The 62,681-nt window shown below is 42.4% G+C and overlaps 2 protein-coding genes across 6 annotated transcripts; both read right to left on the minus strand.

Moving 5' to 3' along the window:
- Positions 1–6,225: 6,225 nt before the first annotated feature.
- On the minus strand, positions 6,226–12,119 carry FASLG (Fas ligand). Its single transcript, XM_065673966.1, has 4 exons — positions 11,677–12,119; positions 11,321–11,366; positions 8,349–8,402; positions 6,226–7,630 (listed from the first exon to the last, which is right to left on the minus strand). The coding sequence occupies exons 1-4, from the start codon at positions 12,064–12,066 to the stop codon at positions 7,236–7,238; spliced, it is 885 nt and encodes a 294-aa protein (XP_065530038.1). The 5' UTR covers positions 12,067–12,119; the 3' UTR covers positions 6,226–7,235.
- A 7,700-nt stretch (positions 12,120–19,819) lies between these two features.
- Positions 19,820–59,745, minus strand: SUCO (SUN domain containing ossification factor). 5 transcript variants are annotated; one of them, XM_065673948.1, is made up of 24 exons: positions 59,504–59,745; positions 47,861–47,969; positions 45,504–45,605; positions 44,040–44,185; positions 40,611–40,751; positions 40,269–40,419; positions 38,206–38,326; positions 37,868–37,992; positions 37,320–37,387; positions 36,582–36,689; positions 35,395–35,500; positions 33,416–33,436; positions 33,128–33,183; positions 32,083–32,174; positions 31,285–31,350; positions 29,994–30,068; positions 29,267–29,360; positions 27,385–28,551; positions 26,388–26,475; positions 25,608–25,712; positions 23,687–23,841; positions 23,240–23,331; positions 21,952–22,007; positions 19,820–21,790 (listed from the first exon to the last, which is right to left on the minus strand). In XM_065673948.1, exons 1-24 carry the CDS (start codon positions 59,566–59,568, stop codon positions 21,344–21,346), a joined length of 3,756 nt encoding a protein of 1,251 aa, XP_065530020.1. In that variant the 5' UTR covers positions 59,569–59,745; the 3' UTR covers positions 19,820–21,343. The 5 variants fall into 5 exon arrangements, with proteins under 5 accessions (XP_065530020.1, XP_065530019.1, XP_065530023.1 ...); XM_065673947.1 differs by having other exon boundaries at positions 29,267–29,363; XM_065673951.1 differs by lacking the exon at positions 40,611–40,751 and having other exon boundaries at positions 29,267–29,363.
- Positions 59,746–62,681: the final 2,936 nt, after the last annotated feature.

Consider the following 62,681-nt stretch of genomic DNA (forward strand, 5'->3'; position numbering starts at 1 on the left):
CCACAAGATGGTTTCTGCTACAACCAACACCTAGAAGCTTTTCTTAGTGGCATTTCCAGTGCAAGAGTAAAGGAGAGGGACTTCTGTGGCATGGTTTTCCTTGACATCCTAAGTAGAGTAGATGCCTCTAGCCTTCATTGATATATACTGGGGAAGGCACTGAGGCACAGGTTCCCCCAGACTGGAGAACCATCTCTGTATCTGTTCCTCTCCTATATGCAGTCTGGGATCAGGGACCACTCAGGGCAGCACTGGTACGTCTCTTGTAGCACAGAACTGATGGTCTTACCAGGTCTGAAGCATGTTTATTCTGTGACTGGGAGCGCACTAGGTCCACTGGCAATGTGGATGCATAGACATGACAGACGGATCACACCATGTCTTGCCACTGAACTCCCTCCTGTGCAGAATAAAATACATATGATGACAAAATAAACATTTCAAGGGCAGGGAGACAATACCTGAGGGTGGTTGGAGCTGGAACAAGAAAATACCACCCTCTTCTCTCCTTCAACAGCCTTGCCTGAGGCACATCCTCCAGCCCAGCAAGCAGGGTTTCCACAGGATGCAAGTGGGGAGTTTCAAGCAAACCTTCAAAACAGTCGTTCTTTACTCTTGCTGTAAACTCGCAAACTGTGGTGGCAGAGAAGCCCTCACAAAAGCTCCTCACTCAAGTCCTTGGCAGCTCAGATAAACAGGCAAGCACAGCTGCAAGCAGGAGGCAGAAATGCCCCTCCACCCCTAAACTTCAAAGGTTCCGACAACGTATCACATTTGCTATGGCCACAGCTCTGCTAAGAGACAAGAGCTGGCTAAGCCACGATAAGTCCTTATCACATGCAAACCTTAAATTCTCTCTCAGCAGCAAAGCAGCGCATATGCACAGTCACACATAGCCAGGCAGGACCCCTCATGGCTAGGACATGCGGAGCACAACAGCAAAGAGTATCGCAAAGTCTACACTAGCACACGTCTGCTGCTTATTTAATAACTAGCCAGCCAACCTGCCCTCACTCAAACCAAGTGCAACAATGGGATTTATCTACTGAATATGCTGAATTTCTCCTGGTCCTTCCCTGCTAAATGTGAGCAGAGAATTAGAGCAAATTACATCCATCTTTTTGTTGTTGCTAAAGCATTTCCCATTTTCCATGGTCTGGATTTCTCTTTCAGGACTTCAATGAAAGACAAATTTTGGATAGCTGTTCTCCATGCAGAAACCTTAGCAAGGAGTGGAGATAAATAGAATGGTAGCCAGCCACTCTGTAGGCATATCCTTCAAAGCCTGTGCTGAGACTGGGCAGCTTGTACCAGTGTTTTGGTTGACCCCATGATAGCTGAGAATTGCACCAGCTATAAACAGATTGCCCCCTGCTTAGGGAATTTCATGTTCATCACATCTCCAGCATGAACAAGTAGCCTGTAGACTGTTGTAATTGAGACAAACGTATCTCTCACATGTCTTTTTTTTCCTGAAATCTTTAGTTTCTGTGTTGACATAAACCTCAATAGCAGCACCAGGAGAAACGCATATCCCCAGCACAGAGCTCAGGAGAGCACAGAGTCCAGTTTTGATATTCATTCACATGGCTCAAAAGTCCAGCTACTCCCCTGGCCTGTGCAGGTTTCCAAGCTGAACATCCCAGGAAGTAGCTGCCCAGCAGCCTTTCACTCTCCAGGAATGACTTGGCAAAGGGGAACTGAAGGAATCCCTCTCAACAAAAGGAAACTGGACAAGAAGGCTTTTCAGTTATTTTTGAAGGAAACTGGTTGTGTGGTATGGGAAAAAGAGATGCAACATCCCTATGATGGTTTGTAAGTTGGGGAGAGAAGTTGATTCTTTGTAGAGTGCCCTGAATCATATGGAGTGTGCTGAGGAATGGTGAAACAACTCAGGCATGGGAAAGCTTGCTGGGTTTGTTATTCCACCTACAGCTTTTTATCTGTTTGCTACCCAGAGGAAAAAAACAGCTTATTTTAAAAAGAAAACCATCAGACTTCACGACAGAAAGCTTATGTGCCTATTTGTATGACTGCTGATGTCCTGGCAGAGGTAACCAGACAGAGCAGTGCCTCCTGGTAGGATCCTAAAGTACCATTGCTGGTCACACCATGGGCAGGGGCCAGGGAACCGAGAATGTCTTCACACCTCTGTCTGGCGGAAGACGCCCCTGCAGACACTGCCAGCAGTCTCCTGCACTACAGCCTGCAGTCCCACATCACCTGTGTCAGGGCTTCGCTCATGGAGCATCTGACTCTCCATATTACCCTGAGAGATGAATCAGCAACAAGTTGCCAAGTTTTTCTTCTTCTCTCTCTTTTTTCCCCCCTTTTATTAAAATCAACAAGAAATTCACCTATAACTTGCCTCACTTTGCACCAGAACCCCTCCTCTCCCTTTACTCACCCTAACCTCTCATTTGCATTAAACCTCAATCACTTAGTCAAGCCTAAAATGACAGTTTTGTAACCATGATGTAACCACATGTCAGAGTACCAGAAAAATAACAGCAATATTTAAATTAACCCCCCTTCTCCGTTTCTTCCCTCTCTTACCACTAGACAATGCTCCTTTCCAAATGGGTCAAAATTCGGCAGTCTTTACATCTCTTTACAACTTTACTGGAAGAAGTAACCCCAGAAGACATTGTAACAGAACCTTAGAAAGCCCAAGGCTGGCTTCAGGTAAAATAAATGAAAGAAGGAAGTGAGAGAGAGAGAAAGAGAGGAAGAGAGAGGAAGAGAGAGGAAGAGAGGGGAAGAGAGGGGAAGAGAGGGGAAGAGAGGGGAAGAGAGGGGAAGAGAGGGGAAGAGAGGGGAAGAGAGGGGAAGAGAGGGGAAGAGAGGGGAAGAGAGGGGAAGAGAGGGGAAGAGAGGGGAAGAGAGGGGAAGAGAGGGGAAGAGAGGGGAAGAGAGGGGAAGAGAGGGGAAGAGAGGGGAAGAGAGGGGAAGAGAGGGGAAGAGAGGGGAAGAGAGGGGAAGAGAGGGGAAGAGAGAGGAAGAGAGAGGAAGAGACAGAGAGAGAAAGAGACAGAGAGAGAAAGAGACAGAGAGAGAAAGAGACAGAGAGAGAAAGAGACAGAGAGAGAAAGAGACAGAGAGAGAAAGAGACAGAGAGAGAAAGAGACAGAGAGAGAAAGAGACAGAGAGAGAAAGAGACAGAGAGAGAAAGAGACAGAGAGAGAAAGAGACAGAGAGAGAAAGAGACAGAGAGAGAGAGAGAGAAAGAGAGAGAGAGAAAGAGAGAGAGAGAAAGAGAGAGAGAGAAAGAGAGAGACAGAGAGAGAGACAGAGAGAGAGACAGAGAGAGAGAAAGAGGGAGAGAAAGAGGGAGAGAAAGAGGGAGAAAGAGGGAGAAAGAGGGAGAAAGAGGGAGAAAGAGGGAGAAAGAGGGAGAAAGAGGGAGAAAGAGGGAGAAAGAGGGAGAAAGAGGGAGAAAGAGGGAGAAAGAGGGAGAAAGAGGGAGAAAGAGGGAGAAAGAGGGAGAAAGAGGGAGAAAGAGGGAGAAAGAGGGAGAGATCAACCACAAAACAAAAAAAAAAAAAAAAAAAACAAAAAAAAACAACCCAAAGCAACAGTAAAACTTGTCAGATCAAATAGACGGTTGTTGTCTGAACTCACAGGATTTGAGTGGCTTCAAACAGATCAATTCTTTCATTCTTACTCATGCCATCTCTTCTCCTGGAGAGGGCTACAGAAACAATCACACGTAACACCCCTCAACAGTGTGAGTTCCAGTTAACTACATCAAGCTGTGAGGTTTCTGAGCCAAGATACGCAACCGAGCAAGCCTGCTGAGAGCCAGTTGATGCTGCGGCTCTATGTCTTGTCTCTGACACCCTGATGCCTTGGCACATGCAGAGGATGAGCTGGAGACCAGCAACTGTTCCTTCTGCTTTTATATTACAGGTGCCCTTCAGGCCCTTGCTGTGTACCAGTCACCATCCTCCCCATCAGGAGTGACCATGAACTGGTAAAGAGTCAGGACACATGGATGCAATATGCAGTATTGGCACAAGGGATGCTAGCCATAGCTGCCAGGGCACATTTATTCCTCTCTGACCAGGATTTCTCCACTGGGGAAAGCAGAGCTGTAGCAGGCTCTGGCAGGGCTGTTTGCCAGCACACCACCTTCTATCTCAACAGATACCTCAAACAGCTCTGTGAGGAATGGTATCCACCACACAGCAGTACCCACTGTCACACCAGCCCTGCTGATTGCTTGTCCTGCCTCACTCTGTTTCTCAGAGCTCATTGAGCATCCCTTTGCTTCCACTGTGCTTTTGCTGCTGAAGTAGCAATGATCCTATTCACACATTCCTTTCTTATAAAGCAGTCCCTTCTGCCACCTTGGTTACTATACCAAATATAGTCCAAGAGCTATTAACAATGACAGCATTAAGTAGCCATTAAGTAGTTAGTGTTAACAATAAGTACACCACAGTTCACTAACTACACAGATGTCTTTAATAAAGCCACTGCAGCGCAAGCAGTCCATGAATTGACTCTATACAGTTTGAAATTGTAGAATCTTGTCAAGAATTAGTTTGAGTCTTTAGCTGGAGACCACAGGCTAAGTAGTGGATTTGCTCTGGGCAGTTCAGATCTACCTTTGAGGAAGGGATTACAAAGCAATAACACTGTGTTTTACTGGCAGCCATGCTGCTGTCCCAACGCGGTCATAGATGCTCTCTCACTTAGGAGCAAGCCTAGCAACACCTAGCTTTATCCTGCCAGGATAAGCCAGCTCTGTCCACCTTAGAAGATCCCAGCACTATATATAACATGAGTGTCACTATATATATAAATGAATGGCACTGCATCGCTGTCCCTGAGACATGCAGGTCTGCATTGCCTTTAATATCTCAGATAAAAAGACTTAACAGATCCTTGCCCCTTCCAGATGTGCAATAGCAACTGCTGCATCCTGCCCCAGAGTTAACTACATTCACAGTCTAGATGAGCTACTGTGTGCAAATTTATACAAACCTTTAGGGTCTTTCCAGCCCCACACTAATATGGCACCAGCAGAGACAGTACCGTCTGTGAGATTCCCTTGGGCACTGCACCCACAGTCTCTCTCTAAGCTGCTCACCAGTAAAGAAAGGAAGCATGCAACGTGCTTGGCTATTTTTGCTACAGAAACAGCTGCAAGCTTGAGGGCACATGTATGTACAGATGCCCACTCCTCACTTGGATGCCCGGTCACTAGAAAAGCAACACAGCACAAACAGCAATCAGAAGAGGATAGCAACTTCCAGCCTTTCCTGGCAGGGTCTAGATCCAAGCCTCTGTCCCTCCACTACATGGTTTGCCCCCTGATACTAGAAGTGGTGGGAACAACAAGAAAGCATCATTCAAGCAAAAAGGTCCCTAAACTTTGACTTTATGAGGGATTTTTGATCCTGAGAAACGCAGTGGAAATATCTGAGTGCAGCAACAGTTGCGTGAGCAGAGATGCAGTGTTCACACTGGCCCCACTAGTGGCCAGTCTACTTCCAAGTTTCAAAGAAATAAGTTCCCCTGAAACAAGAAACAGCAAACCACAGGACATACATCACTGAGCTGAGAGCAGCACCGTGGAAAAGGAAATAAAGGCTGCTGAAGAGCCACTGTTTGCTGTGACGAACATCAGAGTTTCAAGAACTTTGGACCACAAACATGATGATGCACCACAGTCTTTGTGTACTGCCTGGTGGATGGGTGGCAGATAGCCTTGGGGTTAACACATGCAGGGGAAGAGCTCCATGAATCGGAAACCAGAGTGAGCAAATAAGGGGCTTTTAACACCAAAGCACCCTTTCCTTTCCTTGCCCTTCAGACTTCCACATCAGAAGGGCCATGTGCTAAGCCCAGGGGGCACACAGAGCATGATGCTTTTGGGGATGGCAGAACTTCTGCTCAGCAACAACTCTCTGGTTCTGCTCAAACTGAAGCCTGTGCTGTGAGATCACTCACCTTCCTGATGGCTAAACTGGGCTTGGGCTGTCTGGTCTGTGCTACCCACATCACACCTCCCTGGTTCCCAGATCCTGATGTTTTGATGCTGGAACCCCAAAGCTCCATAGCAGGGACACTGTGCCCTTTGAAGCAGGCAGCAACTGGGATCAAGCTTCCCAGATCACTGTTGATCATAGAGGCCTTCAGGGCTTTGGTCACTGCAGAAGCCTGCTGCCCCAAATGAGGAGAGAACAGTGTCACTTACTAGAAAAATAATACCTTTATTTACCAGCTGTGTTTTGGTCAGGAGAGAATATCCCCTGACAAGGGGGCCAGCCATAGCCATGCTGTTTATGGTGGCCAGCATGCCGCTTCACCTGCACCATACAGAGGGTGACAGAACCAGTTGTCCATGGGGGGCCCTGATGCTTTGAAAAGACAGGAGGGGGGTTGGAGATGCTGCTTTCATCTCGGGCCCCATCGCTCTCCACCACTCTGTTGTTTAGGTTCTGTCAGTGGAGCATGTGGCCTCCCCACCAGCCACTTCAGCACAGCACAGTCATATTTCCTCTCCAGGGTTGGGATCCCCCTCATGGCCCTGCTGCTTCTGGCACATTCCTTGCAAGGCAGTGGGCACGAGTTAAATAAAGGGGTTGGGGGACATTTTCTGAGATGGGTACAGTCAACAACTTAACACAAAATGTACTTAACGGCACCAAAGTAGCTGGCTAGCAGGCAGGTGCCTGTTGTACACCAGTCACAGTGCTGAGTGCCCAGGCAGGGCTCTGTCATAGCTTGAGATGGGTAGACAAGACATCTGAACTACTTGTTCCCACACCACCACCTGCAGTGTGCCATGGCATAGCCCAGGCACCTGCAGACAAAGCTTTAGGGGCCTCCTCGCTGCCTGCCTGCTGCTCAAGCTCACCAAGGCCATGACACCATGTGGGGCTGCTGGCACCAGCATCTTCTCAAGTAGCAAGTAACTGGTTTCAATGGTGTCTTCAGGACACTACATTTTGAGTTTGCTATTGGGTTGTTTTTTTTTTTTTCCAGAGGGGAAAACGTGTGATTCTCTTCAGGTTGGTGTAGTACAGCCTGGTGCTCCTGAGAGGTCTACTTCCAAGCCTTTACTAGTTGCTTGAGGCTTCTTGTGTTGAAGACCAAAACATGGTTTCTCGGTGAACTTTGTGGGGCAAGACCCTGGCTTGGCCACTGCCACTCAGGCAGCACTCACCCCTCACGCACATTTGAGCGTGTGTCGTGGGCTGCTGACCATGCTCCAACAGCCCCAGTCAAAGCTTAAATAAGCCAAAGAATGTCTTGGATTCCTCAAAATTAATCAGAGAGATTTTGGAGACATTGACATGCAAACTGTCCATCTTCCTGAGCTTGAATAAAGCCCCCAAGTAGCTTTTCCGGGCCCATGTTTTCTGACCTGTACAGTAGTTGATGCCCTTGTCCTCCATCAGCACATGGCTACCAAGCAAGGCTGGGTTTTTCTTGTAGACGATGTGGGTCAACACCTGGCTGGTGCAGACACTGCCTCGGAAGAGCACGTTGGAATATACAAAGTACAGACCGGTCTCATTGATGACAAGGCCCTGATCACGGTACTGAATGCCGTTGGTGAAGGCATGGCCAGAAACGGGTTCCCAATCCAGAGGGAGGTCTCGCTGGTCCGGGTTTCCTGGGAGCCAGAACAAGATAAAAAGTGCAGTAAGTACAAGCAGTTGTGTGTTTTTTCCCCAGGTGACACCCCAAGTCACAACAAGTCAGCTCTTCTCCAAGCCCTTGTCTGCAGCATGGAAAGCCTGCCCTCACCTCAGGCTGGTAGAAGCTCTCACTTTCACCTCCCTCAGCTGCTTGTGATAGCTTTGTGCCCTGCACACCCCAGATGCAAACCAAAAAACAGAGCCCTCACTGAAAAGCCTAAACAAGGGGAAAATTTTAGCTGTGGAGTAATTTCATAGAATCATAGAATAGTTAGGGTTGGAAAGGACCTCAAGATCATCTGGTTCCAACCCCCTGCCATGGGCAGGGACACCTCACACTAAACCATCCCAACACAAGGCTTCATCCAACCTGGCCTTGAACACCGCCAGGGATGGAGCACTCACAACCTCCCTGGGCAACCGATTCCAGTGCCTCACCACCCTAACAGGAAAGAATTTCCTCCTTATGTCCAATTTAAAGTTCCCCTGTTCAAGTTTTAACCCGTTACCCCTTGTCCTGTCACTACAGTCCCTGATGAAGAGTTTCCCACTGTCAGAATGCATCTTACCAAAGGAAAGCAGGAAAGCCTGAGTGAGGTGTGCTCCTCACAACTATGAGCATGCCACCCTCTCACCCCAGCCATGTCTGCCCTATTCCATGCACCCACATTTTGCTGGCCCCTTAGCACATACCTGTTAAGTGTGCTGCTTTCCTTGCTTCATTTTTCATTGACTGCTCCTTCTGCCCTGCACAAAAATAGGGAAGAGATTAGCTGTGCGCTCCATGGAGAAGCCAGGCTAGAGAGCAGAAGGGAGACAACCAAGAAGCTAAAGCAGGGCAGATTCAAAGCAGCACAGGGAGCATAAGCGCCATGGCTTAGCACAGGAAGGGAGAGCAGTGCTTGAGCAAGCACTGCAGGGCAAGAAGAGAAATTTAAAATGAAGAGTTGCAGCAGAGAGCCCAGATGTGCTCAAAAACAAAAGGGGAAGAGCAAGGGGAGCTTTCATCTTAGGATGGCTCGGTTGATGAGCTCAAGCAGATACCTGTCATGCAGGATATAGGAGAGGGACAATGCTGCCCCTTTATCCAGCATCTCTGGGCCATGCAAAGGTGACTGCTCATTTTCTATCATAGATGAGCCTGCTTTAGTGCCCCCCTCTAGTCCAGCACTACCAAGGGCAGATGTACTCATGGCAACGGACTTCTGTTCGCTGAGTATCAACCCTCCTCACAACTAGAACAGAGGCGCTTGAGACATCCTGCAAACCATTCCACTGGCCAGGCAGACCTCTTCTTCAGAGAGACAGAGCACAGCTGGGAAAATTCTGCCTTCCCTGGAGGGCCGTTCCCTCGGAGAGATGGACTTGGAGAGTGACTTGGTATTTGGATCCCATCCCCGCTCGCTCCTTCCCTTCTCAACATCTCCTCCTTTAATCCAGTTCTCCAGCTTTATTTATTTATCCATCCCCTTCAAGAAATTCAGGGTTACTATTTATAGCTTATGTTCGGCTACTGCTAAGGTAGCCTGTGGTCAGACCATTGAACATCCAGTTAAAATGACAGCTCCTCTTCTCCTAAGCAATAGATTACAAAATTCATTGATATGGGAATTGGTGGGAACAGAGCTGCCCTTTCCAGAGAATGTTGCTATTTCCAAAATTGCTTTAATACAGTATCACACCATAAACATACTTGACAAGAAATTGACTTTCCTACTAACCAAAATCCTCAAGGGGAAAACAACCCCAAACAAAACAACATTTTGTCAGATGTAGCAAAAACTGCCAGGAGAGATGAAAATTTCCTTCAGACTTGGCCATTTTCAAAAAGGGACATCCTCACTGCTAGCATTAACAGGGAATGTAAAAGTAAAATAATAGTTTAGAAGTTCAAAATATTATTTTTAAATTTTTCCTTTCAGATTCAAACCTTGGGTTTTTTTCCTTGTCTCTAAACTGGATGAAGATAAATTTGATAGATGGACCACCCAGTGGATAAAGAACTGGCTGGATGGCCGCACACAAAGAGTTGTGGTCAATGGCTCAATGTCCAACTGGAGACCAGTAAGGAGCGGTGTCCCTCAGGGAACAGTCTTGGGACCAGTCTTGTTCACTATCTTCGTCGCTGACATGGACAGTGGGATTGAGTGCGCCCTCAGCAAGTTTTCCAATGACTCCAAGCTGCGTGGTTCAGTTGAAACGCTGGAGGGAAAGAATGCCATACAGAGGGAGCGTGCCATGCTTGTGAGGTGGGCTGATGCCAACCTTATGAAGTTCAACCATGACAAGTGCAAGGTCCTACACCTGGGTCGGAGCAATCCCAGCCACAGCTACAGGTTGGGCAAAGAAGAGATTCAGAGCGGACCTCCGGAGAAGGACTTGGGGGTGCTGGTCGATGAAAAACTTAACATGAGCCGGCTGCAGTGTGCGCTCACAGCCCAGAAAGCCAACCGTATCCTGGGCTGCATCAAAAGGAGCGTGACCAGCAGGTTGAAGGAGGTGATCCTGCCCCTCTACTCTGCTCTTGTGAGACCTCACCTGGAGTATTGTGTGCAGTTCTGGTGTCCTCAACATAAAAAGGACATGGAACTGTTGGAACAAGTCCAGAGGAGGGCCACGAGGATGATCAGGGGACTGGAGCACCTCCCGCATGAAGACAGGCTGAGGAAGTTGGGGCTGTTCAGCCTGGAGAAGAGAAGGCTGCATGGAGACCTCATAGCAGCCTTCCAGTACCTGAAGGGGGCCTATAGGGATGCTGGGGAGGTACTCTTCATTAGGGACTGTAGCAATAGGACAAGAGGTAATGGGTTTACACTTAAACAAGGGAAGTTCAGGTTAGACACAAGGAAGAAGCTCTTTACTGTGAGGGTGGTGAGGCATTGTCACAGGCTGCACAGAGAAGTGGCAAATGCTCCATCCCTGGCAGATGGCCTTGGGATGGCCATCTTGGGCAGCATGGTCTAGTGTGAGGCATCCCTGCCCATAGCAGGAGGGTTGGAAGTAGATGACCTCAAAGTCCTTTCCTACCCTAACTATTCTATGATTCTAAATTAAATTTAGAAAAATTGGCAGTTTCTTGTGAGAGGTTTCTATTTCACTGAAAATGACATTTCTAAAAGAAACCTCCCTAGACATAAAATCAGACTTTTCTCAATTGGCTTTGGCTGCAGTGAGAATTTGTACCAAAAGAATTTAGAAAAAGAAAAAAAATGAAATGGATTCCCCACCCCAAAGAAAACTAAATCTTTTGCATAATCTAAAAATGTTAAAAAAGTAAGAAGAGAAAGAATTAAGATGTGAAGTGCCCATCGGCTGTTGTCTTTCTATTTGTGTTGTTGCTACAGCTTAGGACAGATGGAAACCACTTCTGCAGCAGAATATCCCCAGTACCGCTGCCCCACTGGCCTGGGGAGCCCCAAGTTAGAGGCATGCTACCCCAGAAAGCTGTTGCTGGCACCTCTAAGCACCAGCAGGGAGGATACAGGACAACATCCCCACCATCACAAAGAGAGAGGTCTTTTTTCAGCCAAGCAAGTGAAATCAGCACTTTCATAGCATCAAGCTGTGACCCTGCCTTTGCCCCAGCCACAGAGAGGGAAGAATTCAACAGGATCATTCACACATGCTATCAGAGAGGAGTTCCTCCTCTATGTACATCAACTCACCTATGAGTTTCTCCAAAGCTGGAGGGATGTGCTCACTGCTGGCAGACTGTCAAAAGAGAAGAGTCACAAGCTGTCTTAGCAGAGTGAGAACACAGGGGCATCATCTAAAGCAGCCAAAGACTGTCTTTGACAGTGGTTAGATCTCAGTGCTCATATGAAAGACCTTGCAGCACTCAAACACAAAAATATTCCAAATAGACCCATCAGCAATAAAGTAGTCCTCTTGCAGTAATAAGCACCCCCACTTACATGGCAAACATTTAAATGCCCCTTGGGGATCTTTGCAACACCTGAGCATCTCACAGCCAATTTTAAGGGTTTTTTTCCTGTTTCCCCAAAGCCTCCGCAGACCTCACCTCTCTGAGTTCAGCCAGTTCCTTCTCCAGGTGGAAAATCTGAAACATGCTCAGCCCCACTCCAGTGAGGGCCAGCAGGAGCAGCAAGGAGATCACCAGGAATCCAGTGTTCCTCCTTTCCCTGTTGTTCCTTGGCTTTCTGCTCCGGTCAGGTACTGGTGGTGGGAAAGGAGCGACGGGGGGTGCTGGAGGGCAAGAAGTATTTGCACTGGGACAGCCATCCACCCAAAAGATCTGGGGATACACGTAGTTCAAGTTCTGCTGCATGGCCGGGAGTGGGATGGACTGGACGTGCTTGGCGTGATCTTCCATGTGGCAGCCAAAAACTGCTGGGGCTGTCCCAGGCTGAGCCCTGGGGGAAGACCCAGATCTACCTTTATACGCCTGCATCACTCCAGCAGAGAACACCCAGCTCAGATGCTGTAACTCTACGAGAGCCTCAAGCATCAACAGCAAACCCCAAAGCGTTTCCGCCCTCGCCTGCAAGTTCAGGACACCCGCCTGCTCCTCCCACAGCGAGGCAGCAGCACCAGCCCGGCGGCAGATGCTCACACAAAACCATGCTCGGGAAGCCCATGCACTCACATGCAAGGGCCACGCTGCTAACTGGGGGCTGAGTAATCAGCACAGCGCACACCCACCAGCCAACCACCCTTTCCAGCAGCCCACTCGGGAAGAAACACCTGTTTTTCCACCGCAGTGTCCTGGACCACGAGCAGAGCAAAAGGAATGACAAAGCCTTTGGCACCCTGCACAAGAGGGGAGAGGCAGAGCTGAGGACTCCTCAGCAGAAAGATTAAGACCTAACCCCAAATACATCTATGGGTGCTGGGGAATTGCTTGATTTCACACAGGACAAATTACTCGCTCCTCTCTGCTGTGCGTCCTGCCTTTTCCTTGGCTGCTCCATAGGGCACAGATCTTGAGTCACAGAATACCGGTCACAGACACCATCCCACTGTTAAAAGCCAGTCTATCAGAGAACAGGAAGATGTCAGTGCTGCAGCCACAGCAGAGCTGCCCCATTAACAGCCCACTTAGAGCAAGCTCAGTGGGCTGCCTTCTGCCACACCAAATCACTGCGGGGCACTGGCCAAGCTGAAACAGTGGTGTGCTGTAATGGGGGAAACATACCGTGTCTCAGGGCACAAGCAGGCTCTTCTGGCAGCTTCTGCTGCCCCTCTTACCTTTGCAAACAGTATCTCAAATCCCACAGTCCTCTTCTAACCTGTAGAAGCCTCAGATAGGGAAGGGCTTTTTTTTTTATCAGCTCTTCAGCTCAGTGTTGAGCATTGCAGCAGCACCTAACCTGGCTGAGTAACTTAAACCCTGGGGTAGACACTACACTACTTATCTTGATAGAATTTCTTTTGCCTTCCAAGAAAAGACTGAGAATTCAAGCCATGCTGCAAGCACCAGCAGTTACAAGAGCTCATTACAAAATCATCATGAGACAGGGCAAGACAGGGACATTTCCATTCCTCAATTTCCAGTTTCTCAGTTTTCATTCCTTACTGACTGCAGATTTCTAAGGGGCAGCAATGAGATTTTCCCACAGAATTACAGGTGCACACAAGGGATTATAAACAGCAGTTTGCTCTTTCAATTCATGCACCTACATCGAAGTGTATATTTGGGATAGCGCATAAAAACAGAAACACTACAAGAACAACCTGGAGATTTGTCTCCTCTGTGGCAGGACACACAGCATTTAATCTTGCACATCAAAACTGTGGTCTGAAAACAGCATGCTTTAACAACACAAACATGCTTTTTTCTCCAAAGCAGGGACTCAGCTTTGCCTCCAACCACACCAGTAAGTCAGACGTGTCCTCAAAGCCTTGCCTGCACCACCAGACACCGCACTGCTTTTTGAAGATGTTCACCACAGCTGTTTGTTGCAGAGTGATCTGCAGCACAAGAGGTTTCAGCAATCCACCTGGCTCGTCCTCGTACTTCTAGGTTTCTGACATAAAAGACACAAAAGCAACATAATTCCAGCTTCAGCAGTTCAGTCCTGGTCATGCCTACTCTCATTCTGCACCCCAGACGGCCCGAGGACAGATCCTCAAACACTCCCACAGTCATGACAAGAGAGTCACAAAAAGGTCCAGGCTCAGCCCTGCACCTCCCATGCCACGGGGTGAACCCCAGCCTGCTACCCAGTGTTGGGCATGGGGAAAAAGAGATGCCTCCATGGCACAGGGAGCCCAGGGAGACAGCAGGATGACTGGGGCAGCTTCTCCTGCCAGGACACTCTCCACTACCCTATCTGTGCAGCACCCCAGCACCACTGCCTGAGCCACACGTGAGGGAACTCACCAGCCACTGAGGCACCTCACTCAGTGGGCAGTGCCTGCACTCCCTTGCCATCAGAGCAGTGAGCACCAGGTGCCCACAGCTCTTTGCAACACGGGCATGGCCGTCAGTTCCTGTTTCTTTAATGCCCTCTGTGGCCCATTCAACTGTCATAAAATACAGTGGTGGCTGAGAGCAGGGACTGCAGCTCAGGACTTTGTCAGCTGAAGGCATTGCTGACAAGCATGCAAAATGTCATTGACCACACAGCTTTGCCTGGAGAAGATCTGCTGTCATTTTCTTTCTGACACTGACTGCTTAATGCAGATAGCTTATCTTGGTGGGATTGAGGGTACAGTAGCAGTCTCCCTTAAATGTCAGAAGAGCATTTATTTCTCACCCACTGCTTCCTATTTTCACAAAGATGCCTTTTTTGATGGGTGGGAGAAGGCAGAGATGACTAAAACAATGAAAGCCATTTCAAGCCACATCTGCTGCATTCTCTTTTGGATGCGTAGATCAATAGCCTGCTAATACCACATGCTGTGGCAAGCCAAAGACTGGGACTAGTTACCATCAGACGACCATTTTTTTGATGCACACGGTACTTTCAGAGACCTCTCCCCTTCCTAGCACACTCTGCTGTGCAGGTCCTGCTGTCACACTGTTTCCTCTGTCACCATCTTCAGAGATCACCAAGATGATACGTGCTGGAAGACAGGGCAGGCAAAGATGTGGCTTTGCAGTGTGTCACGGTGCCTACAGGCTCTGTTCTGCTGACTTCCTATTGCTCAAGCCACATGCAACATTAACAAGGCTATTGAAATAATTGTGAGACAATTTGCTGTAGGTAGATACTTACGTCACATGAACCTGTGAGAGACTGACCTCTCTTAAAACATGGGGCAAGGACAGCTGGGCAGGAAAGGAGGACACAAGAAGGACAAAGATTTGTCTATGTGCCTCCCTATCCTCTCTTCACTCAGCCTGCAAGATACACACATTGTTTTCAGCAGCCTGATGTCATTTGAACAGGAGGGAATATTTCCAAGTGGAAATATTCCATACCCCCTCATTAGAGAATCGATCCCCTTTGCCAAGAACAGCAAAAGACAAGCAACAGTTAGACAAAAAAAAAAAAAAAAGGATTTGCTCAGAAGAACTCCTACCATCCCTATCTCACCCCCAGAGAGGTGGAAGCTGTTATCAACAGTACACACCAAGTTTATGTTGACAGCAAAGAGAATCAGCCAGCAGCTAGAAGTTTCTATCAGCAGATTTAAGGACAAAAGGGTGACCGGCTTGAAATACACCAAAGAAAAGGACTTGAACAACGATGGAGCTCTAATACTCAACAGAAAATAGAACGTAAACAACCAAAAAACTGAAGTGTGAACCACTGGTGTATGAGAGACTCTCATTGGTTTCTGGACAGTCAGATCTGTGTCTGAAAGTGATTAACAAAAATTTCCTATTATACCAGTGACTAGTGGAAATGCTGAAAAGCAACTGTTAAAAACCCATAGGGCTGCGTAAACTGCACCCAAGAACAACTGAAGAAGTTGAGAATAATTTGCATTCAAAAAACAGGATTCAAAACATTAACCCAAGATATTAACAGCCTTGGCAACCTTTTGCAGTCCTAACCTGAACTGTGCCATCAGACCCAGGAGAGGCAGGTACTGCAAACCCAGTGAGGATTAGCCACAGCGGGCCGAAGAAATGGGACCCACTGATGCTCGCTGGTTGGTACACTGGAAAGAGTAACGGAGCACCATGTAAGACAAAGCTTCTGATTTTCCACCAGGATTGTCCTCAGCACAATGCTACTTCAACACCTTTACCACAGATCTGGAGGAAACTGAGCAACATATTACACCAGCAATATTTGCAGATTAAAATAACTGGTAAGAGACCCTGAGTAACCACGAGGACAGAGAATTTTAGAAGGAAACAAGTCTAGAAACAAAGACTACAGATAAAACTTTAGGTGGAGAATAACATCCTGGAAAGAAAACAGTTCTGAAACTGATAGAGAGGCTACCCAGCTGTGCACAAGCTTCCAGCATGGAAAGCCCATGGGCTTCTGTAGGCACAAACTCACATTCAGCACTAGACAAGTAGAAACAGCCCAGAACCCACACTGCATACTTGTGTTCGGCTTCAGAGGGGCTCAAGCAAAAGTTGCAATAGCTGCTGGACAGCAAAAATGTTCAACACAGTCCATTCGAGGGCAGGAGGGACAGAGCGTGTTAAAAAGCTGTCATACAGGGGGAGGATTTCCAGCAGCAGAGAGCTCTTGCGTCTCAGGAAAAAAACCCTACCAGGGAGCCACTAACTGGCTGCCAAAGCTGAAGGAGTCTGTGCAAAAAAACCTATGGATTTTTGACTGAACACTGGAACAGAGGCTTATGAGGACTGCCTCCAAAGGCAGCAGGATCTCCATCCACTGAAGACTCCAAGGGGCGTGGAAGACACTGAAACTCACCCAGCCTTGCAGTTAGCACTGACGTCTTAGTGTCATCTCTTTATTATGTGTGGCTTTATTTTAACAGTTCAGTTTCCCAGGTGAGGGCGATGCTTTTCATTTCCTCTCTTTGCTAGAAGCATTTGCGGCATACGTAAAGCCACACGCTGGTGCCAACAGCTCATGAGGGAGACATTCACATATTCACACTCGAGAGCAGGTTTCAAAATCTGTTTCTAACAGCTCTGGCCAGGCACTGGGGTGCTCAATATGGTCCTCTTTGTTTTGTGCTTTGTGCTTTTTTTGCTCTCTTGCTTACTGTGAACCCCACCAAGCAGACAGCAGCCCTGGGTTCAGCAGAAGTGGTACAGGACTCTGACCTGAGGCAGGAAAGAATCCAAGCAGGGAAGGAGCCAAAGCAGCTGAGAGGAAGGATTGAAAGCGGCAGAACAAGATTTTCTTTTTCTTTTGTGTCTGTAACAAAAGCCAAGAAAAGAGATACAGCGGTTATGAGATAATGGGACCTATTGCTTAAACATCCGAGAAAGAGAAGCCTGTCATTTCAAACATATAACAGCTTAGTCACAGAACAAGGTGTTGTGGTCAGTCAGAGGTGGCAAGGAAAACCACAGTGAATATGCAGATGTTGATTTCCTCTCCAGCCCAGTGACAATTGAGAACTGCATTCACAAATCCTTCACAGCAGGACCCATGCTGCCAGCCCTGGCTCTGGAGAGCACCAGCTGGCTCTGATGGCCAATGTGGCCTCATTGGCATTTGACAACTTTTTTCCTCCTTGGCAGCAGCTGTTCCCAGCCCATAAAAACCCCAAAACAAACACCCCAAAACCAAACCCACCCACCCACCCAAACAAGAAGTCAACAACAAACCCCCTGGGATCTATCCTGAGACCCACCCCGAGATCCTTACTGAGTTCCACCAGGATCACACATGGCTCTGTGTCACTGAGCAAATTCAGGCCCTATGGCATCAGTTTGGCACACAGAGAGCCCAACACAAGAGCCCCCACCTCATTTCACAAACACCCTGACACTAGTGACCCACTAACTTCCCAAAACACCAAGGGACCTTCATCTGACTTCCCTGGGATTTCGAGCTGCTTTCATCTCCATTCCCTACCAAAAGCCTTACCTCTAATCTGTGACTTAATTAGTGACTCTAATGAAAAAGCAGAAAGCTCCTTGGTATCTTCTTTTAAAATTACTATTCTTAAATTAGAGAAGGGGTATGTAAGACAGATTCATGAGTTTTGCCACCCTTTCCTAAGGAAGCATTTTATCTCAACAAGCTCTGGGAACGCTCATTCTTCCCACACTATTGCAAACCCCAGTTAGGTCTTCAGTAATGCCTGGTGCTGTTTGACACTCAGGGTTTCCAGGTGATGAGACACACAGGGGTGGCCCACCCACAGCACCCTGTGGTCAGGGCTCTACACTTGTATTGTTCCAAATGAAGTGGAACATGTTTGCACCTAATTATGAGGCATGCTAAGCTGTTCCGTCTTGTATCATCTCACACTGTAACTTGGCAAGAGCAGAAGCCACACAAAGACACCATGCATCGCAGTTCTCTACTGGCCAAATACCACACCGCTGGTAGAGTTTGCGTATTTTAAAAATACTGGATTTCCGCTCTGACGCTTAATGTATATAACCCAAATACCTCGATTTTGGCAAACATGGCTAGTAATTCACTTATGAAACATGTTGTTTTGCAACTATCCATCCTCCCATGGAAACCTTCGTGCTGCTTAAGTATTTTTTGACCCTGGGCTCAAGACATGCCCAAGGGCCACTACTGCATACACATGCTGGCTTACACCAACAACTATTTAACCTTACTATATAATATCACGAGATGGACTAGGCCTTCCCTTTAATGATGCACAAAATCACAGGAATTTGTCGAAGTTTATAAGTTGTCTTCATTAGAAACTATTAGGTCTCTAATAAAGATTATGACCAATTAGAGAGACTTGGTTTCACTGAAGAATCAAGTTCTGAAAGCTAGAGTCAGTGTGACATTAATAAAACTGGAAGCAAAACGTGACTCAAGCCCACATGAAAGGATAACATTGAGCAACAAGAACTTGGACAGTAAAAGCTTTTGTTTCCACCTCTTTTTTTAAAAAAGTGGTTACAAATACTTAAAAGCAGCAACGCAGCAGCAGGTAGAAGCTGTGGTTCAATCTCCAGCCTACTGACAGAATAAACTCTTGATTTTGCAGTAACATAAACACTCTTGAGTCTGCAGTAGCATCATCAGCTCCACAGGTTCATTCAGATGTTGGCTTTCTTGACAGCTGAAGCATAACCTATGCTTTGATTGGGAAGTTTAGAGCTAGATAGTTTAGTAATATACTTATGAGAATGTGAGTCATATGCACCAGACTCCTGCCATAGCTGTGCTTTATTCACAGGGGTCACTGTTAACAGACATTTCTGTTGACCTGGCATAAAAAACCCCTAGGCTGACATTTTTCACTCTAAGACATGAGTTTCTGCTATCCCAATACTTAAAATACTGGAAAAGGCTGCATTGCACGAGTGCCTTTGAAATCCATCAGTCTAGCTGAATTCACACAAGCTCCTACTGACTCAGAGCCCAGAGGTACCATGTCTTAGGAATAGTACATAGCTTTCAGGAAAGTTAACCTACACAGCCCATAATATCATTTATTCTTTACACTGACTTTAGGGTACACTTTCGGAAGTGGGGATGCTGTGAAGCATTTTCAGAACAGCCCCAAAACACGGAAGCCTGAGTGAGGAGTGTCCGGTTCTTTATTACCCAGCACTCAGAGCATCTGCCGCATTGCCAGCATGAATTGGAAGCCATGTGGCCTCAAGCCACATTCTCACCAGAGCTCTGTTCTGCCCATTTAGGATACGCGGTATCCCCATAGCATGTTTCCTATGTGTTCATTATGTGACCTGCTTTACTGCTCTAGTTTGAAATGATAACTATCTAATAGTCTCTTTTAATGGTCTTTTATATTCTTTGAAAACCTCAGCTCCAAGCACCAAGAGGTAATTTCATGCAGTCACTCTCACAGAAAACTACTGCTTCCAAAGATCCCCCAGGTCAAAACATGAACCGACACCTGCTGGAAACTCTTTTAGCAGTTTTTCCTGGCCATCGTTGCTGAACTTTCAGACAAAGCACCGCTGGACCTTCAGCTTCCCTTCACCCATCTCCCCTTTTTGTTTTTTAGAAAACATACAGGCTGACAAGTTTATGAACCCCTTATTACAGCCTAAGGAACCCCAGTCCTAGTCCTGGACTGAAATTTAAAGACTGTCCTCCTCAAATAATTTAAGCCACAAGTTTCATTTTCAAAGGAAAAATGTCAGTAAATTAAAGACAAAGTGTTCAGATTTATTTGGAAATTCACAGTTTCTAATGGCACTACAGCTCTGTAGTTACATACTCTTGTTCCACAACATTGTACGCCGCACTCAGGTGTTTTGCATTTTCCTCATCCAGGTTTGAAATCCTTCTGAATTCATGTTCAACACGTCTGGTTCATGTGCTCTGACTGGCTAATTGTGCAGATCAACTCCAAAAGTACATCACTTTAAAGTATTCATAAACTAACAAGAAAGCAGCAAAAAAAAAAAAAGGCTTTAAATAAGTCACATTACATACAATACCCAGGAAAGGCATTAGATCTGTTAAAAAGGGTACCACTAAAAGTGCTCAATAAGTTAACTTACTTTTTACGTGAATCTGTAACACCTGTCAAAAGGAAAAACCTTTTGTTCCACTCTCTCATACACACGCAACATTTTTGCCATCACACATTCTATAGTATCCAAATATACAGTCACACTCAGCATTTTAGCAATCATACATCCTATAGTATCCAAATATACAATCACAGTCAAAATAAAAAACACTTGGATATGAAAATACCAACCATACAAACACTGCACATTTGTTAGCCAATACAAAAGCAAACATTATGGAAATACCCACTTTGAACCAGCCTGACTGGTCAGATCCCAAGGCTTTGCAAACCCAACACATCCAGAGCTGGCTTGGACAAGGCCCAGCTGCAGCTGCACTAGCTTGTCCTCACGTTCTTCAGCTGAGCCTTTCCTGAACTCTCAGCACAGAAATGGCAAGTGTTCCCCATCCACTTCCTTTGCAGGCAACTCAGGTAACAAATGCATTCAGCACCCTAAGTTCCCATCATACAGAGGAAATCCTAAAGAGCCACTGTAATTCATTTAGTACATCAGACTACAGTTCCAAATTACCATCCCCAGTGAGATATTTTTCTCAACCGAGTTTGCAAAACCAGAATCTCGTCAGGCAAGTCCATCTATTAGGATTTTTACAGTATCCAGTCCACATTACTGAGTCCAGCTGAAGGCCAACACATGTCCCTTTACAGCACTGTAGTGTTGCATCTTCAAAAAAAGCTAGAGAAATTACAAAATAAATCAAATGACAAACAACTGTATTTCCCCTCTTCCAGTGGCATTATAAATAGACAAAAGGCACATAAATATGGGAAGGTGCAAGAAATAGGAACAAAGCTAAAGGAAGAGGATTAGGCTTTTATCCCTATTCCACCCAACAAACTGGGTTTCAAAAAATCTCTGCCCCAGGAACTGTGGAAAAAAAAAAAAAAACCTTTATAAAATGAACCCTGCCCTCCCTCCCCCCAAAGCTGTTCTCATAGGAAATTACCAGCCTTGTAAAGCTGCAGCTTATAGCCATGATTGACACAATCCCATCTATTTAAAAAGACAGAAACCAAATTTCTGAATACTTTCCAATTAGTTGAGCTCTTTGTCTCCCACTATCCTCCCACAGAATACCACAGACTGTTCTCAAACGAACAAACACTCTCCTGTTTGAGTTCAGCTAGTTTTAGATGTGTCCAGAAACTGCCGTGACACCAAGTGTTCCCACTGTTATATCTTTGTTTCCTTTGATTATGTCATGCAGGCTTGGCATTGACCCTGACTTAGTCTGTATTAGAGTTTTTATAAGCTTCCCTTGGTCTGAAACTTTAGACCGTCTTCGTTTTATAGCCCTCTTATCAGTCTTTGTCTTTTGGGTCTGGCCATTGCACAGACTTGTACATGCTGAAATGCCACAAAAATAGGACTCCTCAGACTGCGATGATGTTTCGGAGCTTCCTTCGGATGGAGGACCCTTGTATGAAGAGTGATAAACTTCCCCAATGTTAGAGAAGTCTCTCTGGTTCGTAAACGGCTTCCTTCCTTTAATTTCCCCGTTGGCTATTGGATGCACAGGCTCTGTTGCTGACTGAACAGTCTCTACTTTTTCACTTTTGTATTTACAACGCTTTTTCTGAAATCACAAGTGAAAAGACACAAGAGTTATGCTCTGGAAAGTAAGTGGAGTATAAAACCCAAGCCTAGGAACTGCTGGAGGGGAAAGCAGCTGAGACAGGCGCCACCTGCCAGCAGAAACAGGCTCAGCCCAGCCTGCCCTTCTGACAGCCACTATACCTTCTTCTCCGGAGAAAACTTCAGGGGTTCAACAATGTACAGGTCCTCTGGATCCACTGTAAGAGAGGAAACACAAACTTAGTAGTCCTGACACTGCCAGCTCTAAAGCAACACAACTTGAAGTCACGCTATTACTTCTCACACATCTTTGCTCCCATTACAAGCTAATGGAGGCACAACACATGAACACTGACAGTGAAGTCAACACACACAGAGCTGTCATGGCAGCTGCCAGTGACATACACTTGAAAATGCTTGCCTCCTGACAGATTAGGCCATAGGAGAGGTGCAGAGAACATCCTCTGGGGAAAAGGAGCAGCAGTCAGCAAAAGTTAGCTTCTACAAAAACAAGCTGTTAGCAATATGATGTGTTTAACGTGCAGCCTACCCGTAACAGGACAGATACTCAAGCCTGTGTACCTATCAAGGACATGGATGTTCAGACTGACTAGACCAGTCTGGTATTCCTCCATCAGTGCTTTGTAAATCATTCTTCCAAGCTGAAGCAGGGGAGAAGTCTGAAAAAGCACGGTTTTGCCAAAAAAAAAAAAAAAAAAAAAAATCCTTTGCTGTCTTCTATTGCAAGATGTTCCCAACTCAGTTCATGAGTATTCCTGCAGATTTAGTCACAGTACAAAAATCTGTGAAGCAAGTTCACTGCACCCAGAAAAGCAGTGGCAGCTGCATACTTGTTAGTTACTATGATCTGCAACACCTTTGGTTTTGCAGGATGGTGATGGCCTAAAAATAAATATTTAGTTTTCCCAAGAATCATGAATACCAAAACCACCAGATCATTCCTCACACCCAATCTAAGGTAAATAGTCTTAGTTTTCTTAGTACAGTTGACAAATTTGGGTTCTAAATATCTGCCAAGTTTCAAAAACAGGCCACCAGGATTTCCGAGAAGACATTCAGACGCCCCACATCTGGCATTAAGTTAAAAAAAAAATAATAATAATAAAATGTCACTGCCCAGTTACAAAGCTGCATAGCTTTGCAGACCTGCATGCCTGCATGGATTGCTGCTATAAATGACAGCACACCATATTTAATGTTTTAGCATACTTTATAGCACAGTTCTGCGAGTATCCAGTAATTTGTTCACGAACCACCTTGTCCTTCATGAAATACTGTAATCCAGTGTACTTTGGCATTAACCTGCAATTCCATTTTCATACACTTGCAGTAGCACACTAATTGTACAGCACTAAGAGAAACATGAGACTAGATGTATGAATATGTGAATGTATGTATGAATGTATGTATGAATATATGTGAATAATACCTTCTTTGCCAGCTAGCTGAAAAGACTGTGATCTGACCAGTGGAAGAGATGTTCTTCTTTTCAAATTCATATCATCATAAGAGGAAAAACATCTAGGAAACAAAACCCACAAAGCTTTTTAAAACATTTTTCTCAGTACTTCATTATACGTATTTTTCATTAAGAAACATCTTTGCAGAAGGACAGAATTACACAGAGATGCCCAAGAAACCCTGGCAAAAAGACACAGCACTGTATTTGCAATAAGCTATCGAGGCATGTTAAGTGTAGTAGCCTCAAAATGCTTTCAGGAGAGCTTTCCTACAGACCTGTAATGGCTCTTTGCTATCAATTTTGAGCTTTCAGATACAAGACTCAGAATTAATGTAGATACTACAGTCCAAGCAGGCTTAGGAAATAGTGTTAAAAGCTGCAAGAACAATTCAGTTTCAAATATAAATACATTACCTTTTGGGGCTAGGGTAGTGATTACTTTTAGGAATTTTTGAGAGGTAATCTTCACAGAACTGAGAAGAGCTTCTGCACCGCTGCACACAAAGTACCAAGCCCAGAATGACACAGAGAACCAGAGAAATCACAAGATAAGTCTGCCGATCAGAAACCTGGAAGAATTTCGAACGGATGTTAAAGACAAAAAATAAATTAATGATACTATTACTCTTATTTTAAATATTAAAATCTTTAAAAGAACACAACTAACATTCTCAAGTCACTTTCCTTCCATTTTGATAAACACTTGTTCAAATTTGAGTATTTTTTCAGGGGTTTGATGTAGTCTATTGGCTATGCATCATTCAAGGAATAAAGTCTGAATACCACCAGCTGGGAACACAGATAAGATTTCACTGACTACAGTACTACCAGAACTTAGAGAAGCAGCCACCCTTTGCAAATAGCATTCAAACCTATCTGAAAGTAATATACTTTGCACAAAAAAGTGTACTAAGAAAGGAACTTTGTTTTATAGTTGACATGGATGCAGTACTACCTCAATTTCATGTGATGCTTATCAGCTGACATTGAAGAATTTCACGGAATACCATTATATTCACTTGATTCAATGGGTTTAATCTTTCTGACTACTCATCCATTTAAGAACCTAGCAGAAGGATTTTTTGAAGTATGTTCATTTCTGAAGCTTGACAGATGAAGCTTACTAGAAATAAGCGGAAGCTGAAATCCTAAGGTACTTTGCAGATAATGTTTAGAAAAGGAATTGCATGGTTATTTTCCTTTAAAAAGTCTGAATCACACTACGACATCTCAGAAGTCACACAAAGACTTTAGAAAACACATATTCCCATTTTATAACAAGCAAATGTCTCAGATAAATAGACTAGACCTGACTAATACATAGGTTACTAGAGCTGCGTTCAGGGAAAGCCATGTGTTAAAATTCCAGGATACTCATCTAAAGTACCCTGAGGATCACCACTGTTAGATCCTGGTTAAAACCACAGCACTCATGAACAGGAGTTTAGCCAGCCAAGCATCAAAGGAGGCTCACTAAGTGTTAGAAAACAGTTCAAAGAAATGTCCTTTGGCAAGAGCACCACTAAAAAAAATTGTACGGCTTGAAATCCCAGGCTGGAGAACGTAAACGTTGAGAGTATGTTTCTAATACTGTTGGCAAGATTCCCCTAATCTCAAAAGATCACAAAAGCCAGGAAAGAAGGAGGCTGTAGCCATATGAGCCTCCCATTCAGTAGCTAAGAGTGCAACCCTCCACGTACTCATCTTATGATGACAGCCCAGTCCTAACAGTGACCAGCACACATTTTCACACTAAACTTTCTACAGCATGAGTTTGCTGATATTTAAGTGAACAATGTGAGTGCTGGACACTGCAAAGCATCCCATTTTACTGAAGCTGTGTAATGAAGCCATGCAGTACAACCGGTTATATAACGCAGCAAGTGCGGGAAGCGTTCCTGAAGCATGAACTCTACCATTCCCTCAGACACACAAACACACAATGTGCGACAGATCCCATTACTGCCATTTCAAAATCAATAGTTAGTTTTCTAATTTAAGAATCATTTCACAAAACAGTATCAATTCCAGTGCACTACAGGAAGGCTGAGATATTAAGTTATTCTAAGTAAGTTTTAGCTTTATAGTTAGTTCAGACTCCAATCATGGGGCTACTAGGGCTATAGTAGAAATTATCACCAATCTTGCTGTGCCCTAGACAGCTCAAGCTACGCAAACTTCCCTTCCCTCCCTTAGCCAGCTGCTAAAGTAGGCTGAAAGCAACACTACAGACAGTTCAAATGAAAAGTTTCATTTAAAGATTCCAGGCCTCTTCAAATTGAGTTATGCTTATACATCCTTTTCCTTTGAGTTTCTCAAGATTAATTATAATTACCTCACGTTTTAATTCTGCCACAGTTGTTGACAGATTAGAAACTAGCTGCGTCATGTTGGTGAGCTGTGCTTGTAACAGCTGGATTGCTTCTGTTTGCCGCTGATCCTGTATTAAAGAGAGTCATGGTCATGCTATTTAGTTGTCAGGCTCCCATTATGATAATATGCTCACATGTACCAAGTTACTGCTCTATCTGATACAGCCAGGCATTTTGTAGCCACATGACCTATTCAGTATTGTTTTCAACACAACTTTCATACAGCATTTGAAACATCAGCACTGTATTTATCAAATAACTTTTTGTAATATATGTCAAGTATATTTCATTACAGTCAATTCTGCTACCTTCATGAAAGGCAGATTAAATAACCACCTCCATGCAATGACTATCAGGAAGCTGATTATTGTCACATTACAGAATATGCATGCAGACGACTAGGTAGAGCTAAGGTAGCCTAAGGGCTAACACATAGCTTCAGTTTTGGGATCAGGTAAACAGCCACTTGACAAGAGCCCAAGCCACACAGAAACAAGGCCTTTGCAGCTATTATCTCTTTCCCAGGAAGAACCCTAACAGGATTCTTAATCCTACAAGAAGTTAAGGAAGGTGAGCAAAGTGTCAGGGAGGTTAACCAAGAGATGCACCTCTGACTGACCAGCATTTGCTATTATTCAAACAAAAAGAAAAATTAAAAAGAATTTCTGTACCTCCTTGTAACTAGTTCTTAAAAGTAAACTTTCCTAATGAGGAAAATGCTTAAGTACTTCAACAAACCATACCTGCTCTTCTGCTATTCTTGAGGTGTTCTGAAGTTTTATTATTGTTTTATTAAAAGCCTTCTGCATTTCCTCCATTTGCTTTCGGTACCTAAAAGAAAGAGTATAAAGGTCTGAAGCACTAGTTCATGAAACTCCTCAGCACTAGACTCATCTCCAGAAAATACAACCATGCCACCAGAAAACTTCTCTTCACCCAAAAAGGTTTTATTTGAACATGAAGTGGCACTTCCTTTTAAGTTTCACATAAAAACAGATGTGTCTCTGGTTTTGGGGTTTTGACATTTTCTTCCAAGGTTAAAGTCAAATCTATTTCAACAACCTTAGAGCTTAGCACCAATTTACTGAATTCACTATGGAGAATTGTCTGATAACACTGACTGCCAAGACAGAAAACAACAGCATAGGAAGAGCCCGCTCCTTGGAGCCAATTCTGAAATGGGTACATTTCCTGATTCTCCTATGACTAAGGAGTACCACAGAGAAACACTAATATACATGCAACTCTCACAGAAAGTTCTTGGTTCTCTCGCCAAGTTCCCTCCTTCCACAAGAGTTATTACAAGTAACACAGTAGTTTAAGTAGAAACAATCAGTTCAGTAAACAAGGCATTGTAGGTCTGTGTCATTCAGTTTAAGAGCAGCAGGAGGATGTGCCCTTTTGTTGAACGGCTTATGGACCACATTAGTGCTTACATCCTCACAATACCTTATCCTTTTAAAAATACCTCACAGCACTACTCCTTAAACAAAAATTAATGTGATAGTATCTGAAATACAGAAAGGGAACCCCTCCTACCTGCAGACATCTAGTCTCCAGTGGCTACCTAAGATAAGGTACTAACTTTCTCAGTTTTCCATAAAGCTTTTTGCTATGATTTATGTTACGCTTAGCTTTGACCGTGTTACTTTTCATGTGTTTGTTCCTTCATACAGCTGGCTAAAATCATGTTTACATACACTAGACTGCTAGCCTGTGACCAGTCTTCCTCAGACTTACCTCTGACTAAGCTCTTCTAAGTAACGGCTGCTGAGAGACATGTTTACTTCTAGGGCTTTTATGCGATTATTAAGGCGCATGAAGACAGACTCCTTTTGATTAGATCCATGAACAAGATTTCCATTAGCATAGCCTAGATCTGTTGAATTCTGCAATTCAGCATAGAAATCTGTAGCTGTCCTCTGTTGTACCCCAGAGACCGGAATTGCCATTAAAGCTTCTTCTGTTGCTTGATCATCGTCCTTTGTTTCAGCAGATACCGAAGACTCAGCAGGAGGCAAAACAGGTTTCTGCACTTCTGGAGTGCTTTCTTTTACTTCCCCAGCCTCACTGGCTAGCATGTCCACTGGATATTCAGGCTGCTGGACAGTCTCTGTAGGCTTTGAAATCACTGAAGTAGCCATAGTCTCTCTTACGCTCATCTCCTTTACCTCAGTAGCCACACTGGTCTCAGAAGCTACAGGGCTTTCTTCTGCAACAGAGCTCTCAGTCTTTTTTGTTTCTGTACTGATCTCAGGTATATCCACCCAAGGTGTAATCCCTGGTGCTGCCTGGCTCGCATCATCTTTTTCAGGCTCCAAAGCCATGTCTGTTGTTGGCAATAGCTTAACTTCAGAAGCAACTTCTAAGAGGAGGGCCTGAGAGACAGTCTGAGGATGGCTTGGCTCCAGTTCAACTGAATCGGTGGTCTCATTACCAATCTCCTCAGGGACCACACTGCTAAAATTAACTGCAACAGTAGCTCCAGATGAACTCTCAACTTTGCTGTCTAATTGCTCAGGCAAACGCTCATCTACTAATGTAGGTATAGGTTCAATCAGAACCGTCTGTGGCTGCTGAACATCAGCAGAGTAATCTTGCCCTTCTTTACCTTCAGTTTTACTATGCTGCCGGTGCATGGCTACTACAACTGAACACCATTTAAACAGGTATTCTGAAAAGGTGGAAATACAACATACTGTTGCCATGTCATAGCAGTACTTTTCTGTCTCAAGTTCTAACCATGCCGATGCTTCTTCTTCCTGATCATCACTGGGCAGCAACGTTACTGTTGACTGGCTTGTATCTTCTTCATACTCTTGTACTAGCTGAACAATAGGACTTTCCTTTGCTGAATCCACAATTAATTCTTCTTTATCCATCTGTGGAATATCTGTAGTAATAGGTCTACAACAGGAGTTAAAGACAGGATGTTACTTGAAGAGTTTTGCATACCTCCTCTGGAAGACCGCAAAAGTAGGATCTTTCAGAAAACTATCAAAGCTCATTCCTGTAACAAAACGTAAGTTTGGATAACTCAAATTCTATTAGTGTTTTCTCTTGTGTTATTCAGTCCAAATTTGCAAGCAAAATTATTTCAACTCTTTTCCTCAGCCCTGAAAAGAGTCACCAGTTCAGATATCACTAAGGTCTACACAGCATCTTGCACTTTTGCTGCAATCTTCAAATGCAAAAGCAAGAACCACAACCTTTCCACTGACCTTCCTTAACCTCTCAACAATCAAGAGTGCTACAAGACCATAAAACCACTTAATAGAGCACAAGTTATGTCTTCACATTTAAGAGCTAGAGTCTCAGCTCTACATAGCCAAATCAATTCCAAACAATTATAATCAACTGAAAAAAAGCCCATAGAATATTTATATACCCCTACTCCTCCAAACCTAATTCCGTATCTTTGCCAGTATATTTTCATCAAGAGATAGATTTCTCTGGTTAATACACTACCATACTACAGATTTGACCAAATACTTGCCTTTTTACTTGCTTAATGCAGCATGCCATATCTGAGCATCCTGCTTCTAAAGATTCCAGACTAGTGCCTGTTAGTCTCTGCTAGGAACACACTGGGGAAAAAAAAAACCCAACACCAGTCACTTACTCTGGTGAAGGAACAGGAGTTGGTTCAGGCAGTCTGGGTGCAGCTGTTGAAGTTTCAGGGGTAGCAGTGACATTTTCAGACACACTTGTATTCCCTGCTGCAGGAAGGAGGAAAATGTGAACACAAAAATTCAAGAACCACGTCCATTTTCAGTGAATATTGGGGTTCTGTGGATTAAGTTTAGGGGTGGTTTTGTTTGGTTGGTTCTGGTGTTTTGTTATTTTTCTTAAAGATCACTAGCTGCACTACCAAATTAACTGCAGGTGTCACTCAGTCACCTGAATAAAATTCCTACTGACAGCTTATATATACAACATTACAGACAGTCTCAAAGTATTTCCAGAAAGAAGCGTCAGATTAGGCTTTACAACTGAAGCCAAGTAATACACACAGTAAAGATCTCCAAATAAAGTGGAACAAAAAAACATTCTCTTTGTACTGGTTCCCTTCTATGGAAATTCAGCGTCTTAGTTCCACTTTTCAGAATCAGTAGGCCAAGAATGCTATGGTACTAATCAGGTATGCCATAAAAGCTGAAAGAAGTCATTTAAGCATACAACATCCAACAACTCACAAAAATTAAACAAAAAGAGAAATTAAGCTTTCAGAATGCTTTTCACAAGCAACCAACAAAAAAACCCTAAAAAGACCCCAAAACAAAACGCAACCCAAAACCACCACCACCAAAAAAAAACCAAACACAAAACCACAAAAAACCCCCACCTACCTTCAGCTTCAGATGACTCTTCAGTTTTGGCTCCAAGCATATTAGCAGCAATATTTACCATACTTAGGATTGCATCTGAAAGAGAAAACAACTGCTCAAACAGGGCATTCTCAAAAGGGCGCAGAGATTAGCACCACTGAGCAATCTGCTATTTTGTAACACTTCATTGAAACAAATCAAAGTATAAGGCCATAAAACATTGCTGTCATTCTATGACACTGGATACATCTATTGCTTTTCAAGTTTACAAGCTAGAAAGCTATTTTTGAAAACCTGTATCTAACCTTTACCAGCTGCACCTTCTAACCCCAGTGAGCGAACTCGCTGATCATTACTTCACTGAAACCACGGAACATGAAGACAAACAGGAGAACAATTACACATGGAATTTTCTGTTAACCTCAATGTGTGAACCACTGTAGGAGTCCCAAGCCAGAAATTTAGAGCTTGAATACTCAAATGCAGGAGCTCTAAATAAAGCCGGGCTGGATCATTTGACATAACAGTACTAAAAGAAGGGCCCCAATGTCATTTGCTAATTGAACGAGACAGAACTCTGCCTTTAACACAGGATGTCCACAGAAAACTACAGGTTTGCTCAAATTAAGCAGGACTGTCATTTTGCATCACACCTCTCTCCCTGACCCCAAACCTTATTTTCAGCTCTGATACTCCTGCAAAACAGCAATTGTAAATATTTTAAAGAATTGAAGCAGGAAAACCTACATTTTGAAGTCTGTTACTTGAATGTAATCTAGATCAGTCAAGGCAACTGGAAGTAAACCATAACAAATATCCGCAGACCCGGCTTAGATATCTATATTTTAAGGATGTGTTAAGTAGAACAGCTCCCCCTCCTCCTCCCCTCAACCTGCCCCCCCCCCAAAAAAAAAAAAAAATCACAGAAGTAGACACGGAGAGGGTCTGCTCTGTATCAGCACACACATGAGATACAGCCAGCTCCTTGGTCTTGACACTGAAAGCAAACATCACTGCCAGGCTTATTCAAAAGATGAGGAATGGGGAAAGAAAACTTTTGCATATTGGAAATACTGGCTCAAGTTTGTCTGTTTGTCCCCCACCAAAATATATCTGTACATCACATGTGTAAGTTCATAAGGTGAGCAGCATTTTACTACTAATGACAGATTTTTAAGACTTCAGGAATCACAAATTTTTTCAGCAGAAAAATATGAAAGTTGTAATTGTTGCATGGCAAAATGTCATACTACTTTCAATAAGCTCATTTTGCTTCAGCACAGCAATGACTTTTCTAATAAATCATACTCACTTGTAGCAGAACCAAGGAGATTTTTTGAAGATTTTTCTTCCCCTGTATTGTAATCCAGTAGATAATCTATGCATAAAGAAGAACACTTGTGACTATCGAAATTACATGTGTTATGGGCAAAGAAAAGAAACAGCAAGATTTAACGTCATTCAACTATGTAATTTTAGCAGTGTTAAAACAAAACTACAGAACTAAAGGTCAAAAATTACATACTGAAATATAAAGCTCCAAGCAATGAGAAACCCAAAGAGATTCAAGGTTCAAGGTTCACTTTTCCTAGATTCATGACACAGATGCAGCAAACTGCTCATTTTGCTCGATATGGTGTTTTTAACCCCTTGTCCTCGTGAGGGCCAGAGGCAAGCCATTTCATATTTTTTATTTAAACACAAAGTCTACAAGCCAAAATAAGCACCTTCCCAATCGCATGCACCATTGATCATACAAACAGTCTCAGGAAATGAGCTATGGACACTAAGAACAAAGCTGTTTCATGTGATCTGCTTTGCTTATTTTAGTTACCCATCACTACTTTCAGCACATGAAGATATTATTGCCTAGCCTGCCAAGTAAAATAGAGACTTATTACTAGCATTTTAAAGTAGCCCTCCAAATGGCTACATTGCATTGTTTAAAACTTAAAACTGTTGGATAAGACCAGAAAATAGTGAAATGTTGCCAACAAGACTAAGAGTAAATTTAGCAGTAAAATAATTTATCATATGGAGAAAAGTATGAGCCACACTACCAGCAGAAGACTTGCCTTAACAGCTAAAAATGCAGAAGTTATCTGCTTACCATAATCTTCATCAAAGAGTTCCTGGCGTTCAGACTGATACTGAGAATCAGCTATTTCTTCGTACTCTTCAACCATGCTAGTACCAAATACCCTATAAAAAAAGTTAAAAATTCAGTATTATTGTATTATTCATGTAATTGGCTGACACGATAATTAGCTAAGCAATATAAACATTATGTAATAGGTAGCAAGTAAATTAGATAAGCTACAATTGCCTTCAGCTAACCAAGATCAAGCAGCAGATACGCTTATTCTCTCGAAGTTGCATGCACAAAATCTACTGCACACTTTCAAGCGCTGCAAAGAGACTTCTTTTTAACTTGAGCTCATACCTGTTTAAGGAGCTCAAGGCATCCTGGTCTTAAACTCTTCATGAGCTCTTACACCTTCTCTTCAGCCTCACCTCTGACCAACTTTAGAAGTACCTAATTAATGACTACCTCGCTTTGCCTACTACATTCTCTTTGACCTGCTCTGCTGAAATAAAATGAAAACAATCCAATTTTGGACAAGTCTTGTCAACTGAAAATATGGTTTGAATTATAACACTAGAGTTCCCAGGTTCAAATTCTGACACAGCTTTGACAGGAGAACTGACATTGGTTTTTAGGAGCAGGACAGAGGCTGATTACTCTCTCAACTACACACAATCACTAACAGTGTGTATCTGGGGTGCCATGGAACACAGCAGCTTTCCAAAAGCACTCATCACATCTGCTCCTTTTAGTTCACCATTTGCTCATTGTTTTGCTTGGTCAGCCTTGAAATGCTCACATCCTCCTATAAGGCTGCTCATGTTACTGTTTCCTAACAACCCCCCTGCAAATATAAACTCTTCCTTATATATTGGAAAAGCAAAACTAAACATTCAAAGCTTAACAGATGTGAAGCATACTACACAGCAGTTAAGTTAGGCAACTACTTCAGGTCACAGTATTTGCAACTACAACTGAAAACTAGGATTTGTTGCCCAACTGTTATTAAAATACGCTATTCCTCACAGCAAGGAGGTAGAAAGACAAAGCAGAGTTCTTAAAATATTACCTTATAAGACTTAAAGGGCAAAAATGTTCCGATCCAAAGTGCGATATCAACTCCACCTAAAGAACAAAAGGTATTTCAAATAAAACTCCAAGACCCAAAGTTAAGAGTTCATTTAGCATATACATCCAATCTTGAAATTGCAAGTTTTGTTTACTCATGGGATTCGTAGCTTGCCCGTAACAGAAAAGACTGAAAGATTTGTTCTTGCCATGCATTAGAGTGCTGAGTCACAGCAGAGAAGACCACAAGCCCCATGCATTCATCATTCCAAAACAAGAGGTTGCTAACCTTTATGTACTTGATGAACATCTGAAGCAAGAAGGGAAAGGGAAGAAAAAAAAAAAGTCAGTACAAAGGCTGAACACATGCCACAGGCAACTAGAATTTTGTTGGTTTTAATTCAGTACTATAAATGCCTCATAGCAAGTTATGAAGGATAAAGTTGCAATACTACTTCATCTGCCATAGGCAGCAAGATTTCATTTAGCTTTCACACCTTGCAGATAAAAGGTAACATGCAACAAGTTTTGTTAATTAACTTAAGTTATTCAATAATTAAAGTTACTGAGTAAGTTTTTTCTAGCAGCATTATTGCATACAGAATACTGAAGCGTGTTAAATTTAACTGTGTTTTTTTCCCCTTAAAGAGAATTAGAATTCAGATTACAGAAAGTAACTCAAAAGGAAAACACCCTTCATAGCATGCACTCTATGCACTGCTGCTGCTTCAAGTTCAACCTAACATGCTTCAATGTATAGAAACACTGCAGGACGAAAAGTATAGAGCATCTGATGATACACTTGGAAGCTTCAGTCATCTGTGTATTTCTAGTGAGAACCTGACTACACACTGGTGTTTTATCTAAATTAACATGTGAAAAATGAGTTCATTAAATAACTGTGTAGACGCCACTAATGAAGACTGTAATAATCTGCAAGTGAGATCAAGATAACTAGTCCCATAAAGTACTAAAAAAAAAAATCCATTATTTTTTATGCAAGTTCATTAAAGCCACTTGAACTTTGAGATTTTTTTTTTTTTATTATTCTTCCTCTGTAGTCTGGATACACCAAAAATTTGCATTTTTTTTTTTTGTGTGTTGCGCTATAAAGAACATTTCTTTGAAAATTTTAAACCACTACATTACTCAAGGCAGAACACTGTATCCACATAGTGATTAAGTGCTGAAGCACCTAGTGTACTTCTGGAACTCCAGTGACAACAAGCAAGATTCCAGCTACCTTAAGGCATTAATTCAGACCAAAAGAAGAATTAAAAGATTTCATTTGTTTTATCCTGTGACTCATGCAGAATTTCTGTGTACAGAAGTTAGACAACTGTCATTCAGAGCCAATTGCTTCATGAAAGCACCAATCATGATTCAGTAGCACAAACCAGTTTTGGGTTGGTTGGGGTTTTTTGTTGCTTTGCTTGGTTTGTTGGGTTTTTTTAATTTTTTTGTTTGCTTTTTTGCCTGGAGTTTTCTTTTGCAGCACCGTGATTGGAAGAGAACACATCACTGGAGAGGACCTAAAAGGTCCGTGTTTTATTTGTGTTTAAACCTCTGCTACATCTGTATTTTCACAAAAGCTTTTATCCCAGTCTTAAGTACCACATTATTTAGGGAGGTCTATCCTCTTGGAGTCTCCTGAGTAAAGACAGATTGCTGCAAGTTATTTTGAAGATGGAGCAATCATGGCAAGTACTCCATTAACAGTAAGCTTAAATTTGCCTGAGTCACAGTTACTTTTTCTTTCAGATTCATCTAAAAATCTATAGCAGAATACAGCACAGAAGTATTAAGAAATCTGCCTATTCTAATCTATTCTGTAGGGAGAGAAAGTGTGTATACATGTATTTTTATATGTGTCTGTGCATACATATATATCTCTACAAAAAACTGGTACAGCCAAGAGACAAAACAGGTAAATACTTCTCATCTTACATTCAGGAGACGGTTTGTTAAATTAAACAGAACACTGTCTGGATTTTTCATAATTCAGATATCAAACAAGTACATACTCAGGCACAAGGCAATAGATGCTTCCCAAGATCCTCTCAGTTACCATTTTGAGTAAGATAATATACTCATGATTCCGTGAGGAGGATTTAGCACCTGACCAATCATGTCACTAACAAAACCAGTGCAATTAATGGTAAAGCATGCTTTGATACACATTTCTCTGGGATGCTCTGCTATACAGGGTAAGCCCAGCAAACCCTTCTTTCTCCGAGAAGCATGGATGCTTTTGCATTATTAAGTTACCTTAACATATTTTGCATACATCTGTTCATCCAGAGGAAAGCTTTGGACATTTCTCTCATCTCTGGCATGGAAAGTACCTAATTTAATCCATTTGTTTGTTGGATACCTAGAAAAGAAACAATGGAGTCAGCCAATGAAACCCACTGTGTACAGACACATGCTGAAATTTCCCAAAACACCTTTTCACAGAATACTTTTTATTTTTCCAAGTTGCAAAATAGCAGCAATATGATTTTTATTGAAAGAAGAGTTGCAGGATAAAGCTAGTGCCAACACAAAACCTCAGCAGTAGCTCTTCATGTACTTAAAATGGTGTGCAAGCCCTTGAAGGATGAAACCCTATACTTGATCCAATTACTGAAATTCTATCAGTCTACAGTGAAGTTTCTGGAACTGAAAAAAATCACCTCATATGAACACTGAAGAACATGACACGTAAGTAATAGATTGTAAGTATTACTGTAAGCAAGCAGCAAAAAAAAAATAAAAGCTATGAGCAAAGCAGAATTAGAACTAGGCAACAGACCAACTATTGAAAAATCAGAATCTACACGGAGCAGTGAAGAGAGGTTTTCTGATGCACTGTGTGAACATCCTCTCTCTCACATACCAGAATAATCTGCTCACTCCCAGAAAGCACTGGGGGTACAACACTGCCTAAAACACAGAGCAGCCACCCTTTAGCCAGCCATTTGGCCAACCAATAATATACTTACCTGTTCCAATTCCAAATTTAATGATTTGGGGTTTGGTTTTTTTTTTTGGACAGCATTCTGCACTGAAGATAGCTTAAGGCATGTGAAAATAGTCAATGACAAGGGAGGAGACAGACCACAAGCCCAGTGGCATTCTGTTAATAAATGTTCATTTTATCACCTGTCTCATTTCTGCTGCTCCACTGTTACTTTTCAAAGACTTTTTCTTTTCAATTTTAAGGTGACAAAGAAAAAACACAGGAAGCATGGAAAGAACTCAAGCCATGTAATTCTATGAGCTCAGTTTCCCTTTCCACAGAAAAAAAAATGCTAATAACTGATGTTATACACAAAGAAAAGCCATGCAATTTCACAAAGCACAATTCAATTTCCATAATAACAGGCATACATAGACCATATGTATATATATATAGATATTAAGCCATTCATTATTTATTTTTTCATCAAGAAGGGTTAATTTGAATAACATACCTATCACTAATAGACACCAGAAAGTCTTTAGGAGTTGAAGAGAATAATTCATGATTTGCAATGTCAAATTGCTTTACTTGGACTGGTTCACAGAGCTCAATAACAAACCTTGAAGACAAAAAGGAAATATTGAAAAATACACTCTTCCTTCTACAATTATAATCCTCAGTCCTTTACCCGATTACCTCATCCTTCACTGGTTATGAAAGAACACTACAAAAAATGCTGTACAATAAGGAGGCATTACTTGCTGCTCCCTTCAAAATCACTAGTGATATTCATCTGCATACCTAGCTTAGTAATTCTAGAGAGCATCTGCAACTACAACAGTTCCATGCACCTGCACTCAAGGGCAACAGTTACAGAATTAAACCCAAACATCATTTAAGCCACACCTGAAATACCACTTAGTTTATGTTAAATTCTGACCACGTCTCCTACAGTTATTTGACAGCTGGAGAAAGAAACCAAAATCTTAACTTGAACACTCAGTGCTTTCTCTTCTTGTAAGATTACAATAATGCAAAACCTACAAAGTGAATAAAGTTACCCCTCAATCTTGCTTCCCAATACCAGAGACAGAATTCTGTGGGGGCCATGATAAAGCATTTAGTGCTAAGTCCAAACTTCCTTACAGACAGACTTCAGACAGAGACACACCAAGATCTAGTCCCACAGTCCCATCATAATGGAAAACTATAATCACTCCCATCTTAGGGGCAAGCCTCAGTAACCTACCAGATTTTAGTACTGCAAGGATTTAGCATATAAAGGTCCATGTTCTCCATCAAAATAGCTGAAGTGCTCTGTATGAAGAAGAGAATTAGTATTTTCAATTGCAGTTACTAACACAGCACCAAGATTTTCTCCCCGATCTCCAAAAATAAGTTTGATATTATTTATGTAGACTAATACCAAGTTTCACAGCCTTTTAAGCAAGACAGTATGTTAGAGACAGTATGCCATACTACTATGGCACAATCATAGATTATTCACTATGACAAGCTGTTTAATACAACTTAGTTCAGTTCTGTTTCTGCAGGGAGTAAACTGTTCCCCCTTCCAAATTCACTTAAAGTCATCAACTTCCCTATAGCAATCCTTCTTCAAAAAAAGAAGGTATCATAGCTTTTGATCCATTTTTATAAATAAAAAAATTACAATCAACCTGAACGTAGAAATAAAGATTTTTCCAGTAATCAGTGTTCAGCTTAAGCGTACTTTGTACTACTTCTTGCATAAGAGTAAACTGAAATAATGCACACTAATAATTAGTAAATGCTTACCTTTGCCTCCGGATTTGCTGCCAAAATTTTAGCACCACACTCTACAGAGGCATAGTTATTTCTATTTTTCTGGACTTTTTTTGTGGAATGCTGTCCACCAACAGCAGAAGGATGCATTGACTGACCTAGGAACAAGAAAATATTGCTACTATAACAAACCATGCAAACAAACAGTATTCTCACTTTCGGGGAACTTCTGCTCACTGCTTTTATATACTAAACGCCATTAATTATGTAGCTCTAGCAGAAAAATGAAGTTCCAGGCTGCATTCCAAATCAAACCTGATACAAGAAGGAAGTGGTCAGTATTTAGACCAAATCAATGAATCTGAACTTACTCTTTTCTTTCTCCACTTCCATGACTTTTTTCTTCCATTCATCAAATGTTGGAATGTCTCCAGGGTCCTTTGGAGTCATCGCTGATGTAGGGTCAATTTCTCCTGTTTTCTTATAGTCTTTCTGCAGAAGAGTGAACCACCAATTGTGAATATTTTTCAGCACCAATGAAAACAAAGAAACTTCAATACTTAAAAATAACCATATTCTCATCAACAGCAGATACATCATTTGAACCCATCTTAAGAACTTAGTGCCAAGGTAAGCTCACTAGCCAGGAAAAGCATGTGATGATTTCCTCCCAGAATTATACTCTTTCACTGAGATGCTGATAATTTTTGTGGCTAAACTAACATTTTAAGTAAAACAAGCATTCTGTCTCTCTAAATGCCTGCTTTTCTTTGGTATTTTTGCTTTTCCTCCTCCTAAGGAGAAAAGGCTTCCCTGTAGCAGAAACTTTCAAATATCAATGTTGGTCATGACAGACAGAATTCCGAATTCCCCTAGAGTTTCTGAACACTTCAAAAAACCACAGGCACGTTATTTTATTAATGTCTAATGATTAAAGAAAATATTTTGGACTCGTCTAACAATGCAGCAACCATTTTAAGTTAACCTTATGCTATACCATTTCACATTTTAACTTCTCCTTTGTAGAAACACTCTGCTAGCATACCATCAGATGCACAAAAAACTTTAGACATTTCAAGTATAGAGGTTATTTTGTAGACAATATTTTACAGGTAGTTTCCAGAATGATGGCTTTGTAGGTTGACATTTTCTCTGCACTTAAAGCAAGAATTATTTCACATATAACTCTGTAGCTGAAAACTAACAGGAAAAGAGCCAAACTCACATATTTGGACAAAAGTGAGTACAGAATTCTTCACATGACTATAATGCAACAGAAATTTAGATGTGACGCAAAAATATATCCCCACATGTATTTAGAAATAACAGGACCTGAAAAAAACCCTAACTCCCTCTCCAAAGAAAGTTCAGGACATAAGATCCTCCTTGGACTATGATAAATATGGTAAGTAAAAAACCAGACTGAGTAAGCAATGCCAAATCATGTGCTTGCTTAACTATAACATCAGGCCAATGCTTTTTAATGTTGTTTAAATTGTAATAATGCAAATTTGGGGGTTTTAATAAAGGTTTACAACAACTTGTTTGTTGCAAGTTCTGACTGCATTTAATTATTTTAAGGTACACGGTACTCTGTTCAGTAATCTTGGGAAAAACTTTTTAACTTTAAAAGAGAGTTATCCAAGTTATTAGTGACAGACTAAATGTGATCCTAAAACAGCAAAAAAAAAAATAGTATTGCTGTGGCTTTGGTCATTCTTTACCTATAAAAAAAATAATAAAAAAAAAATGAAGAAGTACGCTTTAGGAATTGCCTCACTGTGAGAATATAGAAGTGGTCATACAGTTAAGTGTAAAAGACCTGTCCAGCTATGTATCCCACTTCCACAGTGGTGAAGTAAGATGCCTAGGAAAGAATAAAACCACCCCAAACATTTGCTATTTCCTCCAACTGTTACCTTTCCCTCTAACCGTCTGCTTGCTACCCAGGAACTTCCTGACTCAGTCAAGACTTAACCCTCAGACTTCTACAGGCTTACTTAGACCATGTGAACCATACCATGACCTGCTTGTCCTTTTTTTCTTTATTTTAAACCCATGTGAAAAAACTCACCATGCACAGCATCCTACAGGAAGTCCCAGATTACTGATATGTTACATGAAGAACATTTTTGCTGGATTTTGCTCCATATGGGGAAATCAAATAAAAACTAAGTCTTGCATTTGAAGAGGCTCAGCTCAGGAGCACTGTCTGTGCCAATGGATCAACCTTGGCACAGATCAACCTTGCTGCCCTTTTCTCCCAGTTTATTATAACCTTGTTGAGGTGGCAATATCAGAAACACAGGGCTCAAGACGTGAAGCCTGTGCAATCCGGAAAGCAATGGATATCAACTCATCTTCAACAGCAGTGATAACCGAACAGAGGGCATGAGGCTCCTGTGTGTACTGAGCGGCTATCAGCACTGCTTACCTCTCTTTTTAAGTTCTCCGAGGCATTCAGAGCAGACTTTTGCTCATCTGCACCCTTTTCAGCTGCTGAAACTTTCGACTCAAACTCAGATTTTGTCTTCTTTCCCTTGCCATGTGAAGATGATATATTATCTGTATGTTGACCTGCAAGGCTGAAAATTTTAGGACTATTAGAGCCTATAAAATGATCACATTTTTCAACCATAAGCAATAGTAACACACACACACACACACACAAATACATAGATAAGCAAGCACATGCAAATGTTTTGTTGCAAGGCCAGGACAGAAAAGAACAGTTACCTTTAAATTATTCACACTCACAACCTACTTCAATACTCACCTCTCTGGTGGACTGACAAAAGAGGAAGGCTCACTCTGAGGATCAGCCTCAAGTGTCCCACCAATATCACAGTCAGGTTCTGACTGCTCAGCTTCACTAGAGCTGACTACAGGGGTATCAGCACGGGAATTTTCTATTGCACTGAAGGGAAAGAAATAACACGCTTTTTACCTTTCTGATAATACAAGTAACCCAGATAATCAACCACATGACTAAGAAAATTGAAAACTTTAGAAAAGCAACAGTCTCACAGAAATAATTAAGAGGAATGAAGTATGCTTATACTTGAGGAACTGCATTCTCAGCTGTACCCATACAAGAATAGAATTTAACTTTCCAGCCTGTTTGCCCCAGCAAAGGAACTCAAAGCTAGATTCTCATCTACCAGAACTCTCATCTAACATACTACCAAACACTGCAATGGATAATTTTCCCCATCATTACTACAAACTAAGAACAGCTTCATAGTTATGCAACTGCAGCAATTTTCCTTTCCCTTTCAACAAAGGAATCAAATGTGAGTCTGAGTTCCACCACTAAAAGCTCTTAATATTCCCAAGTCAGGGGGTAGCAATCAAAAAAGAACTTGGCTAAAACTAGAGGAGAAAAGGGGTCACATAATGATACATAGTAGAGGCAGACAGATTTCCTTTCCACTAGATTTTTTAATTTTTCACCAATGTAACAAAACCAAGGTAACCCAACAGACCATTACCCAAGCTGCATCAACAGCCCAAGCTAGCTTGTCTGCCCACCGCCCTACTTCCTCTCTCCCAGAAAGCCCAAACACATCACATAGGACAAATCCTAGGGTAAAAATTGAAAAGACAGTCTCTCTATAGAATGGACTGGGAGGAAAAGACAGACAAGTAACTTTCAGTTGATAACTTGTGTAACTGTCTCCACCAGTACAGGGATGACTTTCATACTGATCTAAGTCATAAACCAGTTCTAAAGAAAAGCTTTATTCTGTCTTCCAAATTTCAACACAAGCTTCTTCAATGTCAGCAGCAAATCAGGTTAATCCAATACCATGATACAGAGCTGCCAAAACATAAACAGCATATCAGCAACTTAAAAAGGAATCTTTTCTGTTCTGGCTGCTACAATTATCAGTAGAAGCAGCTATAACAAACCCAGGGAGCCAATTTTAGTACCTTTCATATGATAAAAGTTCCCTCAAATTAAAAACAACAAAAAACAAACCAAACAAAAAAAAAAACCCAAACAAAAAAACACAAAAACACACAACCACAAAACTCCCTCAACACCCCCCCCCCCAAAAAAAAAGCAAACAACTCCTAGGTATCTGAGACTTTTTGCTATGTAGCAAAATCTGACACTAGGAACAACAAGAATTTATTAGTTACAAACCATGAGTAGTTTCTCTGAATACCCCACCACACATACACCCAAGATGTGCACAGTTAAGCTCTGCATGTGACACCTCAATGACTGAAAGCTGACCACTGCACATAAAATTAAAAACCCCCATATACCCTGATTTCAATAAATAGAGGACAGTATGAATAATAATCAACTGAATAAAATATGGAACAAGTATGAACTTAAAAATACCCTGTTATCAGGGTGTACCTGAGTGGCCTCAAGTAACTAGTTTTAGTAGAAGGTGAGTAGCACAAGCCTAAAAGTTGTAGTGCTCCCTCTCCTTCAGGTACTTTCATTTGTTAGTAGCTTTGCCTTAATTTTTAAAGCGCATTACCAAGCTCACTCTGCACAGCAACTGTCTTTACTTGCAGCCACAAGAACTCAGTTGATTTTTCAAGAAATTTTCCCCAGATTAGGTCTGGATAGAAAAGCTACAAGCAATACCATCCTAAAAAAAAAAAAATAATACCATTACAGGGTAAAAATAGTTTGGAATAAAATTACTTCCAGAATATTTTGGCTAAGAGGTCCTGCTACAGTACCAAACTAGTAACATCCAAGGGAGCTGGACTTTGTTACACTGGTAGAAATCAACATCTAAACCAGGAAAAATACTCTCTAAACATTACAAAAGCATTTGAGTCTTTGCAAAGATCTTGTGCAACTATGGAGTTCAACCACAGGTATTTTCGATATTAAGAGTTAATCTGTACAAAAAGAGACCATCTATTACTATTTAAAGCTAAACTGAAGTTTGAAATAACATAAAATGCATCTCTTCTATACTAATTCTACTCTTTCTTCCTGTAAATGGTATTAGAGTCAGAACACTACTAGTCCAAAACAAATTTCCATTTTCATTTGTTTCATACTTTGAATCTTCAGAGTTCATCACTCCATTATTCCCCAACTACAACAGCAAGACCATTTTTAACATTTATTAAGATGCCAAGCCGAATGTTCAAAAGAAAATAACATTCTGAATCTTGTTCTGAGACATGACAACAGTAGGGCTTATAACACATTACACAAACAAATCAGTAGTCAACAAAAAACCCCACAGAAATTATGTTCCAGTTTTGCTTTTTAAAAACTGCAAATGGGGGAAGCTAGATTTTCAAAGACTTCCAATTAAAAGCACATCTGAAGTACCAGATGTGCTTAAGTATTAGCCCTAGCAGACTAGGCAAGATCAGTCAGCAGACCAGACTTCCACACCTTTTCTATGGTAAAGCAGCAAAATTTGCTAAAACCAGAAAAGCTGGACTCTTAATAAACCCCCCTCAAAAAACAAACCCTAAACACCAAAAAGAAGCCTACTTCATTTTTAGTGTGTTGAATTTGTATCTACCATAATATTAGATCTTTATCAGCTATCAGAATATATTCCCCTTAACACACATAAAAATCCCAGGAGAATTTTCTGAAAGTACCTGAAAGTGCACACACAGACACTAACTTCCATACTAGAGTTCACATTTGATAGCACAGCATTTCACAAAAGGGAAACAAAATTAAGCACATCAATTTCTGAAGACTGCCAGCAGCAGAGGCAGCTCTGCAATACACTACTAAGCACTAGAATTACAAACTGTCTTGGTTGCTCTTATAGTAAAATATAACTCAAAGTTATTCCTTAACTGAAAGCAGACACCATCACTGAGGCAGCTTTGATGCTTGTTATCACCAATGTTCAAGCATATTTTTGAAGGTCAGAAATCCTAATGGTAAAGACCTAAGGGGTTTTGTAGTACAGATTATCTAGCACATAAAAGACTGAATTTTTTTCTGCCAAAGCAGCAGCTTCAAAACCAGTACTAGCAATAGTATGACACTTCATGCAAGTACACAACTTTTAATCCACACACTGAGTAAATGATGGCATATTCCATTAGCATTGACACCATACACCAAAGTACAGCAAAAGAATCACGTGTAGCAATCTAGTCTTATGCCTACTAAACCTGAAGATGTTAACACTTTAACAACATCAGAGTGATATTCTCTTGGAGATAAAAACAATAAAATGAAAAAGCTTACTCGGGCTGCGAGACTGGAGGTATCTCTGAGGTAGGTGAACTGGAAGTGCTTTCAGTGCTTGCAACTATGCTGGATGAAGCTTCATTTAAATCTACTGAAGGTGGTGTCTCAGCTTCAGGCTGGCTTGCTTCACTCATTTCTGTAGTCTGTGGAAACATACATAAACATACATTTTTTCAAAACTTGAATAGGAAAAGCATTCATAAAAAAACACCTAGTATGGAATTTCAACAGTTTGATAATTCACATTTCTGTCAGAAATATGTTTTCTTCACAAACCTATATAGTATTCAGTGTTACTTTGTGACAGTTGCAACACTCTTCCATAGCCTGCAATAACAGTGCCAAAATATTAACTGGAGGAGGCATGTGCAACAGCTTCCTCAACCATTCTATAGAGAATGGCTACAAAGAAGCAAGCTCGAATATTTCAGTAACTGAAATACATGGTTGTATTTGCATGGTCCACTGCAATAAAACTCATTTACTATTTTCATCCTAAGCTTAATTTTAGGAAAGGCTTTCAATTTTTTCACTCCAATGGAGATACAAAATGATTTAGAAGTCTATTCCATGCTGTAACTGAACAAAGAGGTAAGTTGCTTATCACTTCCTAGAGGCCAGTAGTCTTACTTATTCTACGTCCAGTTTCCACAAGCTCTTGCACAGCACAATCAAAATAAGTCTAAATATGGAAAAGCACATAGCCACTGGAACAGGTCAGATTAACTCCTGCATAATAGAAAATACTATTACACAAGACCCTCTTGCCAATAGCTAGACTACTCAAAGTCATCTAACTGAACAAGAAGAGGTCTGGAACATTTTACTACAGAATTACACATTTAAGCCACAAAATATATATTCAGAAGTATGTCCTATGCATGTTGTCTTGTGATCTACAAAACAAAAATGTATCAAATAAATAATCTTTAACAGTGGGCTTTGTAATATTTAACACCAAACACTGACTTAATGGTATTAATAGCACATACAACTGAAATACAACCGTTTTTCCATTTTAACAAAGGAAATAAAAATAACAGAAGCCACTAAGGGTCAAAGCTAAAATGGACTGCTATGATCACCAAGTCTGATCTCTACAGAAGATGTCAGGCTTTTATGTTTTACTTTATGAAGAGATACCCATATCTATAATATTTTATATTTATTCAGTCAGTATTTAGTCAGAGATTTATTTAGTCAGTACCTACTGATTTATTTATTTATTTAAGATTTATTTAGTCAGTACCTACAAATATTAAGTTGCTCTTGTTATTACTTATGCACATGTGAAACGCAAGATCTATTAGCTCATACGTTTTCTCATTCATTGGAAACATGAGTCCAATGGCAAGCCTGGTGCAAGTGAAATGTGATAGATTGTCACTATAAGCTTGAGATAACCGAAGTGAAAGACTGAAATCCAAGAAGCATTTGAAGTGAATGAAATGAAAGTCTTGCCTGGACAGATTTTGTAAGGTCATCAAGTAGCTCTTCTGTAGCATAATTCCACATACTTGAGTCTGCATGCTCAGACCCCAGCCTGGGACCAGCTTCTTCCCCCTAGTATATTAAAGGTAAAACAACAAGAAGCATGCAGTAGCACAATGCCTTCTAGTAAGAACCTTTGATACAGACTTAATAACACTACCTTTACAAGCTACATGAATCTTCAGAGCCACTGCCCACAAGTGTTTAAAATATCTCATGTAGTATTTAAAACAAACACTACAGCAAGTCAAAACAACTCCATTAAACCTTCACAGGAAAGACCACTTCAGCATTGTCTTAAACTGTTCAGTGTGTGCTAAGGAAAATTAATCACTCTGCAGTGACTTCCCATGTTGAGAAACCCTCTACCTCCCTCCTTGCAGCCCAAAAAGCAGGGAGAAAGGGATAATCCTAAAATCACTTGCAACAGACAACCATTAAAAAATAATGCTTCACACATCTCGGTTATAGCAGTCTTGTCAGCAGAACTAGAATAATTCATAAGTCTGCTGTAACCTTCTGAAGCAAATTCCTCTTTTATAAATAAAGATTTACAATCAAGTGCAGTGAATTCACAAAGTAAAACAAAAGAATACACACTTAAGAAAAAAAAGTTTTAAAGCCACCAGACTCTAGAATAAAAATTTACTTGCTACTCAAACTTTTTTTTTTTTTAAAGTCATGACTACATCACACATTTTTGAGCAATACTTTAAGATACAGCAAGAAGCCTGGTAGAAATTTACACACCCCTCATTTTCTGTGGGTTATCTAAAACCCTATGGTCAAATATTGGAAGTTCAAATCCAAAACAGACACAAGATTACATGATCATTAATCACTTGAGAGAGTTAAGGCACACACTGAAAGAATAGGAGCTATGTATTTTAGCCGGCAAATCTTAGTGACAACAGCTAAGCAACATTTTTCCCCAAATATTATTGGCTCGCATGCTAGTCCCCAAGATTAAATACCATCAATGCCTTGAAGAGACAACTGATCTAACGAAAACTGATCAAGGGCTGCAAGACTGCTCTTTTTGAGGAGTACAACTGTGGCAGCCTAGTCAGGAGTAATAACACACATGCCTAAAATTTTTCATACACCCAAGAGATTTTTCTTTAATAAGTAAAAAGTACAGCATAATGTATGAGCTTTCATACCTTTGGGTTTAAATTTAGAAGGCTCCTTAACAATGCAGGCAAGTTAATAGAACAAAGGGAAGAATGCGCCAAAAAAGTAAGAAAACAGTGGCTTCCCAGTCTCCAAGCTTACTTGATCTTCCCAGTTTTGTTACATCAGCCATTAAATTTGAACAGGACATTTTTTCAGGCAGCCAGAAGAATGGTACTGAATGCTATCTGGCTGCACAAGCTGGCAAAAAAATACAACTACCCTAGATGGTGAAATGATTCAGACAGTGAAATACACTATTTAAAGTACTTTTTTTCTGGTCAGGCAGCTCTCCACCTAGGTAAACTAGAATACTCAACACATTTTCCAGGTTTGATGTGGCATATAAAAACCTTCTTGGAACAAAGACCATGATTAGCACTACTACTGACTGACGAACAAAATCAGAAGACCAATAACATCCATATTACCCATGCTTATTGTAGTCCTGATTCGTCACCTGTGTAAGTAAATGAATGAAATTACGACTCCCTGATATGACTCAACAGCCTGGGACCTCACTATGAAATTGCAATATGCAGAAACTTGTGATGAGTTAGTCAGGGTGGGACAAGTACACCCAATTCAACCTAAACTGCTGAGTAATGCAAATAAGGGACAAAATCTCATTTACTAGCATTTCATATATGTGCTTTAGCTTTGTGAATTTTCAAGTAGGAGGAAAACCAGAATAAATACTGACTTAAAAAAAAATAATCTTAAGTCTTCTATTTAGGATATCAATCATTTGCTCCCTGGGCTTTTAACACAACACAGGTGCAACTGGCATACTGTGGCCTAAACCTATCCCGGCCATCACCTCTTATCATTGTCTGTAGAGAGCCACATACACATATCCCTGATGACTTCTTCTAATATCTGGCACCCAAATAAACAAACTGAGTCACTATTATTAGCTTTACTATTTCATCTTACACACAGCCCCTCCCCCTCACCAACTGTCCAGCTGTACTGTCACACAGCTGCAAAAAACATGAAGAAAAAACAAAAACCTGGCACAGCATCATGGTTCACGGAACAACTGAATATATTAAAAATTCTGGCCAAGAAGACCCAGAATACGTGTCAATGGTTTTTATTATTTAATACCAAATCAGACTGAGCAGCTAATTAACATGTTTTAGTCAGCATACCTTTTCTTGGACGTTTTCATCATCATTTGTCAGGGCACAAGCATCACCTGAAGCATATTGCACTGTCGATGAAAGACTGTCTTTACAAAAGACATGCCAAACAGGAAGCCTATTTAATACAAAAAAAAACAACACCAGAGTCAAAGTCTTGACCTAAAATGAATAAAAAGTATTTTGAAATTCCCTCAGCATTGTCTCCCTCATCCTTTTTTCAGTTGTTCCCATGAGGTACCTAAAAAAATAAAAATATGCACGTACAGTTCATAGATACTCATTTATCAAGACTATTGGTGGACTTAAGAAATTAGTAGCAGAAAACAATGTAAATTTACTACTTCCGAGAAGATAAAAGTATCAGCAAAGCAATTACTGGGGTGATACCAGGTCACAAAATGGAAGCTGACACAAATTAATTAAGTTATTGCAAGTTAGGAAAAAACTGAATCAACTGTATCTTTTGCCATGTAGCAACAGGGTGTCATTAGCATTGATTATTACTAAGCAAAAACTAAAGCCACAGATTAAAAAAAAATAAATATTAAAGCTCCTTATTTCCCTGTATTTCCAGGTATCAGATGATACCCGAAAAATCTTGTAAGGTCAGCATCAAGCACATTTAATTAGACAAAATAAGTGTATTAAACAAAAGGCCCATGCAAAACCCAATGAAAGTGTAGATACAAATGGCAAAATGGGTGCTTGCTTTAACTACAACCTCCAGAGATCTGTTTGTATTTTCAACTCTGAACAGTTTTGCTCCTCAGTAGAAACTGATTTATTTCCATAGAAAAGCAGCCAACATCTATACAAATACATCTGAACAGCATCTTTTATTGCTTAGAGTGCATGGCCCCTTTACATACTAGATAGTACCTGTGCAGCAAACCACTAGGTTTGGAGGCCCAAAAGCCAGAAAAGGTCTTCATGCAGACTTCAAATAAGTCCTGCAAAATGCTATGCAAATTGAGCTTTAAGTGGAGTTTTCAACAATACTTGAATATCAGCACCACCCACCACTTTAAAACCAAGCATTTTTCCAGGAAATACTGTTTACATGACATCCAGGTGGTATGTATGACCCTGTGTGATTTCTCACAAATGTTACTCTGAACCCTGAAAAAAGACCCCCCTCCTCCCAAGAGGGGACATATATATAAGTATACAATAAATGTGGATATAGCAACCTACAAGTTTTGAAAAACTAAAACACAGCCTTAACAGTAACAGTAGTAAGAATATTAGGTCAGGATTGACTTATACAACTTGATCATTCTAGTGTTTAGAATTTCAACGACCACCTGTCTTAAAAACTTGAAGACCTTTATTGGGAACTATAAGCAGCAGATATTGGCACAACAGACCACTGAAATGGTACTAAATTATAGAGAAGGAATGATACCATTGTCTGTGAATCAGCATTTTAAAACAAGGTGTATTTTCACAACCAAGTTAATAACTACTTTAGCACTTGCCATCAAGAAAAGCACTTAACACAAAAGGCATACATTTCTTGCCTTAATATACTGATACTATAATACAACTGATCATTCTTTAGTAATGAGTGGTGTCCCTCAGATACCAGTGCTGGGACCGGTCTTGTTCAACATCTTTGTCGGTGACATGGGCAGTGGGATTGAGTGCACCCTCAGCAAGTTTGCCGGCAACACCAAACTGCATGGTTAGGTTGATACGCTGGAGGGAAGGGATGCCATCCAGAGGGACCTCAACACACTTGTGAGGTGGGCTGATGCCAACATTATTAAGTCTAACCACACCAAGTGCAAGGTCCTACACCTGGGTCGGAGCAATCCCAGGCACAGCTACAGGTTGGGCAGAGAAGAGATTCAGAGCAGCCCTACAGAGAAGGACTGAGGGGTGCTGGTCGATGAGAAAATGAACATGAGCCGGCTGCAGTGTGCGCTTGCAGCCCAGAAAGCCAACCGTATCCTGGGCTGCATCAAAAGGAGCGTGACCAGCAGGTCAAAGGAGGTGATCCTGACCCTTTCCTCTGCTCTTGTGAGAGCTCGCCTGGAGTATTGTGTGCAGTTCTGGTGTCCTCAACATAAAAAGGACATGGAACTGCTGGAACAAGTCCAGAGGAGGGCCATGAGGATGATCAGGGGACTGGAGCAACTTCCGTATGAAGACAGGCTGAGAAAGTTGGGGCTGTTCAGCCTGGAGAAAAGAAACTGTGTGGAGACCTAATAGCAGCTTTCCAGTATCTGAAGGGGGCCTATAGGGATGCTGGGGAGGGACTCTTCATTAGAGACTGTAGTGACAGGACAAGGGGTAATGGGTTAAAACTTAAACAGGGGAAGTTTAGATTAGGTATAAGGAAGAAATTCTTTACTGTGAGGGTGGTGAGGCACTGGAATGGGCTGCCCAGGGAGGTTGTGAATGCTCCATCCCTGGCAGTGTTTAAGGCCAGGTTGGACAAAGCCTTGGGTGGCATGGTTTAGTGTAAGGTGTCCCTTCCCATTGCAGAGGGGTTGGAACTAGGTGATCTCAAGGTCCTTTCCAACCCTAACTGTTCTATGATTCTATACAGCTTTTAGAAGAATACAGTTTAATAACTCATAAATTTAAGCTATTCCAACATAATCTGTGTCCAATATCCAATTTGTTTATTCCCAGAAATTCTCCTGTATATACTCCCCAACTCAACCATGATGCCTTAAGTCTCTCAAAAAGCCCTATGAGCAAGCGAGGGGACTGAAAATTCATTTTGTACATATGTTCATGCATGCACCCACAGGAAAAGCTGAGCCCTACTATTACAGAGGATGCAGCAGGCAGGATTTATCATTCAACTGCTGCCATCAAGCTCTGTCAAAGCCTTAAAAACACAGACACAGCATGCAAGGCCACATGAGACCAGTTATTCTGTGAGAAATCAAATTAATCACATTATCAGGACACCGCAATTCTTTTTTCTTCTTTCAGCATTCTGCATATTCAACAGGCATTTTTTATTTTTAGCCACAGGCTGACAAATTATACAGCCCATCATAACAGAGAACTGCCAAATGGCACAGCACCTCTGTTAAATATTTCTCCATATGCAGAAAGACAACAAACAAAAACATGTTAATTTACAGAGAACAGAATTCCCCTTGAGTTTAGTAAACTTGCACAATATGTCAAGGACAGGCTGGATGGGGCTTTGAGCAACGTGCCCTCAGTCGGGGGTTTGGAACTAGATGATCTTTAAGATCTCTTCTAACCTTCTACGATTCTATGTCCAGTAACAGCACAGCAACTTCTGTACCTGTAGATATTAATACATCCATCCCTTTTTCATTACTAAAGAGTAGTATTTTAATGCTGACTTGAAAGTGAGCAGGCAGATCTAATGCCCAAATGGTACTGGAGATTAGTCACTAGATATACTGTCTCAGGTACAAGGTAACGACGTAACAGTGCAGAGGTACTTCAAGAAAGCTTTCCAAACACTTAACCAACAGTTAGTGACTTACATGTATACAGAAGTTTTCAATAGTTCAGTTTTTCTTAAGTATGACTCAAAATAGCAGCTGCTATTAAATCTCATAAAGAACAAAGAAATTCAAGCACGAGTCTTTTAGCATCATTATTAATGCTATTTTCTCTAACACACCATGAATCCTTCAGCTTGATATGCACAAAAGCAAAACATGCAAGCCCAGACAGAAATGTAGGAAGGAATCTTCACTCTTCACAGGGCACGTACATACCGTGGCTCTCTACTGAAGCAGAAAGTCTGCTCGCCCCTATCCAAGTGGTACTGTACACTTATTGCTGCACAAATTGGCTATGGTCTACTGATGGCTCTTAGGCTTTTGAGAAAAAACGCACTGAAATCTAAAAGTGCAGGTGGTTCTGAAATTGCAGTGTAGGTTTCTTGTGAAAGACTGTCCAGTTCTGATTTGGCTCAAACTCTTAAGTAATTGTGAAGGAGGCAGCAGAAGACTATCAGAGATAGTGAAGCTTTTGATAACTGGTTTGACAAGCATAAAAACTGTGGTAAGAAAAAAAAATTATCATACAAGTTACAGCTGACAAAAATTCAAATTAGAGGTAAGAGTCATTCTATTTGACCTTCCCAGAGAAAAACAGGTTAAGCTTTCCTTTCCAAAGACTTCAATACACAAACAGACACACAAAATATGCAATTCAAACACATCTGTTCACTATACTATTCAAGAGTTTTCTTGAACTCTCTCCAAACAAGAGAGGCAATCTGGGCACTAAGGAATGAACAGTTCAAAACAGTTCACTATTGACAGCTGTGGGAGAGAATTTTAAGGAAAGGGAAAGTAAAGAGGAAGCTACCACCAGCATATTACCAAGCCCTTCTGGAAGGCACAGGAGACAGTCTCTCTCTGCAGGACAATCACTGACACTTTCTGCACCTCTCTGAGGGCTGTATTACCAACAGGTGCAGATGCACCAGTGGCCAGTAGCTAAGAGAGAAGGAAGATGTCACCGTCCCTGACATATGACAGTTCTCTAGTGAAAATATTCATAGAATCAGTTCAGAATAGGCTTCTGGAAGAGATGGAGGGTGGGGTTTGGACCTAGGGAGCACAAGGCCAACGGAGCAAGCCTATTAATAGCAGAGAGGCACCTATTTGTTGGTTGAAGCTTCTCAATTATAGAATAATTTATTTCTGATTAATCACATAAAAAATGAGAGAAGTTGTGAAAGAACAAGGAGTCAGAAAAATATCTTCTGCTTTGAAGAAGTGTTACAGGTCTGTGACTACTATCACTAGTCTGTTAAAGAAAAAAAGGCTCTGTATAAACAAGGAGCTCAGCAGACCCACAACCAAACTCTCCAGTCAGCAGTAAACAGCCTTCCAGATACTGCAAATACAGCAGAAACAGCAAAAGGAGGAAACCTTCACCCTCTCCCTAGTAATTTGATGGAATCAATATTTCTCTCAGAACAGTTCAGCAAGAGGGACTTGCATTTAAGAAGGCCTGCAGAACAAAGTAGATCTCTCAGAAAATGAAGACCGGGTTTTTATGGCAGCATTATTTCAACCAGTCAAAGAAAAAAGCTATTTGCAAGCCACTGACTGCTTTAGTACAATCCCCCTAGACACAACATTCATTTCTGCACATGAAGTGGAAATAAGTGTTGATAAATGCAGTGAAGAATCATTAATCTTCCTTAATCCTGATTTTAAAACAAACAATACCAACAAACACCCCACACGATTTAGAAGCATTTATTACCCCAGAAGAGCAGCATGCATTACTAAGATAAAAGTTATGATGGATCTTTAAGGGGAAAAGCTGAAAATTAGATCCACAGATCTAGCTTAACCAAGGCTGCTGCCAGCAAGGCACTGATACTGTCTCATTTCCTACCACTACCCACCAGCTTTATTCATGGAGGGGGGGAGGGACAGGAAGACTGGACAGGGACAGGACCACCACCACCCCAAAACCAAACAAAAAAACCCAGAACAACAACAACAAAAAAACCCACAAAAAAAACCCAAAAAACAAAACCAAAGAACAAACCAAAACAACACAAACTCCCCAAACCCAGCACACAAAAACACAACCCCAAACCAGCTGAAGTTGGAGGTTTTTTTGCAAATCCTTTACCCATCCATTGTACTTTGCAATTAATTTAGGGGTTTAATAACTTCCCCAATCCCTGCAAAGAATGTGCTCTCCAAACTGTCTCCCAACTGGACTCGGACACACAAAAAATAGACAGTTACTTCACTTATTCAGAGGAGCCCAAAACAAAGATACTTCTGACACCACTGAATTCCACAGCTTCAGACAATAAGATTCCAACCATCAGTATAAAACACAGCTTTCAGCACTTTAAATGCATTAGCATGCAAAGACCACAAAACAAGGTTACTTTATCAGATTTAACCCATTTACTGCCTGAAGGGGTAGTCCTGCATTCCACCCTCAGCCACATAATTCTCTGCAATCCTGATCTGATCTAGTGACTGTGGACACTTTTAATGTGTAAAAAGAAAGTCTGCTTTGAGCTAGTGTATACTCAGATATAAAAATTGAAGATAGAAGGAGAACATATCACTGTCCATGACGTTCCCGTGTTTCCTAAGTTAAACAATGGAAATCAAGGTCAAGGACTAACAGTGGAAAACCCCTTCATGCCTTTCTTACAGTGCTACCAATATTACTCTAATCCTATGCTAGAAAAGGCTATTATCTCAATAGCCACCTTCACAGCACCATAACTGTATAGTTTTGGCACAGCACCCATGATAGACAACAGCCTATATTAGATGCATGCTGCAAGGTAACACTGGAACACATACTTTCTTGGAGCATCCAGGTAGCCTATTTCAGAAATCACAGACAAAAATTACAAACCCTAACCTTTGAAAGGTGTTCATCTGGAAGTGCTCAAAGTGATTATAAGTTCCTAGTAGCTCTCAGTAACAGGCTTCTGTATTACTGCACTGAAGATCACAGCTTAAGAGAATCTCCCTGCATGGTGAGGCTCTAGTTATCTTTAATGCAAGAGGTTTGGGAAAACAACTCATTCTGGAAAAAGACAGTAAAGCCTGACATTAACCACAAAAACTACAGGAAAACAGTAGAATAACTATGAACTGTGATTAAACTTAAGGATTTTAGAGTCTTTAGTAATGTCTGACTTACACACTTTTGAGTATTTCCCTCATTGCTTAAATTCATAAGCTTATCTACACAGCCACAATATCACAACAGCAGGCTCAGAATCATCATCAGCTGCTCTGCACCAACTTCCCATGTAAAAAGCCCCTGTGAGTGCAACACAGTTTAATACAGTGCCAATGAGTGGAATGTCAGCATAAACTTCACAACACAAATTTTGCCCTAGATCATTCTAAAGTTGCTATCAGCTAACTCCCAGGCATTTTGTCATGTATTTTTAATAGGCTTCTTACCTTTAAAGTATTTTAAAAATATCTTGATTGTCATTCCAAAACTCAATCAAGCCAAGAAGGTTCCTTTGAGCACCTAAGCTAATTTTGAACTACTAGAACCTTTTACTGATACTCCAATCCGGTTGAAGTCATCTCTATACCAACATTTTCACTCACCCAAGCAGATGTTCTCCACACTAGCTTTGGGATCAGTCTGTTGTACCAGCTCAGTATTTTCACCAAGAATTACAAGAAAAGCTTTTAGAGTATTACTCTGTTGTCAGCCAAAAGTTTTCATGCACAGAAAAAAACACCCTCTTCAGGCAAATAGCTGTAGCACCTCCAGGTGTTAACCTGATAAAAAAATTTCATAACCTGCCTTTGAAAGCAGCACAGAATTTACAAGTGGAAAACAACTAACAACAGGTTAGAGAAAAACATTTCAGAAAAACTTGAAATTAAGTGCATAAGTGAGGCACATTTCATTGCAACAGGCAGAGTCTTGTGCACCAACACAGCAACCTCATGAGGGGGCACATGCCACTTTAGCACACTACTAGCGTAACAAACATGAAGTTTCTAGGACAAGTATTTTAGAAGATACTGCATGAAAACACTGATTTTAAAATCATTTTAGAAGCTAAATATTCAATAACTGAACCAAGCATTTGTTTCGCGGAAGACACCAGAGCCCCTGCTTGCATACAATACTTCAACTTGAGCAGGCTACAAGCTAGGCATGTTCAAATTTGACTGAGTCCAAGAGTTCCAGTGCAGCTTTTGTCCCAACCTTAACTACAGAGCTTCCAAACAAGACACTTCCAAACAAGATACTCCATATCTAAGAACATGGTTTTAATTCTAAAATCAGATGCCTGGAACAAAAGTTTATATGAGCAGTGCCTAAATCACATTATTCCTTTCTACCATAAAACTAAGCACCCTGTGTGTGTATTTCAGTATCAGCCTTCTGAAGAGACTAAAGTAACTACACAAGAGGAGAATCGCCATATAAAATTCTCAGCATCATTACTAACAAGTTACAGTACCAGGTCTATTGAGATCATCAGGGCACTCTCTTGCAAAGATTCTACTCTGCTGAAAAGAGGATGTCTGTGATAACAGGCATGTTACACTGGCACACAAGCCTCTCACACCCCAACTCTACCACTCAACACCTTTGTTATTAACGGACGCAAGCTTAAGGTTTAAGCCAAAAGCCAGTAATAAGCACCTAAGTTTCCTATTAGCAAACCCTTTCTTTCAGTGATCTCTAATCTGGTTTGCAAGGCTTTTGCCTGTGCAGGATAGGAGCAGCAAAATAAACACTAGTGATGTATAACAATGCCAGTATAGCCCTGCTTTTTTTACAGCTACTCTTGCATTGCAGAAGCTTTCAACAAGCACACCTTCAAAAATGTAGAACATTGTAACACAAAGCAAAACCAGATACATTTTATCTCCTTAACATTCACATAAATCTTCACATAAATAGGTAGAAATACAAAGCAATATCAAAATCTGCCCCCTTTCAATGCAGTTGTATCTGGACTTTATTCCTGGCTATGCCACTGACCCAATCTGACCTTCACAATTTTCAGGGTACACTCATTTCAGAGTCAGAGGTACTAGACCAGGGGTTTTCCATCAGGAACAGCTGCTCAGCCACTTTGATACAAGTCATGCTTTACTGATGCAGCACATTCACAGTGTAACAATTAAAGCATTCCAGGGTACACACGTGCTTATACCCATCTTTCTTTTATGCAAGAGTTGTAAAACTGAGAATGATAAAAGAATTCATAAAAGCTAAGTAGACCAGGATACACAATGCACTTTCTGGGAGAGAGTAAATCAGAAAGACAAATTACTGTATGTAGTATTTCTTTACTAGACTCATAGCTAACTCTTTGAAAGTGCAGCTTATGGCAAAACAGAAGCTGATGTCAGAAAAATTTTTACAGGTTATGCTTCAAACAACTGTCACAGCTAGTCTCAATTCAGATAGTACTAGTATCCCTATAAGCTTCTAAACCTGTTCCACTTGCTCAGCTCTGTATATTGTCAACCTACAAAGCACTACAAGTTTTAAAAGTATTTTTTGCATTGTATCATCCACACAAAGGGATTAACTGAAGCATAAAGCCATGTCCGTAAATTCAGGACAACAGGAGTTATTTCTTATGCACAGTCAAAGCTCCAGTCTGCACAGATAGGTATTATTTTTAGAGCACTACATTCCTAAGCCTTACCTTCATCAAAAGCATTTCTCTAAAGCCATGAAGCCATCCTGCATTTTTGAACAACTTGAAACAACCTTGCTGGCTCCCAGGCTGTAGCTTCAGAAAGCCTCAAGTACCAGTAACTCTCAGGTCCTGCACTCCCAAAGAGCATCATATTGCCTTTATTGCAAAGACATCAGTTAACAAACCCCCAAACACAAGGTTCTGGGACTTTTTTAGGTTTTGCAATACACAGTCACATTTTTAACTAAAAGGTAAGAGTCAAAAGAGCCCCAAGAGTGTTCTTTCAACAATTCTGGTTTCCCTGCTTTTTTGCTTCTTACTATTCCGTTGACCACTAGTTTTACGTATAAAAGCACTTCTCTCCTGCCACCATTAAATCCTTTGAAGATGACTTTTCAAATTTAGTTGTGGGACAAACATATTTCAAGACATGTCAACATTTATAACACAAAGCCTCCATTTACTAGTTAAAGATTCTTAACTGCTTATGTAAACAAAGCTGCTGATTTTCTTTTTAGGAAAGGAAAAGTTAAATACATCACAGCTTATCATGCTACACAGTCCAGCAACAATGCCAGAATTAATAGATCTCAAGACTTTCCAACTACAACTCTAACATGGCTACTGAAATTAAAGCATGTCACAATGCCAGCATGCAGAAGATTTTAAACTCTCTAATGTGAATTCATATTTGGACACCAAACTAGGCAACTAGAGCTTGTACTGCTCCCAAGGTCTATTGGCTCTCTAATCAAAAGCAGCCAGTGTGTGCAGGGTGAACACTCAAGCTGAACTTATTTTTAAAATAGTAAAAGGTTTGCGATACTCTAGTGCAAGCTCTAAGATCAGTTAAGAGAGTGCTTTAAAGAGCTATCTCCGAGTTAGCTGAACATGACAATCCTTTATCAATATGGAATATGTGCCTGAACTTTTTCTTTAGCTGAACAGTTCCGTTAAAACAGCAGACTAAGAACACAGCAACAAAAAAATTACTCTGACCACTATCATTAAGCTGAGAACACCTTCATTTACAAATTACCTCGAGGCTGAAACAGATTATCTGCCTTCAAGACAGAGTCAGAAAGAAAAAGAACTGTTTTCCTAATAAGAATCCCAACTATACAAGTAGAACCTTTCATGAGAAGAAATTTAGTTGGCCAAGAAGTTGAAAGCTGTCTAAAACAGTCTGGCAGGTTCACAGCTCACTGAAAAAAGTTCTAGCCATATAAGTGCGATTAAAATTTTTCCAAATGGAAACACAGCAACAGAGTTTTCAAGCACTTTCTGGACTCATTGTTTTGTCTCCTAAGGACAAAAATGTGATGATACAAACCTAATTTGCTCCAGGACTGTCTGAACCCAGTAATGCAACTGTCAGCACCCGATTTGCAACTGATTTTGTACAAAGAGATAATTGAACTCCCCCTTCTTCATCCAACTGGAATTAAATGTAAAACAACCTAAACCTTAAAGATTATTTCCTTTATTTTTTTAATAGACTATTTAAGCATTTTAAAGGAAATGTATTAAAAGTAATATACCGGACACACAATTATCTCTAGCAACTACTGCTGTTCTGTTTTCCGTATTTGTAGTTTGCTGTTCAAACTGTTTCTCAAACAGTGAGTCAGTGTTCAAAGGAGGCCAAAGTTTAAGATACTTACAACCTACATTACAGAAATATATTCTCTTAATATTTGTGTTGTAATAAGTACTATCTTTTAAGGCAGTTTGAAAAGAAAGTAAACAGAAGATGCTGGAACAAGGTAATCACTATGAAAACACTCAAACACATAACCAAAGCAAAAATGAAAAGGCTCATTGGCTTTAACATGACTCCAGCCAGTTGCAGAAAACCGGTTTCAAGACTAAGGCAACTTGATGTTTAAGAGAACACAGTCAGAGTTCAGCCTGAAATTGGAAAAGCAAGTAAATCATATAGCTAGAAGCACCAAGTGGCAACAAAATACTCATACAGAAGCATACAGAATAACTCCGAACCGTTGATATCTAATGACGATCTCTACATCTGACAGCACTTGTTTTCAAGAGCACAGTACATGACCGGCATTCACATCCCCGGGAGCAACCCTCCCAAAAGCTGTTACCTGCCTTTCCCCTAACGCACCACCACGTGCTGCCAGCACCTGAACGCGTTCTCGTTTTTCCGAAAAGAGGCACCTTCCTTTCCCCAGTGGCACCATCTCCGCTTCCACCTCCCACCCCGTGCGTCTCCGGCCATTAGCCCTCAGCATCCCGACCAAGGCGCTCTCCCCGCCGGAGCTGAGACAGAAAAAGGCTCCCCAGGCTGGACACCGTGAGCAAACCGAGGTCCCCGGGCTGCCGGAGAAGACGGCAGCGGCAGGGCTGCAGGCAGGCCCGGCAGCGGGGTCCCCCACCTCTGCCCTCTCAGCTTGCTCCGAGCAGCAGGACACCCTCGCCCCGGGAGGCCTCGGAGGAGCCTCCCCGCCGTGAGGGAGAGGGCCCGCGGAGGGGCTGGGACTCACCAGAGCAGGGCGCAGAGGAAGAGGCAGGAGCCCAGGGCCAGGAGCCGGCGGGGCGGCTCCCTCATCGTCTCCCCCGTCTACCTGCCGCGGCCGGGAAGCGGCGGCGCATCCTCCCCGGCAGAGGGACCGCGGGAGAAGCGCGAGCGGCGCCGGCCGCTAAAGAGGAACGACCGTTGGGGCGGCCCCTCCCCCACGCGACGCACGGCAGCGCGAGCGAGCGCAGCCGTTACCGCCCGCCGGACCGGGCCCCTCCCCCCGCCCCTTATCCCTTCACGCGCTGAGCTGGAAGGATACGCGTCATCCATTACGACATCTCGCCACACCCCCTCGCTCCATCGCAACCAATGGCCTGCGTGTCCTGGGGTGGCTACGCCCCCAAACCCCGGTTGACAACGGGGATTGGCTTCTCCCGTCCAGCGCAGGGACGAATGAAGAGAGCCGCCTTCCCTTTCCCCGCCCTCCCAAGGACCCCTCTGAGGTGTCCGTGTCAAACAGGACCTTAAAGGGAAATGGCCATAGTAATAAACGACGGCTAGCAGCAAAGTCTGAGGCCGAGATGCACGCGAGGAACGCCATTATTTCCAGTGCGAGGGACGTTTTAAGCAACGGCTTTCCGACGTGACACCTTATAACATGTATTTTTTAAATCGGGCTTCTTCACTTGTTGCCCCGCAGAGCCGAGCGCTGATTGGTGTCGCTTAAGGCCCCCAGCGGAAGCACTGTCGCTGCGTGCTCGCGGACCGGACGCGGTTTGCGGGGGCTGCTGGGAGCTGTAGTTCCGGGCCGGAAGGCTGTGCGGCGGGGTCTGCTGCTGCGAGCGGGTGCCCGGCAGCCATTTTGTGGGCGGTCTGCGGGAGCCCGTGAGGAGCAGTTGGGCTCGGGCTTCACCCACTGACAGCCGCATGGCAGCCGCGCTCGAGTCTGTAGGCACAGGTGGTGCCAGAGAAGTGTTTAAAGTGGTTTTGTGCCTATTCATTCATTGCAGGAGCAAGAGCCAAGCCGGAGTTTGCCTGGCAGCTCCTCAGGTGTGTCCTGAGGCCCACAAGGGAAGTGCCTGGGACCTGGCAGCCTGGCCAAGCCCTGCTGGCCCAGCTTCTCTCCCTAGTGCAGCAGCTGTCTGCACAGAACTCCCTTGTTTCCCTGCCTGCACTGCCTTCTGATGGCTGGGGCTTGCGGAGCACCGCTGGGAGATGCAGGCCCAGCAGCTGTGAGCGTGACCTCAGCAGCTGGGTGCCCGTGCCCAATGTGGGACAGAGGAGAGGTGCAGGCACGTTTGGGTAGACAGTTACCAAAACGTTAGGGATTTTGTAGATAGCCAGGCCTAAATCTGAAGCAAGGTGTTCTAAAATGGGCTTTTCACTGAGCTATGGTAGCCAGGAAAACCATCCTTGCAGTTTACTGTCACCAAAAAATGGCTCAGGATTGGGGCTCTTGCTGCCACAGCATAATCAGGTCCACAGGGAACAACAACGTGAGCTGCTCACCCAGCACGTGCATTACAACAGCCCTGGAAGGCACAGGTGGATTAGTCATCAGCATGCTGCGTTGGAAACATGCACATGTCAGAACTCTGAACAGGGAAGGACGGCTTTGCCCCGAGGGCAGAAGGGGAGGCTGTGAATCACGGCAACCCTTGCAGGAGCAGGGCCCTTCTAGGTCACGGTTCCTGTTTATCCCAGAGCAGCTCCAGCCCCATGAACTGGCCCTTAAGGCAGTCCAGGGGTGCTCCCAAAAGAAGGGGTGCCTGCAGCGCTCAGCTTGATGCTGACGAGCTGCAGGATGGATTGACTGGAGTCAGCCAGCTGCAAGTAACATTCCCAGCTGGCACTGGAAACCTCTGGAGAGTCTTTGTGTCTGCTCTTTTCTGATTTCTCACCTTGTAATTCTGTTTTCATCAACACTTGTCATCCCCCACCCTTACTGAGAGCTCCGAATGCCGCAGACAGCAGACAGACCTGTATGCCAACACATTGAGAAGGGAAGAGGGAGAAGCCTCAGCTTTGTGCCTCATCTCTACACAGGCTGTGGCTTAAAACCTGCTGGGTGAGCAACCCGTGGGCTTCCCAGTGACAGAAACAGCCTGTCCTGCAGTACCTGTATCTCTTTAGGAAACGGAGAATAACAGCACAGCACATGGGGCAGCAAGTTGGGGTGTAGAGCAGCACCTGCTGCTCCACGCCTTGCAGCTTAGCCAGGCTTGGAGCTGTCTGGATGAGTCTGTGACTCATGAAGTTGAACAGGAAGAAATTCCTGTGCAAGTCACTGGTAAGTTTCACAAGAAGCCTATGGGATTTAACGTGAACCTCTGGCAATGGGAAATGGGCTTGCTAAACCACAGTACGGATTATACCGAGATGAAAGTGGCCAGGCAGGCAGCTCTGACAGAGAGCGGCTTTGCTCTATGTCCCAGTGTGGCAGCCGCAGGACCCACTGGCAGCTCTCCCAGTGCGTCAGCAGCCAGCCTGCTGCTCCAGTGCTGCTCAGCTCCTGGGTCAGGTCCTGTTGCCCCAGGAGCATGGATCACACAGGAGCTGCCCAACCAGTTATGGGAGTGAGGCGAGTCATGAAAAACACTGAGAAGCTTCCTCGTGGCACTTGGTGGGGCATGAGCAAGCACCTTTGCTATGAGGGTTTCTTCAGTCTTTTGCAGCAGCAGAGCTAGGACATGGCACAGCAGCGTGGATCAGTGGCTGTGAGGTCGTCTCACTGTCCTTGGGAGGGTTTCAAGCAGAGATGCTGTGTGGAGGGCTCTGCTGTGCCTCCAGGGACCTGCAGCAGGACCATGCCCAGAGCACCACTGGTGCAGAAAGTCTCTCTGTCCAGGGGTGTGCCTCCATGGTGGCCCCAGGGAGCTGCCTAGGAGGTGGGAAATTCCCTGAGCCAGGGGAGCAAGAGCGAAGGTCCCACCGGCAGCTGGTTTAACCATGTCAGGGAATATCATAGATCTCCCCTTTCAGGGCTGGAGGCTGCTGCAGAGAGGCAGGGCAATGTGAGCTTTGGCTGCAGCTGCCTCCCTCTGTCCTTCTGTGGCGACGTGACCCCCAGGGTAGGACTCATCGCCTTCATGGATGCTGCCAGTTACAGTACCTTACCTTTTGAGCGAGAGCAGTGTGTCAGAACAGGAAGATGCCGGGCAAGGTGTGCATCTACACACCCAGTGTCCTGCCTCCAACCTCTC

This window comes from Lathamus discolor, chromosome 3 (assembly GCF_037157495.1).
Source record: "Lathamus discolor isolate bLatDis1 chromosome 3, bLatDis1.hap1, whole genome shotgun sequence".
Taxonomy (NCBI): domain Eukaryota; kingdom Metazoa; phylum Chordata; class Aves; order Psittaciformes; family Psittacidae; genus Lathamus; species Lathamus discolor.

Bases quoted from the DNA above. Each gene is read 5' to 3' on its own strand.
- SUCO (XM_065673947.1), bottom strand. From the start codon at position 59,568: ATGAGGGAGCCGCCCCGCCGGCTCCTGGCCCTGGGCTCCTGCCTCTTC. The intron at 47,970-59,503 runs GTGAGTCCCAGC...TGTATTAAATAG, and splicing joins TTCCTCTGCGCCCTGCTCTG to GCTTCCTGTTTGGCATGTCT. The intron at 37,388-37,867 runs GTAAGCATTTAC...TTCTTCATACAG, and splicing joins CAGCAAATCCGGAGGCAAAG to AGCACTTCAGCTATTTTGAT.
- FASLG (XM_065673966.1), bottom strand. From the start codon at position 12,066: ATGCAGGCGTATAAAGGTAGATCTGGGTCTTCCCCCAGGGCTCAGCCT. The intron at 11,367-11,676 runs GTGAGGTCTGCG...CTCTTTTGACAG, and splicing joins AACTGGCTGAACTCAGAGAG to TCTGCCAGCAGTGAGCACAT. The intron at 7,631-8,348 runs GTATGTGCTAAG...TCTGGCTCCCAG, and splicing joins GAAAGCAGCACACTTAACAG to GAAACCCGGACCAGCGAGAC.